Source organism: the organism of the source record quoted next, unplaced genomic scaffold, assembly GCF_019419815.1.
Source record: "Pyrus x bretschneideri cultivar Hongxiangsu unplaced genomic scaffold, Pyrus_bretschneideri_v1 Contig9, whole genome shotgun sequence".
NCBI classification, from domain to species: domain Eukaryota; kingdom Viridiplantae; phylum Streptophyta; class Magnoliopsida; order Rosales; family Rosaceae; genus Pyrus; species Pyrus x bretschneideri.
In genome coordinates, this window is record NW_025999831.1 from 2,150,853 (window position 1) to 2,210,994 (window position 60,142).

A 60,142-nucleotide genomic window follows, 5' to 3' on the forward strand; every position below is an offset into this window, starting at 1 on the left:
GCATAATTACTATTTTGTCATAGGAAAAATATGTATATGATTGTCATTTTCTCAAAAAATGAGGGTTAAATAGGAAAAATAGGGATATGATTGTCATTTTGTCAAAAGGTACCAAATTAAAGCCTCTTCAACCGCCCATCTCCTTCCACGTTCTCCTCAAGCGCAACCGCTTCAGTTCATTCAAACTATCCAAAAAACATCATGATTTCACTTATGTGGATGAAAAAATGATGGTGGGATAATTTCTCTTAATAAGTGCATATTTTTATCTTATGTAAATATTTTGATACAAAATTACTATTTTGCCCTCCTTATGTAAATATTGTGTATCAAAAGTGAGGGCAAAATAGGAAAAAAGGGGAAAAGTTTGATAGTTACAAAATTACTATTTTGCCCTCCTCATGTCAACATTGTGTATCAAAAGTAAGGGTAAAATAGTAAAAAAGGGGCAAAAAATTGAATAGGCCTCTTCTCTTAATAGACTAGATAAATTATTGTTTGTACTAAAAAAAAATGACTAATTAAAGCTTATAATATGAAATATATTTTCTTATTAAAACAAATTAATCACCATCTCTCTCTCACACGCACCAACTTGCAAATTTCATATTGTATTTGTAGGTGTATCATGATCATGAACGTAAGAATCGAATGTGGTCTACTATAAGGGTTTAGTCAAAATCTATCTTGTTGCTTATGGGAAATACTTGAGGGCCTTCTCCTTCATTTAAAATTGGAAGCAGTCCATGACTCTGTCCAACGTCTCTCTCCCCAGAAAATTAAATTCTTACAAACCAAATATCATGAATGCCTCTCTTGAGTCTCCTCTCCTCCTGCCAAGTAAATTGATTGTAACGCCATTAAATCAAATCTCTGTTTCAACAACTACACATTCACATCAAGTCAATATCTTTATTTAGATTTTTTATCAGACAGTGCGGAAGAACATCTTTCATCATCAAGTTTTCTTTGGGACAGATAGGAAAAAAAGAAGTAACTTGGGAATATGGAGAATGGTTAGAGAGGTAGAGATGCACGATTGCAACTGTACTTGTCACTGCAAAGCAAAACCATAGTAAGTATGATCTTTGTGCCTTTTTGGTATGGCTGGTTTTGGTGATTTGGGTACAAATAGAGTCAAGTGGGTCTTCACTCTCGTGCGCTTATCCCTATCTGATAGCTGCATAAAGATCACTTTGGCATTTAGAAATATCGTAAGACAGTAATACTCACATGATGACATTTAAAATAAGTTTTGCAAGCATTCAAGGAACCCATGGTGTTGAAATATCCACTGTTTCCATGAATTTTTATACTTTACTTTATATGCTCGATTAAACTGAAGTGTTAAAGCATATGTCACACATAAAATTTCTTCTGTAATAATGATTCTACTATACATTGAAGTTTTCAGTATACACACTTACTAGATAAAATTAATATGTGGTTAAGTTTAAGACAATATTAATGTTAGTTAGTAGTGTGTTACTAGATCGTATTTAAACTTTGACGCAACTTAAATTCTTAACAATATCAATATTAATTAGTAGTAAATAATTAAAGTATTAATATTAACTTGATGCTGATTAGTAATGACTTGCGAAATCGTCTCTCAAAGTTTGACGTGAAGAGCATCTTCAAAGAGACACTTAAATTCAAAACATCAAATTTAAATTTGATGGCTAACTTGATAATTTGACATAATTTCAATATTTTCTTTGTATGCCAAAATTTATTGCTTCATTTTATATATTTTTAAAACAAAAATAATAAAAGTTAGGTTGTTGTTGGTTTAAAAATAATAAACTAATACTTAAATACACTAGCATTTAAGGTAAGGCAAGTGAAATGCTCTTGGAAATAGCAAAAATAAAATTTGAAGGCAACTTCAAATTTGACATCTTTTTGTCTATGTTAGTTTAGTTTTTTTTTCCATATTATCTTTGACATCTCAGTTGGAGTAAATGGTACGTCATTTGTTACCGTTATATGTCTATTTGATATTTTTGACATCTTATTTGAAAATAGAAATGGTCTAAGTTACATTGGTTCAAATGCTATGGATGTTTTTATTTCCTGAGGTGGAGAGGAGAGCCACGAAGATTTGAGCAAATAGGTAATAATTGACGGTAGAGAAACATCGGCAGAGCAGACGAGACGGAGAGAGATCGAAGGCCAAGTTGCAAGTGCGTGATTGCAAGAAGCCAAAAATTATATTGAGTATCCCATTGGAAAATGTATAAGATACGTCAGGACTCAGTAATAGACATTTCTATTCTCTCTTCACACATAATAAAAATGCATAGAACAACTGGCTTTCACCACTTCCAACTCTCTCTAATAATTATAATCCAAATCCCAATGCCTGTGTTTCTCCCACTGTGATGCCCTAATTTCTTGAAACTTGCCCTAGTTGACCGAATGAGGATTCTTCGAATTTTTTTTGTGCGGATTTTAAAATTTTTTAATTATATTTGTTTATTGCATATCGTGTGATTAATTTTTATCAGTTACTGTTTATATTTAATTTTAAATAAAAAAATTTACAATAATTTCTAACCGCACGATATACAATAAACCAATATGATTAAAAGATTTTTGAAATCCTCGTACAGAGAACTCAGAGAGGATCCTCATTTGAGTTGACCAACCCAACTTAAAACTCCTAGTGACGAGCTTAAAATCTTCTACACTCAAAATTTGTGACTTTTTTGTGATCTATCTTATTTGTTGATACTTAATCTTCATTTAAATCTTATTTAACAATGTTAATTTTTTTACTTATCTCCTCAATAAATATTTCAAACTAAAGATGAGTTAAGTAAAAAAATAAAAAAACACACATGTCGCTCAAATAAATAGAGCACAAGAGGCTACAAAGAGTTTTTGCTGCAGAAAGACCCAGCACATCATGTCAATCGTTTGGCTTATTTAGGACAACACTTGTTTAAACTCTAATAACTTAAGTTCATGTAGTCATTTACATAATTAAATAAATTAACAGTTCATTATAATTATAATATTTATTATTAGAATTGTCGGTTTGTTCATTACGTATGAAAGATTAAACGAACTCAAATTAATTGATTATTTTATAGAGATAGTTCAACCACAAATGAGCCATTTTGATCATAATTTTTGTATAATATAAAAATACATTACTCACAGTCAAGTAAGAGTATGCTTCGACAAAAAAAAAGTACGCATAATATAAGTACGAAGTATCGTCCTTTATTTTATTGCAGCTTAGCTCTTCTCGAATAATCCTAATTAAGTCCACTCTAATCAAACTTTTTTTTTTGTTGGACAAAACTCTAACTAAAACTTACAAGCTTCCAATTCCAATTCAAAGATAACCACATAAGATGTAAAATCACAAGTGTGTTGCACTGAAAAAAATTCACGAAGACATTGTAACTGTAAAGTTTGTACAGTAACATTTTAGAAGTGAAAGGTAAAAATGTATAACTTTTTAGAACTGAAAAATACATATATAGAAATATTCTTTTACCATGTTACACTATGTAACAAAACTCATGATCCCACATTATCTCATCCGACGATTTACTTTGTACTCTAGGAAAGTGGTAAAATATAATTAATACAAAAAAACAAATTAAAAATCGTAACCATAATTCATATAATATTTGATTCATGGAAACTATTTCTTTACGTTACATGCACCCCACAACCATACAAAAGACCTTAAATAACTTGATTTAATTCCATTGTCTTTCTTCTTAACTCGACATGTAAGTGGAAACTCAGTCTCCCAACTCCGCTGCACGTGCAGAAGATACAGGTTCAGCTAGTAGTCACATGACTTGTTGCTCGCAAAGTGCAGCAACGTCGAATCTCCAGACCTGACAGAGAAAACAGTATTCCAGATCTCCGTGAAGACCCTGATGATAATGCCGTGGTTGCAGGGAGAGTTGAGCTGCAGGAAACAGTTGAGAAGCTCCCGGAGATCGTCTTTGGAGTATATCTCGTTCTCCAGTATCATCTGTAGCATGGAGTGTCGAAAATCCAAGTAAGGGTCGCCGGAGTCTTTCTCCACGGCCACGCTCTCGTTGCCGATTCTACCGAAGCCGTTGACTGGTCGCGTGCTCTTCGTGTTGGAATCTGTGACAAAAAAAGGAGCGTGGTCGTTGTCTTTGTAGAGTTTGTTGTAATTGTTGCGTGGGGTTGAAGAAGAAGAAGCAGGATGATGAAAGTGGTTGTGTTTTAGGGTTTTGGAGGAGGGTTTAGGTTTAGGGTTGAATATTTGGAAGAGCTTACTAGGTTTTCTGCAGCTGCCGCATCCTATGTCGACTGTGACTTTGCTCAGCCGGAGCTTTCTTCTGGTTGTTGTAGGCATTGTGTGTGTTTTAGAGAGAGAGAGAGAGAGAGAGAGAGAGAGAGAGAGAGGTTTTGAGTTGAGGGAGCGACTGAGAGTTGGGATGAGGGGATTTGACTAAGTGGATTGGGAGAGGAGCTATCTCTCTCTCTCTATAAAGTCTGCACGTGAGCTCCTGAAGGGTCACCTGTATGCTAAAATGACTGTCCTGTGATCTGTTTCTATGACAGTCTGATCTCAACCGCACGATTTTACTACCAGAAAGAATACACGGGTTGTGTACTTGATGTGTTGCTTCGTTGTCCATAAGCAGGCAGCTCATCAAATTTATACGTTGCTGCTAATAGTATAACTAATCAAGCAACAATCAAATCTCTAGATTTATTTTATTTATTGACTTATCCATCCAATTGAAAGTGTAATATTTGCAAATCCTAAAGACAAACATGGTGGGCTAGCTAGTGGCTAGGGAAGGTATATCTATGAAGCTTGATTGTTCTTGATCAAGCCTGCTACATGCTCAGCAACCCATATTGGCCTGCTTCAGTGCAACAAAAAGCATGAGTAAGGCCCCTCTCTTTCAATTGATAGAACAGCATCTGGGACCTGCTTGGAAATCTGGGACCCACAGAAATACAAAGTTGCAATAAGCCCAGTGCCAATAGCAAAAGTAAAAGAATGCCTAAACCAAAGGGGAGTGCAATCTGCGCGCCATTTTACACCTTCTACACACATGCATCCTTTTAAATATGAACTTCTGTTTCTCTTTTGATTTATTCAATTCAATAGTTAGAGAAAAAAAAAGTGTGCTGGAAGTGAAAAAGGGCGTTCAGAAATTGCAAACACACATTTAACACTCAATAACATCAAGAACCGGAACCACTTTATCTCATTCGTACTATATCTTATATCTGCTTGGAAAGAAAATTTTCTAAGAGAACCTAAATTTATTGGCCATTTAAGCATTCTCAATCAATGTTTATCGGGGACAAAACTGTGATCATACACTTTTCTCATATGAAAACCATAATAAGGAATCATCGCTAAAACATTACCCCACAGTTTAAACTTAAAAACAGGATAGGAAATGCTAAATCTTTGGAGTCTCAAAAAAGTCTTATCTCCAATCAATTTATTATCTCATAGCAAAAAATTCCTCTTGTTAGCAGTGCATAGGTGACTACATTACTAAGCAGTTCTCCAAAAGATATCGATGACATAAATCAAAATATATTCACTAAGCTTGAGCGAACAACGTATGTGCTAAAACCTTCCAGGCCCCTGATCTTCCTAGATTCCTACTCTTGGTGGAGTTGTAAGCTACTCTCTTGGTTATATTCTTTTCCAGATCGAAAAACGAAAACGAGAGTGTAGTCCTCATGAATGCCCAATCTAGTGTTTCTGAAAGCTGACAGTGTAGTCCTATGGTAAGCACAAAATGTGTTTATCACTCTTCTAACTTTCCTAGACAAACTATGCCGCAAATTTGGTGTTTGTTGAAGCTAAAGATGCAAAACATGCAAAGAGAATATCATATCTTAACAAGGAAAATATTGTCTAGAATAAATAGTAGAACACCATCGTGGAAACTGGAAACTTTTCAGTCGAATGTATTAGTGCTACAACTTCCTTGTTAACATGAGGATAACAGATTTGAAAGCATATATGAATACCAATTAGGAAAGAACTCATTCGTCAAATCAGTTCAAGGATGCACTCAGTATATGCAGTAGCACAAAGCCAATATACATCCTCACAGTCAGTAACTACAGTTTTTCCAAACACTATTAGTAACTTTCACAATCAATTACAATATCTTAAAATTTACAGAAAACCAAGAGTTTTACCTTCTGAATTCTGTCATTGCCATAAAGAGGACATTCCGCATGGTATGGTACTGCAAGTACACGAATCAAATGTTGACGGAAAAGATTCAAAACACATGCATGTGAGTGTGCACACACTCACGAACAAAAAACATACTGCTTCATGGTGGCAAAATAGTAAAATCAGTAGAACATTGGTATATAAGCTCCTTCATAATAAGAAATAACCAGAAAAGAAAAGATTTTACGACGTTTTTGAAAATATATATGACCTAAGAAGCGAACTTCATCAATCTATTACAAGAAAAATCTTTACCTTTACCTTTACCAAGTGAGAGCAAGTAGCCTCAACTGCAGTAGCTGACCAGAGCTTCCCAAGGAATGTGGTCACAATTAACCTCAACAATCGGATAGGAAACAATCCCAACAGCGCAACAATTAAGCTCAAGACAACACTTATAATGCGGGACCTGAAACATAATATTCTGTGATATTATTCTCTCTGAATACCTAATGTTAGACTGTCACAACCAGTATCACTAGGATGAGTTTTAACAGAACCAGCCAATATACATTAGGACCAAGTGATAATTTCAATAAATGGTGAAAAACAGCGGGAGCTGTTATTGAAACTATAAATAAGTCATCCAGCACTCCGCCCACCTAAACACTAAACGAGAAACTCAACTTGGAGGAGTGGAGGATGACTTTTTGGAGTCAATAACAGTTCCCTACAATCATCAACTGTCAATATTCTCATTGAATGTTCAACTTTAATTATCCCATAAGTGAAACCTACAAACCTTAAGAGACACCACGGAAAGTAGGCATGAAATAAAATAGTAAAATCGAAGGGTACTGCCACTTAGTACTACGGTTCAGTGGTATTCCTCTTCACTTGTAAGTGAGAGGTCTTAGGTTCGATTCTCGCCAAAGACGAATTTGAACTACATTATTGCTAGCCTATTGTGAGGGTAAGCCCACCCCCTTCCCCTTAGTGTAGATAATATCGTTTGTTCAAAACAAAAACAAAAACGAAAGGTACCAGCAAAACATGAAAACATTCTTTATAATAACTGTCTATTGCATTTGCATGTACATCAAGCACAGAAGATCCCCCTAATGCATGGGACCAAATCAAAAGAATTCATAACAAAGAAAAAATTTTACGCTGCTAGCTTCCCGATGAAAGACTGCTGTATGGATTGTCTGTTTAAGGCCAAAAATGGATAGAGTCCAACACAAAATGTTACCTAAAATTCCATAAACAATGTTAAGTAACAGGTTCTTTGCAGTAAAAAACCTATGGGTGGTAGTAATAGTATGACAAATGAGTAGTAGACAAAATTTTACAGGGTTGTTGTCACCTTCTCTGGAGACCTTTTAAACATTTCGAAAGATATATATGAACCAATAGAGTGCCCAACCTGCAGGAAACTAAACTCAGCTGTTTTATAAGAAGATGGTAAAAATCAGAAGCTGAAGAAAATCAATTTTTACAATCTTTCAAATTCTTTCGTGTAATCCTGCGGATGAATTGGTGATCACAGAATTTGTTGAGATCACCACCTGAAGAACAACTTTTGAACACAGAAAAATATGGTACACTAATAATCTCGTTCAGAACCAGGAAATGCTGACAGATGTTCATCACCCAACCATTGATCGAAGATTAAAAACACACCCATTGAACAATTAAATCCCTTTATTTTCTACATAGGAGAAATACATTATGGATAAAACCCAAATGAAAAGAAAAAAAAAACAGAGGAAGAGAGGGCACTCAATCACAATTCTTATGTTCATAAAAATATACTACTGTCAGTAAACAATCACACACAAAAACTGAAACAAGAGAACATTTTGTATTGACACTGGGAAATGCTTCTGATTAACGAGTGCTTGAGTGTTAAAGTAAAGGCAATGGATGTGTATTTGCAATGTTGCTGATGTATATGCTAGAAATAAAGTTTAGTGGATACAGCATTGCTGACAGGCAAATGCTACAGAACTCAAATGCAGAGATATCTAACTTGGTCCAACAATCTTAAGGTGATTTAGGAACAGATATTGCACGTATATACGCCTCTTCTTCACACAGGAGACATTAAACTGAAATTAGCAGCAGAAATTGGAGAGAGAAAATTACCGCACCAGTAATATTGGAACTTCATTATTTTGCAATTCCTGTTTGATGAAGTCCATCTGCACACAAATTTAAAAACAAGTAAGCACTATATGTGACTCTAATATACCATTCTATTAAGCCTGAGACACTGTTATAATTAATAAGTTCCAATATAGACAAATTAGCGAATGAGTGCCAATAGGAAAAGTAATGGAAAAGGAGAAATCGGATAGTGTTCTAAACAGAAGTCAGATCTGCAAGTCAAAGTTGGATTGCTGCTTTTAAAATAAAACAAACGCATGGAATGACATGAAAACTTAAAATTTCAGCTGCTCAATTCAGTAATTTGGATTTCACGGTTTGATATTTTTAATACAAGCAGATCAACGGGAAGGCAATTGATTTCGGAAGAAATGACATTCAAATGCTTCACTTCATTGTACAGGACATTAAACCACCACACAAACAACTTGAAGATGTATCACAGATCTCTGGTCTCTTTTGTCCGCCCGACCATTTAAACAAAACCATAAGCAAGCACAGTTTACCTTATGATGAATTTGTTCTTGTAATGAGAACAGCCTTCCATGCTCCCAGTTCTGACAAGAAGAGAATATCATATAACAATCATGACCATGCCACAGACCACCGAAGCAAAGTGTCAAGCAAGATCAAATATCTTACATAATGGAAGGTCAAAGTATGCACTTGCATGCATAATTGGTTGAAATTTACTCTTGCAACCATCTTAACAAAGTTTGTATTTTTCAGATTCAGAAACATTTGAACCTGAGGACCATAAGATGCCCACCACCCTTTTATTAACTACTGAAGACATACATCATCGTGCCCTCTAAAATATAACTGATTCATAGACACTCCTACTCATTTTGGTTTAGCTTTTCTCTCCAAGGAAAAGGCAACAAGACCTGTTAGTGGCTTTCGGTTCTCACATCTGTGATCTGTCCATATGAATTACCTTCAAAAAACAAAGATCAAAGAGCCCTTGAGTTGGTTCATGCACACCAACTGACAAAGTAATTTGATTTACAGATGTTTTGAAGCTTAAGATACTTCAATGATTTACAATAATTGTCAGAACCCTAGTTTCCAGTTTCTTCACATTAGAAACCCAGGGTTAACCTCACTATTAGCATAATTTAATACATTCCCGAACATAATACTTGCCGATTCTAAAGGTGATTAGTTGGTTGGAAAGGAAACCAAAGTACAGTACCATGTACTGATAATCATGAGCAACAAAGGGCAAGTACTGAAAATTGATGCAAGGATCAATACAAGTATGACCGAAGCTCGTATAAGAAAAATGTAATACCTTTTTGGTATGAGATATATGCCCAACAGCTGATGATAGACACAAGATTGAAAACAAATTAGCATAAACTTTACAACTTCCAAAATAGATAACCGAAAATGACATACAAAAAACACCCAATTCTTGCCTGTCACAGACGCAGCTCCACCCAGCAAATCATACAGCGACTCCACAAAGTCTTTGTAAAATGAAACAATACCTGCAATATACCGAAAATCCAAATAGTAAGTTCTGACAATTGAATCAATTCCAGCCAGATAAACACAAAAACCCACCTGGATTTCCAGGTATAACAAGAACATGCAATGTTGGATTGTCTGCAGGTATCTGCAGTATTTCAGTGGTGAAACTGAACAAAATATCAAACAGCATAAAAAATAAAATAAAAAAAAACCCAATTCACAAAACAATCGTCACGAAAACTATCACACATCACAAAGAATTTGTAGCCAAAAAAGTAAGAACCTTGACAAATTGCACGGACGAAATGTGGCACGATTCTTCACTTGAATTACTTCAGATTCTGAATTTTCCTGCTCACCTATTTCTCTGCTCCCACAGTATAATCTGTAGCTTGCCCTTGGCCTTATATAACGACATAAGAATATCAATAACTGTTCACTCCACAATTATATGTTCGACAATACAAAAATCTCACATCGGAAAACAAAATCAAATATCAACTTATACAGTACTAATTACGCCAATGCCTTTTGTGATAAAATTTAACCTATCATGTTGTGTAAGTGGTAAGATGCAAGTTACAGGACAATATCAGGGCGACAGAACTTAAAAGTATCCTATTGCTAATTTGCCACTGCTAGCTAATTCTCTCTGAAAGGTGTATGAAATTATGAAAGCCTCGTACTTGTTTAGGACAATTAATTGTTAACGTGAAAACCAAAGTTAGGCTTTGTGGGTGGGTGGGTACTTAATACTTATTACCTGTTAAAAGAGTTAATCCTGGATAATGGAAAGTAGAAATAAGGTGAGGAAAATGGAGACGTACGTGAAACCGGAGGAGAGTGAGAGAGGTGGGCTAATGGAAGGAAAGAGTCGAAGAAGCATCTCTGTTACTTTATATACTTCGAGAGTTTCTTATTGAATTTGTTATTTCTAAGTGGCAGGCTTTATTAGTTACTTTTGGATCTAGGACTTATATGTAACGTGTTTATCGCTAATTTCACGTATACGTAATACTCGAGCGTAGATTATTACACTCAACTTATTTATGTAGTTATTTTGTGCATGGGCTTATGTGTTTACATTTTAATGAGCATATTATGTACATTTGTAATATTTGTGGTTCACTCGTATCTTTATAGAACTACTTTTATACTATTCGTATTGGTTTTTTAAACTTATTTATTGTATGGTTTTATAAAACTACATGCGTTTTACAATGAGAGGTTACTATTGCGAAAAACAAAGGTTTTTTTTTTGTAATTTCATTTTTTTTTCACTTACTTTTTGTTTTGCTCTCCTCTATGACTTGGTAGTTGGATTTTGTGGTGAGCAAGAGTTTGTTGGCAGATGACAATCTACTTTTGACAATGTAGGAAATTTATTTCCATTAGTTGTACAATATTTATCCTACCCAAGACGGGAATATCCTCTTTTCTGCTGTACCTTTATCTATGTTCCGATGTTGATGCATTGTAATAAGGGTTCTTACCACAATGCAGTCTCTGACTCCTGTATTAAATTTGTTCTAGATTTGGTTTTAATTTACTCGTACTTTTTACACACCAATTGCATATTATGGTCTCGTCACGTTCTTGGTGTTAGCCAACATGTCTTGATTTCGGTGTCCCCTTGGTTATCAGGGCCATGTGTGTCAATTTGTGTATATAATACTTGTTTTTTTTTTTGTCAAATATAGATAATACTCGTTGCTTTGTTATAACTAGCAGTTGCACACATACTAAGCATGTGATTATTAAAATTTTAAAAATAAAATTTATAAAAACCAAAGAAAATAGAAATGGTTTTCATCGCTAAAACTTTTTGTTTACGACCTTCAAACGGTTTTGGTCGCTATTGAAATTGTTCATAGTCCTTCAAAACATAACACCAAACAATGTTTTGCATGAAATCATGGATTATTATAAGGGTAATTTTATTTGAACTCATGTAACATCTTTCTACACCCAACTTACTCTCTGCACCTATATTATTATTACACTAAACTATCAATATCTCTTTAAACTCAAATTTAATACCCTAAACTACCCTCACAAACCCAATTTAATATGTAAATTTATCTTTAGACCCATTTAGAAAACAAAAACTCTAAATCACTGTTATGCAATTCATTCAAAGTGTGCTTTATCTGAATTGGATTCCATTGTTCATCCCATTGCCGCTTCACTCACTCCTATTGCCACAATAATTAAACTCTACTCCCTAACTCAAAATCATTTTATAAATACACACACAGTAGTAATAATAATTATATAAAGACAAATTACATAGAATGATTACTATCTGGTTTGTAATGTTTATTAAGCTAGCCCCCTCATCTTTATGAAGATGTTAATTGTTATTTTTTATTCTTCTGGAAAGTGAGTAGAAGTGGGCTAAGGCCGGCAAGAGCGATTTATCTAGCCGTTGAGATCTGTCTTCGATTTTAACCTCATTGGCATTGTTTTGGTAGAAGAGAGAGTGATGATTTTAAGGTTGCGGGGAGTAGGAGAGGATGGTTTTATGCTTGTCCAAATTCTTAAATCCAAGTTCTTTATTCCTGATTCCCCAATTCGAAGAAGCCTTAAACCCTCAGTTGTCTTTAGAATCAACAGTGAGTTTATTAATAAATTTTAGTTTTATTATTAATTTCACCTTGTATTTGATGGTAATTATGCAATAGGATAAAAAAAAATTCACATTTAAAATTTAAGGTGGGTGTAAAAAATGGTTATATGGGTTCAAATAAAATTTTCCTTATTATAATTATATTTAAGATCATTTAATTAACCCAATTAATAAAATAGAAAGGGGAAGAGTGGTGGAAAAAATGGACAAAAGGGAACTCTCATCGGTTCATCTTCAAGGAAGTTGCAGGAAATTGAAATCGTGGATTATTATAATTATATTTAAGACCATTTAATTAACCCAATTAATAAAATAGAAGGGGGAAGAGTAGTGGAAAGAAAGGACAAAAGGGAACTCTCATCGGTTCATCTTCAAGGAAGTTGCAGGAAATTGAAATGCACACCATACATCAACAATTGCTTCTTGGTTTAATTCACCTACATATAATATTATATTTATTTTTTATTTTATATACTATAAGTTGCTTGTGTTGAAGATACATATTTAGGAACAACTATAGTTAATAATTCCATTAATTTATATTACTCAGTCTTACACTGTGGGTTATGCACAAGCGGGACTGAATCTTATAACTAATGCATAATCATTTATATAAAAACATTTATACAAATTTAGTTTATGAATCGTAATAATAATTTCCATTACTTAATAATATGTTGACTAGTAATAAGATTATAATTTGTTCAAAAAAACTATTAATTAGTTGTTGTCTTGTTGGCCTAATATAACAACTTTAATTAAGGGTCCACTTATCCATAATCCAATATCAATTTGATCATCTGAACTCGATTCCAGCTGCAACCACTATAGGGTGATTCAGTGGTTGGGGACGATATCTAAGCTCGTAGCCTACACGGCATATTTTGGGTTTGATTCCTACTGTTAGTGAATCACACGATAGTAGCCAAGAGGAGACTAAAATGCCTATGTAAGTTTTTCACGTCCTCAAAAAGATAAATTATCGTGACGAAGCTATCAGCTGAAGATAATACCTTCAAATCTTAACTCCTCGAAATGACAAACTTGTTTTGAAATATTCTTCCTTTGTTTCAAACGTTTACTTATGTTTACTTGCTTGGAATGAAGTTTAGACAGTCAACATATCATTAACCTTGATGCTTTGATCCCCAATTTAACTCCAAAAAATTATTTTTTGTTGGTAAACTTCAAAGATTAGAACATATTGAAGAGAATTTTTTATTGTTTTAAGAAGGGAAATTGGTTGTTCTAATGATTATATAATATTTAAGTGCACAGTTAATCAATCTAGAAAAAATGATATGTTTATACAGATGAAATGACGGTGCTATAAAGATAATATAACGAGTATATTAAAACGTTGGATCAATTTGACAATCAAAAGAAAAGATAGACCGTAGATATATGTAAGTTTTCTTCCTCTCGTTAGTGTGGGATCATTGACCCAAGGCTTGGAGTGGGGAGCATTTTGTTGTAAACTTGTGATGTGGCGTGGATGTGACTAGTTCAAAGATAGTATTAGTTAGTAGTCATGTTTTGAGTTTAGTATTATAGTATTACACGTTTAAAAAGAAAGGTCAACCAAATGTTAAATGTCAAATACACCCTTGTTCCATCTGATTTTTAAAGTTATTTGTCTGTCAGCTTCACTTTTGTTGTTTTGTTTTATCTTGTCTTTCGCTATTTTGTTTATTTGCAGTATTTAGTTCTTTAATAATTCTTTTTTTTTTCTTTAAACAAACGAGACGGTAGTGTTTCAACCTCATCAGTTAATTATCGTGTAATTCAACAACATTATAAATTAAATTTAGACTGTGCCACATAAAAATGTCTACTTTTTTTTTTTTTCTTAACTTTTTATCACAATGTATACATCTGTGTCAATAACCACTATATGAAGATGCATTTTTTTTTTATGATTAAAACTGTTACGTTTATAAATACCAGAAGGTTATGCAATGTGATGTGGCAGAAGGAATAGGACGAGAATATATATAGTATTTGGGATGGAATTGGATTGGATTGGATTTTGCAAAGGTCAAGGTGTGTAAATTTAAGAGCATCTCTAATGACTCCCACCGTTAACTTTGAAGACTTATTTAGGCATTTTAAGGGAATATTAGGGTTCCTAAAAGAATATTGTCCGCAATGAAGGTCTTTATAGTATAATTCTTAAATGTAAGGACTAAAATATTAGAAAATTATTGTTCACTTCGTTGTAGTATTGTGGCCGTTAATAAAAACTAATAACCTATCCAACAGTTAAAAAAAATGAAGTTGTAGAAATCATTCACGTGGGTGGGTTCAAAAAAAAAAACAAACAAACAAACAAACAAAAAAGGAGTTGTTGTGCAACATTCATACATGAGTAGGTTTTTTTCCCACTCAAAATACAGAGTGGGACTCACTCTTTGAGTCCCTATATATAGTCTTCACATTTGAGAATTTCTTTGAGATATTCGGTGAGTCCCTATATATGGGATACTTTGAGGACTTCTATTCCAACCCACTGGAGGTCTGTTGTCCCTATTTAGAGACTATACGGTTATAGGAACTTGTATTTATTAAGCTAGCAAAATAGAAATACATTTATCTGGCTATTAATTAGATTTGGTAATTTTTGGTATGACTCGTTAACTTGACATGAAATAACACAAAAACAACAGGTTTCGGGTCAACCTATTAGCAGGTCAAGTCGTTATCGAGTTACATGTTAAGAACACGTTAACGAATTGGGTCACCACTTAAGAACTTAATAAGATAATGGGTATGATACATAAACGACACAAACATGACATGTTTGCAAGGTCTAGACATTAGGTATAATAATTTCTTCCGTGACCCATAAACCCGACATGAAATGACACAACCCGTCACAAGTTGTGTCGTTGTTGGGTCACCTGTTAAGAACTAATTAAGATAAAAGATTTGACACAACACAATACATTAAGATAACGTGTATGACACGAAAACGATATGAATATTGAACATGACAAACGTGACCCGTTTGCCAAAAATTAAGTCATCTTCTTCTAGAATTTGAATTAACAAAAAGACATTCTTACCACTTAGTACTATGGTCTGATGATATTCCTCTTCACTTGGAAGTGAGAAGTCTTAGGTTCAAATCTCGTAAATGGCAAATTTGATAACAAATTAGATTGCCTATTGTGTGACTTTGCTGAACTCCTCCTCTCCTTAATGTAAAAATATCAATGTACTAAAAAAAAAAACAAAAAACAAAAAGCTTTCTTAACATATTTTGAATGTTTCTGTTGATCCTAAAAATTACAAAGCCTACGTGGCACGCAGGCCGAGTAACTAATAAACTAACTACGTCATTCGATTGAATGTGGGGCGTGCCAACTCGTCGGCCGAGCTCTGCCGAGGAGTAAAATTTGTTGATGTTGCGTTGAGTGCGCTGCTGACTTCTTGATCTTGCGATTGCTGCCGAGGAAGGAACAAATCTCGGCCTTTGGATTCTCGAACCTGAAGACAAGGCTGCTAGTTCTGCGAAGTTCAATATCAAATTCGGCTCTCAGGGTGCCGAATGTAGTAACCTGGTAACACCTCACTTCGTTGAGAAGGTTAATGAGATGACCTCTGCCAATAAGGATTCGAAAATCCTTCTCGACCGAGACTTGGATAGATAACCAGTCGGCCTCGACGCAGTGCTGTTTATTCAAACTGAATGTGCTTCGGGAACAACTGATTCTACGACAACAGTGCTGTTTATCCAAACTAAAGGTGTTCGTCGGTTGCCTTCACAGTGTTGTTTATCCAAACTAAAGGTGTGTCGACAGAAAAAGAAAATAAAAAAAATCTCAAGTTGTTTGAGAGGTTTGCGCAGGGCAATTGTGTGTTGAATTGGAGGTCCTTTTTGTTGTTGCTACTGCCTCTATTTATAGATTTTGTAACACTCAGCCACTGAAATAAAGTATTCCAGTTCTATTCTAACTCTCAGCGTCCATATATTGTGATAAAGAACCTTTTTGATAATATCCCTCAAAGTCAAGATTCCTTGGAAGATTGGTTATAACATTTAAATGTCGTGGATCTCTGTCATCCAAATTCCATGTACCAGACATTCCAATTTGCGTCATTATCTTGACTTCAACGTTATCCCAAAACCATGCATCTTGACTATTCAAACCTTATCCCAAGTCCATTTGAATTGTACTGCTTGCTCGGAAACTTACTTTGCATCTTATTATCCCGTATAAGAAAATATCAAGATAATTTGTTAAACGATAATTATTATGATAAAAATCATAATATTATCTTTCAATAATAACAAAATTATCGTCACTTTTCATCCGACGGTTGAGAGCTATGCTCACTCAATGGCTTGATTGCACGGGCTGATGGTGTAAATTTGGGTCCAAACATTGCCCCCCAATTTCCTTGAACTTCGGCTTGTAGGCCGAATGGTTAAGGAAATTAGCACAATCGAAAAACTCTCGTATCGCCGATAATGAAACTTTTTACTCAGCAACAACATCTCTGCACTGCCAACACTATGGTCTTCCTCAGTTGCAACAATTCTATACAAGGCCCGGCCACTTTAATAAATAACCTCTTCGACCATCTCGAAAAAATTTGGACCGAGGAAAACCGAACGCTGTCGAGGGCCGAGATATATAAGTAACCTGATTACCTAATATAATTTGTCAGTCATGCCTATATATATATATATATAAAGAACCTGCACCGAGCACCAGTTCACCGAACTCGGCATGTATGATACAGGTCGAGAAGAGTTGGGGGTGAAGGGCCGAGGGAAAAATCTTCCTTGACAGCTCGTTCCTCTACCATGCATATACATACACACACACACATAACCCATTGTCAGCAATCATGACTAAATAGGTAGCCTGATTGATGTGATGATACTATATATCCAATGTCAGCAACGTATGTGATTTTTGTTCCTGTGGCCAAAAGCATTCTTTCCGTCACTTCGATCAAAATGATTCCTTCTGAGCCGGCTAAATAGGTTAATATCCTCGGCCTCTTTTGCGTTTTTTTTTTTTGACACCTTCGGCCAACAGCTTCCATTCCTTCGGCCAAAAGTTTCTTCCCTCTTTCTTTTCCTTTTTTTTTTTAGATACTCGTTGCCCCCTTATTTTCTTATGCAACATCGGCTCAAAAAGCCAGATGGATAAGAATATATAAAAAGAAAATGGAAATCTAACATACGGGAATAAAAGTGGCCAATCCATGAAAAGGAGGAAGCCAACAATGCTTTATTCCAAGTCGAGATCTTGGAACAACAAAATTTTCAATTTGCCTTTTTCTAGGGCCAAATAAAAAATCATTGCCAAATACTTTTGACTTGACGAAATATTTTTTATCATCGGCCGCCGAACGTGTGGAATAATTATTATGCCCCCTAGGCATAATAATTTCGCCAACTTTGGTTCTTAACTCGAACAACTTAGCCAAACGAGGTTTCTCCATATCGACTTTATCGCCAATAACCATATCAACTGTCATGGTTTCGACATCTAAGATCATGTCTTGGCCCTGTTCGTCATTGGAGCACTCATCTAACGAATAATTTTCCGAGTTGATTTGTGGCTCAGAAACTGGAACTTTTTCTTCTAGGCCTACCACAATTTCAGTCTCGACCGAGAAAACAGGTGGCCTAGGTTCGACTTCGGCCATCTCGACAATCTTCTTAGGCCAAATTTTGATTGTGACCCGAGTGGAAAATTGCCCCCCCCCCCCCCGGCCTTTAGATTTAACCATTTTTCAAGAGGAATTGATCGATAGTCAGAAACGTAAGGAAAACGTTCTTCATCTAGCCAGGCATTAAATCAAGCACTATCTTCGTTTACCCATTGCTCTTGTAGGGTAATAGGAGCTTTTATTCTCAACATGTAGGTAAATGATTTTTGCCTGGCTCTCACGCCACGAAGAAGTTTTACCACTTCCCACGATTTTTTATCCTCTACAAGGCGTTTTCTATTCTCTTCAAGGCGTTGTGTATTCTCCTCACTGGTTCTTTTCAATTGCACAAGAAGCTCGTGCAATCGGCTAAATAGAGCCAGATTGACATCTTGATATATCATATGAATTTTGTAGTTTTAGCACTGGGTCCCACCGGGCGTGCCAAAATGTTGATCCTAAAAATTACAAAGCCTACATGGCGCGCAGGCCGAGTAACTAATAAGCTAACTACGTCCTTCGGTTGAATACGGGGTGTGCCAACTCGTCGGTCGAGCTCGGCCGAGGAGTAAAATTTGTTGATGTTGCATTAAGTGCGCTGCTGACTTCTTGATCTTGCGATCGCAGCCAAGGAAGGAACAAATCTCGGTCTTTGGATTCTCGAGCCTAAAGACAAGGCTGCTAGTTCTGCGAAGTTCAATATCAAATTCGGCTCTCAGGGTGCCGAATGTAGTAACCTGGTGACACCTCACTTCGCCGAGAAGGCTAATGAGATGACCTCTGCCAATAAGGATTCGAAAATCCTTCTAGACCGAGACTTGGATAGATAGCCAGTCGGCCTTGACGCAGTGCTGTTTATTCAAACTGAATGTGCTTTGGGAACGACTGATTCTACGGCAACAGTGCTATTTATCCAAACTGAAGCTGTTCGTCGGTTGCCTTCACAATGCTGTTTATCCAAATTGAAGGTGTGTCGGCGGAAAAAGAAAATAAAAAAAATCTCAAGTTGTTTGAGAGGTTTGCACAGGGCAATTGTGTATTGAATTGGAGGTCATTTTTGTCATTGCCACTGCCTCTATTTATAGATTTTGTAATGCTCAACCACTGAAATAAAGTATTCCAGTTCCATTCTAACTCTCAGCGTCCATAAATTGTGATAAAGAACCTTTTTGATAATATCCCTCAAAGTCAAGATTCCTCAGAAGATTGGTTATAATATTTAAATGTCGTGGATCTCTGTCATTCAAATTCCATGTACCAATGACATTCCAATTTGCATCATTATCTTGACTTCAACGTTATCCCAAAACCATGCATCTTGACTATTCAAATTTCATCTTAATGCACCATCACCATCCTGCTGCTCAATCTGATAATAGGAGTCCCCAAGTCCATTTGAATTGTACTGCTTGCTCGGAAACTTACTTTGCATCTTATTATCCCGTATAAGAAAATATCAAGATAATTTGTTAAACAAAAATTATTATGATAAAAATCAAAATATTATCTTTCAATAATAACAAAATTATCTTCACTTTTCATCCGACGGTTGAGAGCTATGCTCACTCAATGGCTTGATTGCACGGACTGATGATGTAAATTTGGGTCCAAACAGTTTCACCAAACTCTTATTCCTCAATAATATACATAGATTATCTCATTTTCCTTTATAATTTCAATTTATTACAAAATTGTCTAAATAAATATTGTTATATTAGAAATTATCTCAAATATGTGACTTTTTCAATGTGATGCAACCTTTTACTTCTTTCCATACGAACCGCCTCCGTCCCTCTTTTTCTCTTTATTTTCATTTTAGTTACGTGGAATTTTATTTTCTTAATTAATTGTTAAAACAAAATATCAAACAGAAAAATCAAATTTTATTTTCGATGGAAATAAAAAAAGGAAAATTAATGAAATGAGTTTGAAAACTGTAAGTTTTAACGATAAGGACAAAATAAAGAGTAAAGTGAATAATACCATGTTTAACTTTTTAATGTAAAAATATGATTTTTCGTTAAAGTGAACAGTACTGCGATTTTTCGTTAAAACTTCCAATAAAAAAAAAGGCAAAAGTAAAAAACAATTTCGCAACCTCTGGCGACTGGGTACATATGTCAAACGACAAAAATACCCCTAAGAAGAACCAACTGCCAAACGGTAATTGAGGAATCCCGAGAAATCCCGAGAAATCCCTCCCTCCCCACAGACTTGCGTGTAAAATCGTAAGGAGGCGTCCATCGCAAGAAATCCTCCTTTTTTTTTTCTTTTCTTTTTTTCTTTTTTTTTTTTAAATCCAAATCTCTGTTCATCTCTCATATATTAATTAAATTAATTAATTAATCTAAATCTGATCCTGTTGTGGATTAACAGCTTAACTCCCCAAAACTCCATTGTGTATATATAGGAATCGATACATATACAAATATAGCATTTCTAGAAATTTGGCAATCCTTCCCGTCCCAAACTCCTGCGAATCTCTCTCTCTCTCTCTCTCTCTCTCTCTCCCCCCCTCTTGTTTCTCTCTCCTCGAAATACATTTTCCTTCACAGAATCAGAGTAAATAAAACCCCATTTCTTCTCAAAGAATAATATTAATCCCTTCCTTCTTGCTGTTTAATTGGAACTCCTCACTTGGTGGGCATTTGTGGTTCTATTTCTTCCTTTTTAACTTGTTCTCAACGAGAAGGTGAGTCGATCAACGCTGGCCCGTCTTTCTGAAATCTCGACGTTCTACGCGTTTCGGGGTTCGAAGTAATGCAACTGTGGGGTTGATTTAAAAGTTGGGTTTCGTGTTGCAGGGATATAATTTCTGTGTGTTGGTGTTTGATGTGAAGGGATTGAAAGATGTTGGGAAGCTTGCTAACCAGAATTCTTATGTATGTTAATGTTTTTTCATTAACGTTAATCCAGTTTTGGATCTTGATCTTCGACTTTACTTTTGGTTTTGTTTTTGGGTTGTTTTTTGACTTGTTTTGTTGGGGGTGTACAGATTGTTTCTTGGGTATGCATACCCAGCATTTGAGTGCTACAAAACAGTGGAGAAGAACAGAGTTGAGATTGAAGAACTCCGGTTTTGGTGCCAATACTGGTACGTAATTAAAAACCCAGTCGTTTTAGTGATATGCCAATATGGCAAGAGATTTACATGAAACGAACATGTCAATATGATGATATTTCAAACTAACCATGTGACGTGAGAAAAAATTAAACCACAAGACAACACGTGATAGGTTTGAGACACTATTGTTTTGACATCTTCGATTTATGTTCTTCCCCTTATAGGGTTGGTATGGTTGATGTTTGAAATTCATTTTGGTTACCTTTTGGAAGAGTATTTTCATGTTTTGGTTGTCATCTCACATTGGTTAAGTTCAGATCCTTGGTAGCAATTCGACCAATAATTTGTTGGCTTTTTTTTTTTTTTTTTTTTTTTTTAAAATCTAAAAATGATCCATGAGATTAACACAACTCCTTATTTTGGTTTCCGAATTTCTCCACTACAATCAATCATTTTAATCATTCCGTGAAAAATTTCCATTAAATAAAGATAAATTGACAAAAATACCCTCAATTTTTGTCAAATCATTTTGGCCCATTGTTTACTAAATTGAGGGTATTTTGTCATTTTATCTTTATTTAACAGAGATTTTTTACAAAATGACCAAAATAATTTATGGTAGACAAACTCAGAGGCCACTGCACTCAATTCCAAATCTCAGAGACCAAAATAGGGAGTTATGCCAATTTCAGAGACAATTTTGACTAAAATGCCTAAAAAAATATAGAAGAAAAAGTAATGAGAGAAAATGTTGTAGATTCGATTTTAACATAAAAATAAACTTTACCTTATCTGAATAATTATACGTATTTGAAGTTTACTTTTGATGAAACTAATGTTTTTATTTATCCGAGTTCCTTCTTTTTCTGAGTCCCTATCATTGTAAACATATCATTAAAGCATTTTAGTGACTTATGTGGATGTATAGTTACATGTTATGGGCATGTTTGATTGAGCTCTAAATTGGTAATGTCAAGTTGAATATGCAATAACGACATGTCGTTTTCACAGGATAATCGTGGCAATGCTCACAGTTCTTGAGAGGATTGGAGATTTATTCATCTCATGGTACAAGTCACCCTCTTACTATGAACTCATTTTACATACCACATTTTAAATTTAATTTGACATTTGAATTGTGAAAATTTGAAGGTTGCCCATGTATGGTGAAGGGAAGGTGGCACTTTTTATATACCTATGGTATCCAAAGACCAAGGTAAGAAACACAAAACGCCCTGCTAGACTTATGTTAGCAAACTGTGAATTTGAAGACGATCGACCATACATTCCATCAATATTTAGGCAATACTTATATTCATAGTCTGACAACATAACATGACAATTTGAAATGTGCAAACGTTGTGCTAGACTTATGCTAGCAGACTATAAGACCGACCGACTACACGAACATTAAGATAACAATTAACCTGATTAGAGGTCCACATTCACAGTCTGACAACATAAAGACGGTTGCACGGATTTTCAATTTGACTCATTGGAATGGCGTTTGAAATGCGGTTGCAGGGAACTTTCTTTGTGTACAAGACCTTCCTGAGGCCATATGTAGCAAAGCATGAGACAGACATAGACAGGAAGTTACTGGAGATGAGAGCAAGAGCCTGGGATTTGACGGTACTCTACTGGCAGAACTTCGCCCAATATGGCCACGCTGCTTTCCTCCAAGCCCTTCGGTACATGGCTGCTAACTCCACAAAGTTCGCCACCAAACCCACCACCGAGGTACGCCGCATTCACAATGCAATACAATTCTCGGGTTTTGCTAGTATCGGTCGAAGTTTAGTATGTCTGCCCCAGAATCCTTGACCGCACGTTCAGTCGTTTGTTTACCTGGTTCATGTTATGCGTAATCCCATAAAATTCTCAGCAAGAAACAATTTCTCGTACACGAAAACAAGGATTTGAATTCTCCAGGGAAACAAGTTACTGAAAATTCATTGTGTTTGTTTGTTTTTTTAAACCAACCTCGCAGTCGCAGACAGTCGATGATGATCAGCAGGATACAGCAGCGCCAGCACCGCCGGTACGTAAACCGAGCGGGAAGAACAAGTGGCAGCCAGAATCCCCAACAGCAACACCAAATGGCAGAGCCACCACAATCAACCGCGCTATGTCTGAGACTCCGAGGTCCCCCAAGGTGGTTCATCCCCGACATCAAACGGATGGTGGGCAGGTTGACGAGTTGACTGAGAAGCTCCGGCTCAGGCGTTCTAAGCCAATCCAGTGAGAGAGATTAGATTGTAATCACAAAAAACAAGAACAAAAATTGTACAATTCCCAGAAACAGAAATCGATTGATTGATTCATCGAACTCCGAATTCAAATTCTTTCATTCAATCTTGTTTTCTTTTGAGTCAAAATATATACAGACGAACAAAAATGGCAGGCTGGGTTAGGTGGCGAGACCGATACAGAGGAGTGTGCGGCCGAGAACTCGGGAGAGGAAGGGGACGACGCGGTTGGTGAAGAAGGAGAGGCAGGGGGAGAGCTTTTGGCAGAGGCGGCGGAGGAAGTTTGGGCCCGATGGGCCGGAGGTGGAGGACATGGGCTGGAGGTAGGCCCAGGCGGCCTGCTTCACGAGGCGGTTGCGGATGGAGATTTCGTAGCCGGAGTTGTTGGCGGAGGCGGCGGTGGGGGAGTTAACGGCGGAGGAGGGGAGCAGGTCTTTGAGAGAAGTGTAGGATTCGGAGCTCTTGAGGGAGAGGAACTCCAGGTCCAGTTGAGGCGGTGCTGGGGGCGAAACGTCGCCGTTTGGGAAGGTGGAGCTGTGGAGGCGCTGGAGATGCTTGGTCGCTGAGGTGGGAGTGGTGGTGTCGGAGAGGAGGCTGAGCTTGGCGGGGACCACCACGGATGTGGAAATGGAGTTTCTGCGGCCGAGCTTGCTTGACGGGAGTAGTGGGCCCGCCGGGTGTGGGCTGAGTAGGGTGGAATCGTCCATAGTAGAGCAGCTGAAAGCAAAGCAGAAGAAGCAACAACAAAATGAACAACAAAATGAGAGAGAGAGAGAGGGAATGGAACGTGAAACTCGGGGTTGGGTTTCCGGCGGGGTGCGTTTTGGCAATAAATGGCCTAAAACAAACGTCGTTTTTGTCTACACGCGCAGAACACTATCTTATCTTATTATTTGTTTTAAAAGATCGATGTTTGCGGTCCCGCCAATTTCTGGTTGGGGCCACCCGCATGCGCTCAAATCCTAGTTGCAACTTGAAACAGAGGGAGGCTGCGCACACTACCAGTCAACAACTAAACTCGATACTAGGATGGAAGTGATGCTTGGAAACTAATGGAACAAGAGAAATACTAATGAAACTCTCTTAAAATTAGATTTTTTTTATAGATATCAAAACTGATAGTATAGCGAAAAAGTTTTTAAATATGAGTTTAAATTGTTGGAGTGTTAAAGTATTTATATTGATTAGTCATGTCATATAAGCCCTTTAACGTTAATTTTTGTCCAAAGGCGTTCTTGGAGTGACCTCGTAGTTCATATGGGGTGGAGACGATGGGGTCTGTCCATAGATTTTCCTCTTTTGGCCGCATTTCTTTCAAACGGTTGAAGTGAGTTAGTGCATCAAGTTGTTCGCAAGGGCCAGCTTGATCCTCTTCTTCAGGGATCCCAAATGAGGGAACCCTAATAAAGCATCAATATTATAAAATATAGTGTAAAAAACATAAGGTGGCAGAGTCCATAAAAAATCTCACTTTTGAGAATGTCTCTTTAGCATTTCTCATGAAACAATTCTTCACGCACAAGACGCCATTGCATTTTTCTAAAAGAACTAGATATGAATCAAGGATGGTTAACAGGTGTCCACAAATACACCAGTCCACATATCACCATTACCACCATCACAAGCACAAATATCACCACTAATTATCGCAATTATCACAAATCTATACTTAAATGTATCAATGTTTTTGAAAATTGTATATCAAGTTCTACAGCTCTACCTTAGGGTTGTATTTCAAGGGTCGAAACACTTGACAGGATAACTGCGTATCATTGGGACCTGGAAAAGCAGGTGCTGGTAGAGAAAAAATAGAGGCAGCATTGGTGCACAATGGATATAAACCGATTAGTGTTGGAATAAAGAGACGCGAAATCCGGACAATAACATTCATAAGAAAATAGAATCAGATTAAACTCAGGACTAGAAAATCTCTGCTGCCGTAACAATATCCAGCATGCCTGTCCTGCGACATGTTTAAAAGCACAGCATTTACAGACAAGGATTCCAAACAGAACCCCCCACGGTGTATGCATGCAGTAAACAATGAGCATGCATCGTACAACTAGATTATGCCATTTAGATTCAGCATTACTTTTCTCCCGCATGTAGCGCTGCCTACCGTTATTGGATGTGCCATCCCTCAATGTTTCGTTCCTTGCTGAACATCCGCCGCTTCTACAGTTTAACGATCAACTCTTTATTCCTACAACAGGGGTCTAAGACATACTGAACTGTACAGTATAACAATAACTCCCAGCTTGTCATCCATTAACTTCTTCCAAATGCATTGCCGGTGTTGCATCTCGCAATACTCGACAGTGATGGAAGGCAGCCGATGGGGTAGATACATGACATTTCTACGGATACCCCGTTACACAAACGAAGATTCACCTTTGAGCGAAGTTAACAGCATGAGATGGGACTTCAACAACCCTAGATGGCGGAGTTTGCGGCCTTGAAGTACTAACATCAGTCACTCCAAAGTCAGCATGAAGAATGTCTGTCCCATTCCATCCAACACCAGCTGAAGTTGTTATAGTGAAGGAACTGATCATTCACACGGTGAAGTATTAATTTAATTGAAAAGAAAACCGAAAGAGCGGGAAGAGAGTGAAAAGAAAAAGGGGGAACAATTTTGAAAAAGGATACAATCCGTCCTCCACATATCTGTAATGCTAACTTCAGCATCAGACAAAAGCCAGTAGTCTGCATCATTCTGTAACAATAACAAAAAAATATTTAGTATTAGCAAGACTCTAAATATTTTGTCTATGTATACGTTGTTGAGCGTATACATGGTTCTGAAAAATCTTTTACGGGAGCATATGGAACTCCGCTTGCTCTATTTTTCTGGCAAAGGTTGCACTAGGTCCGACAAAAGCATCCACGTAACAAGTCTTCCTATATTTTGCTCAGCTTTCTGATATCATTATACAAACAAATAAAAGCGTACGTCTTATGTTGTACCTTCGTATAACTATATGATAAGTAGTCCAGTTAACAATCTTCAAATCTGAGACTTATACGGAAGCTACACTAATTCTCTTGTCATTGTCAATAGTTGACTTTCAGTCTTGGAATGATGTTTTTCTCTTTTACCTTTGCAAGTTACATAAGAAGACAAATCAGTCAGAACAACAATACTTACATCAACATCAGAAGGAACAATCTTCATCATTCCCCCAGCAAACTCCTGAGAAGCGTTCATGTCAGAGCACGCGTGATGAGCCTGCTGCAGCCAAGGCTCAATTTCCTTCCCGCTGCTTTCCACAGTTACCACTTCTGTTGTTGGGTGTTCGTTGGACCCAGAACCAGAAGCAATTGGGAAGTTCACAGGTGGTTCAGCGCCATGCACATCCTCGAACTTTTCCTCAAATTGACTAACACCAAATAATACACACAAAACAATACACAAAAAAATAAAAAGGGAGAGGACCTCAAATGTAAAACGATATTCGTCCACAAAAGAAAAAAAGGAAACCGTACCTGACAAGGTAGACATCAATGGGCCCCATTGTGCTTCTAAGTATTATCCTGTATCTCCTCTGCGGATAGTCAACAGCCTGGTGCATATTGAAGAAGAATTCAGTTATGTATCAAAGAGAAAAGGAATATAAAACATTTACCTTCAGAAAAATTTATGCTTGACTTACTTCATCAGGATCTGGGACTTCCAAGGTGGTTCCATGTGGAGCTTTAATTGCTATCAGGGTTTCATTCTGAAAAAGAAAAGGCGTAATTAACCTAATGGAAAACACTAAACCATCATAGAAATCAGTGTTAGATTTGATGTGTGGAACTCACGTGAAAGCAAGGTAGGCCCTTAATGTCATCTTCAGTCACAAAAAGCCACCTAGAGTAAGAGTAGAAGATAAGAATGTATTTGTATACATTGAAGCAAGTGACTAACAATACAAACATAAAAAAGAAAGACAAATTATATGAGAAAATCAATGGACAAGACGATACTTTCGGTTGTTTTCATCTTCGCTCAAATCCCTCAACTTTTCTTGCATCTCTCTGCACAAAGGTGGAGGCGTCAGCACTTTTCAAAAGTCTCAAGACAGAAAATTGGAGTCCAAAAAGAAAATTAACCGCATAAACCTTATTCGATCATCTAATCTGCGCTCTTGTGAGGATAGGTTTTCAACTTCTGCCTGCAGGACACACCACAACTTAGGCTTTCAACTTGCTTAAAGAAGCTACTAAATTGTCAAAGTTTCTTTTAACACCATGATTTTTGTAGCAATCTAAACAGTTGACATTGTTGGTCTATAAATTAAGAAACATTATGTGAACCTGAGTTCAGCAGTTTTTATGTACTACAGACAAATCCCTGCTCGTGACAATTCAAAGAACAACATAATTAATATATAAATAAATAAGTTCCTGACCTTTGCATTACAAGAACTTGCAACATTGAAATACCTGTAATATAGAGAGATCACCATCCAATTCCCCTGGCATTGAAGCATCAAATCCCCTAATCAATCATTTAACCCATCCTTGTGTAAGTTTCCATGTGTACCAATTCTTATTAGAACTTGAAAATGAAAGGAAATTTTTATAATAAACTATCAAAGATTACTTCCAACGTATCCTGTTCTTCAGCTTCTTTTCAATGAGACCTATTCCTTCCAAAACATTTGTAATGTCATATATCCGCCTCTTCTGAACCTGTTTCATTTGCAAAACCGTCAATCAGTACACCACCAAATGCAGAGAATTTGTGTTAGTGTATATATATATACACCCTGACAGAAAATGATTACCTCCAAAGTTTCTGCTGCTTTATTTAGATCAAGAATTCCATCCTCTGCACGCTTAATCAAATTAATGAACTTTTTTGTCAACAGACCTGGACAATTTAAGCACAGTTATATCAAAGTGACATCATACGACAGCCTTGAGAACTCTAAAAACCACACATGTCAAAGAGAAGAAAACTCATTCTCCAATTACCTAGAGAACTGTCATAACGACAGCTTCCGGCTGGAGTAGAAGGGGAACCTGCATGTTATTGTTGACAGAAGCAATCCAATTAGATTCTTAATATCTACGGAACAAGATAAGTCGACAGTTCAAGTTGTATTTAATCCAGGGAGAAAGAAGACTTTGTTGATATCAATAATGCTATGCAAGCTCTTTCTCGTGGACGGCTCCATCTGAAGCTCATCTTGGTGATTCGTTCAAGTTAGGTCAAAACTGTAGAGGTCAAGCAAAAAACTTAAGAGATAAGAAGACTCACCAACAATTGACACAGGCGTCTGAGGTCCGGATCTACCGCCCTTGGAAGCCTTTGACCTGTTGTTTACCCTTCCTCCTTTTGCAGACACAGGAGTCTGAAGGGGACTCTGTATAACATTAGTATTTCCAGGACTGTTGGTCCAATCACTGTATCCTACTTCATTGTTGTCCTTCCGAGTAAGTTGCTGAAAAACACCAGTGAAGTCAAAGGATGCTCATTACAAGAATAGGCACAAGGCGACTTAGCAACCATACTAGTTAAAATGCAAAACTGTAGTGGCTATGCGACATTATGATCTTGGTGAGATGAACACTGGAAATCAATCTAGATGAAATGGAGGATGGAGAATGGAACCGCTATCGTTGTCATTATACCCAATTACCCTAATATAATACTGATTTATACACCTGATCAAGAAACTAACACACCCCATGAGCAACAATTGATTCTAAAAAGGAGCCAAATACTACAACTTGAAAGTCTACTTCCAAATCAGTACCTTCACTCCAGATTAGGCAACACATTTAAGTGTGATGCACCTCAACACCATAGCATTTCTCAGTCTGCCCCTCATCGCCAACATTTAGCACAATACTTCACCTTGACAAGTTGCATTATGCACTAGACTTACAATTGTCGTTTTTTCCGGTTGCGACTAACAATTGCATTTTTGGGTTAGCCAAACTTACAAATTTACAACATAATTATAAATATTTTTAGAAGTACCACCAATTTACAATATATCTTAAGAAGCACTACCTTAAGAGGTAAGTGAACAATATTAGCTTATGACCTAAAACTTAGCATTTATGAGCTAATCCAAATCTTCTAATTACAAATTGTTCCCAATCTCACACAAAACCCTAAACACAAAAATCAATCACAATCACCAGAATTACCCTCAATTCTTTGAACAATTACAACGCAATTCACCCAAACAAACCAACGCAGTGAGATTGACACAATGGTATCCATGGAAAAGACAACAACTCACAGGAGATCGAACAAGAATAGCTTCAGGTTCTTGGTCCCCAGCTCTGCGAGGACCGCCGGCGAATCGATGATAATTGTCGGAAGGGAACGGCTGCGGCTTCGTGGACTCGAACGCGAGGTGACGCCTCAACGGCGGCAGAATCTGGGAGCCAGCCGCCGCCGGTAGCTGCCGTCGCCGGCGGTGCTTGGCGGTTGGGAGCTCGAGCGAAGCCGGACATAGAGGGATCGACCGGCTCGAACTAGCGGCGCTCTCCGATTGCCGAGAGACGACCGGAGAAGGAGAGAGGTGGATCTTCAGGTTTGGGGAATCCGGATAGAATCGGAGGGAGGGCGGAGGAGGGCGGGGCTTTAGGGTTTATGGGGAGGCGAAATGGGATCCGAGAAGGGTAGAGAGAGAAAGAGAGAGGGGGTTTAGAGAGAGAAAGTGAGGGTTAGAGAGGGAAAGTGTGTTTATGGGGGTTAGGGGAAGAGCAAGCAGAAAACGAGGGAAGGGAGGGAATTTTTAGTTTCGGATAGATGTGGAGGGAACACGGCGAAAAAAATTAATTTGTTAACTTTGTTTCTATTTTCCACCCCTGCAATTTTCGTATTTGTGTTGTTGCCCTAGGAGAATATATAATAAAGTAGAATTAGAACAATTAAAGAAAATATCAAAACAATTAAAAGTTGACTTGTACAAAATTGTCACTAGGTCAATTTTTCTTCATCTGTATAGTTTTAGTTTGAAGTATAACTAAAGAAGATCCATGATATATGGTTAAAAAATTATCAAATCGAGTGGTAGCTTGAACTCATTTGGTTAGCGGAATGAGCTCTTCGAGAATAAACTTCTCATGCTCATTCCTATGCGAGAAGGGAACACTTTCTTTTCAATGTTTAGAAATAATTGAAAAATGTAAACGAGGGAATACCATTTTTATTTCATTTCCACATCTAGTTTATGGGGCAATAAGAATCAAATGTGTATATTTTTTTCAATAAAAACGTTACGTTTCACATTCAAAAGTGGTATATTAAACAACTTGGATAATTACAAAAAAAAAAAAATGCTTTAAATGTCTTCCCAAGTCGTGGACAAAAAATTTCAAAAGATAGGTCAAACGCATGAAGTACCCTCTTTATAGATATGTTGTAGATTTTCTAATTTTATTGTTGATGTACCAAACATGGGATTTTTTTCACATACTTATTCACAATCTTCTAGTCCGCAAACCAAACGAAAGAGATATGCTAAAGTTAACGTGAGTGTGATATTTACACTATATAAGATACAAAAAACTACGTTTAGATATTATAGATTTATCAAGACCAACATAAACAAAGTAATCCAAAATATGTTATTCTAATTATAACTCGAATTTGTCACATCCTTCAATTTTAAAATAAAGATACAATTAGACCATAAGTTAGTTGATTAAGTCGAGGCACATACAGGGACACGAATGAGAAATAAAATGTAAAAAACATCAAAAGGGGAAAAATGGTATACTGGATGGCCATTTTCGAATTATCCCAAAATGATGGGGCAAACGTGCAACGTGCTAATAGAAAAGGCAACAAACGAAAACTACAAGAAGAATCGCCGATCCGCGCCTTTATTTGGCTTTAAATAATTTATTTTCTGATCACAATGGTTCCATAGTCTCTCACATCTCCTCCAACCCTAACTTCCCCAACTAACCTCAGCTAACAACAACGTCCAGTGTATACTTTTGTGAAATTACCATTTGACGGAAAGTTAAGGGTTTTTTGGTATTTGAATTGAGTCCAGATTTTTTTTAACTAAAAAGCAATTTTTAAATTTCAAAGTGAAGAAAATTGTGATAAGCTTATTTTGCAAAACTGAACTTGAAAAAATTTAAAACTGCCCGTATTATTTGAGAACAACGAAAGTTAAGTTTTAGAGTTTTTTGTTAAGTACTCTAATTTACGTATTATCAATTCGTATCTCATCTCTCGTTTCTCGCGTGGGATTCTCTCTCCCTAATGTGCTTTTGTCTTTGATCAAAGGTCAAGTTGAGTTTATGGGCTCGAGACGTAATAGATGAAGACGGTATGTGACGGTGTTTGCCTATCATTAGTCACGGTGTTCCCTTACTGTTCGCGGGTAAATCCTGGCCTCTACCTCTTCTACAATCTCTCTACCTCTCTCTTCTGATCTCATCACTTCACTCACTCTCCCTTGGCAGCCCCACCAAGGAATTGGAATTGTTGGTAGGTCTTTTTCCAATTGTTCAAGATTTGAAAAGAAAAAAAAAATTAATTTCAAACCCAACAAGATTTTTAATCTTATAAAAATTGTTCCTAAGACATGATCTCAGGAAATATTTCTTAAAAAAAAAAAAATAATAATAATAATAGGAGACCAAACGGACCTTGATCATTGCTTTTAAATCGAAGAAATCTCCAAACTTTCGTCCCAAATTAATAAATAAAGTAGTTGACGAAAATCATAGTTAGCAATCCAAAAAAGTCATCCTGCACCGACTTCCGACCCTAATCACTAGAGTAAATTTGTAAAATTGGAAATAGACCCTATATATAATATATTTTCAATTTTCTAAATCATCGGAAACCGAATTTGTACACCACAAAGGAGAAGTTTTCAAAGGAATAGAAGAATTACAACAAAACTCCAACCTATCGCGAAACTTTGCCTCGCTCGTCTTTAACAAAACCGGCAGCGGAAAACAAACCCCCTTCTCCACGCACCGCTGGTGCCGAGGCCGAATCCGATTCTCCAAGCTGAACGAGAAGTAGTGCGGAAACTCCCTCAGCTCCTTCATCTCCCTCCCCATCTCCACCACGAAGTAATTGAATTTCGGCTCGAAGTTTTGCTCGATGCTGTAGCAGAACAGCTGCGGGAACCGCCGGAACATCGACAGGGCGTCGCGGCGGGAGAAGCCGATCTTTTCGAGGTAGTCGATTCGGGGCAGGAGCTTGTCTTCCACGCTGCAGGAGAGGAGGGAGGTGTGTTTGTTGACTTGGGAAATGCCGATGCTCTGGAGGAAGTAGAGGGTGGGGCGGAGGCGGGTTTTGACGCTGCAGGCGAGGAGTCTGGGGCGGCGGTTGATGACGCGGCGGAGATCGGAGCCGTTGACGTGGGCTTCCCGAAGGAGGAAGGTGAGGATTGGGACGATTTCGGCGACGCGGGAGGAGAGGATTTCGGGGCACATGCCAATGAGGCGGCGGAACTCCGGGGAGGTGAAGCCGATGGAGGTGAGGAGAAAGTGGACGGTGGATTTGATGTGGGAGAGAGGCGAGGAGAGGATGGGAGGGTGGTGGTTGATTAGGGAGAAGAAGTCGAGGCCGATGGAGTCGAGGTAGAGGACTTTTTCTTGGAAGTCGGAGTGGGGGTTGGGGGTGGTTGGGGGTTTGAGGGAGTGGAGGGGGAGGGAGACGGTGGTTTTGGTGGCGGAGAGGATCGGGAAGTGGGGGGTTTTCTTCGGCGGCGGAAAGGAATGGGAAGAGTCATGGTGAGAGGAGGAGGGGGATTGGGGTTTGGGAACGGGAACGGGATTGGAAATGGAGGAGAAAAAGGGCTGTTTGGTGGCGGCGATGGCGGTGGAGAGGAAGTGGGTTTCTTGCATTTGGTTGGTTGGTAGTTGTTTTGGTGCAGCTGGTCATGGCGGAGGACTGAGGAGTGTTGTTTTGGGGGAAAAGAGGGAAGAAGAAGATAAGGCTTAATATTCTCCAAACAATATCATTGTGGAGAATGTGATTGGTCAGGGATAGAGGGAGAAATCAGTAATCTACAACGAATGGGCCGGGTTAATAAATTGGATATTACCCGAGTCCAGTCTAATCTAGTCAGCCCCAGAGTAACTTTGCCTAAGAGGGATATTTTGGGCTTTTTATTCTTCATTGATAGACTGATGGTCATGATTGGATATTAAGGAAAGAGATCTCTTCCATTAAAGCTCACAGATTAAGTGATCCGGAATTTTGAAATTCGATCCAACGGTTAAAATTATTATAATTTTTAAAAATAGTCTTTGTTTTTAACAGTCGGATCAAATTTTAAAGGCCCAAATCACTTGATTCTTAGATTTTGATGAAAGAGATCATCTCTGGATCTCTTTTCGGATACTACAAAGGAAGGCTCTATATACGTCTCCAAAAAATCAGTAAGTTATTTGTGGTAATTTTATATATAGGTATAAGAGTTTTTTATTTCAAATAAATTTGATTGATGTCTTGAGACAAAATTTAGGTGTACAAAGAACCATTAGTCTCGAAATAGTAAATTTGATTGATGTCTTGAGACAAAATTTAGGTGTACAAAGAACCATTAGTCTCGAAATAGGAGGTAGATTTTCTGCCCCTTCCACTTCCCGTGCCCTTATATTTGTGTGGTCACTGTTAAGTCACGTTAACATTTTATATTACTATTCCTTTTTATCTTATTATCTCTATAAAAAAACAATATAAAATGTTGACATGGCTTAATCGTGACCACACAAAACGGGAGAGCATGAGAAGTGGGAGGGCAGAGAATCTGATCTGCCTCCCTCGAAATATGTTGAAGTGAAATGATAACTGCACATTTTTTTTTCTTACTGCATATTTTGCTAGTTAGGAAATGCTAAGGAGGGCTCTTGCAAAAGTGGAACTCTCTATGGACTTTCCATCACCTTATGTAGTGGGCACAATTCCTATACAAACATATTAAAACATTGTGTAAAAAACATAAAAGAGTCTCAGTTTGAAATAGTCTCCTTAGCATTTCTCTTGCTAGTTTGCTTAATCTTGATTGATGTTTTTGTTTGATATGTTAAATTCGATAGTAAGAAATTTTAAAAAAATGTGGGTAGAAAGAGAAAAATCAGTATTTAGATTGAATGAATTAAAAAAAAAATTAATGTATTATAACAAAGTGTGTAAGAGATAAAAAAGAGTATATGAAAAGTTGTACCCAAATTTTTATATGTATTATTACCTAGATTTCCGGTTGCCCCGGATGTATGGAGCCGGTTGGCCGGTTCAGTTGAAGACTACCAAACCTCCCTCTCCTACCGACCCCCCTACTACTTATCCTCTCACAGTCCCCCAACCCTTTTCTTCACCTCTCACCCCACATCACGCACTATTGGCCACTGACTGACTTGAGTGGCTGAGCTCTCCATAACCACCATGGCTGCCTCCACCGCCGCCCTCATCTCCTCCGCCCCCTCCCGCGCTTTCTCCTCCTCCAAATCCACCCCTCTCGTCACCGCCTCCTCCAAACCCATCTCCCAAACCCTGAACTTCCCCAAATCCATCCACGGCCTCCACCTCCCCCGCGTCGCCCATTCCACCTCCCTCTCCCGCGGCGGTTCTCACGCCCGGAAGTCCTTCGTCGTCAAAGCCTCCGCCCGTGAGCTTCCCCTTGTCGGAAATGTTGCTCCTGATTTCGAAGCCGAGGCTGTTTTCGACCAGGAATTCGTCAAGGTCCAATCTTTAATTTAATTCATCGTTTTTGTTTTGTTTTGGTTTGCAATCGCATCTGTATTTTGATTTGCCGGTCTGTTTGGTATTTGCTTCTGAGAGATTTAAATTGATTCTGGTTCATACAAGTGCTTTCTAGAGAAGGACCTGCCGGATGCTTCGTCAAGAAGCACTTCTATGTTCTTTAAGGAAGTATTTGGACTTCGATAGAAACTTCAAACATGTGTCAAATAAAATAACTTCTAGCATAAGCGCTTCTGAGCAGAAGTGCTTCCTATAGAAGGGGTTCCAAATGACTAGTGAGCCCTTTGTTTCATTTCAATTGAAGATTTGGTTTTGGATTTCAGGTCAAGCTCTCTGAGTACATTGGGAAGAAGTATGTGATTCTCTTTTTCTACCCATTGGACTTCACGTTTGTTTGTCCTACAGGTAAGCATGGTTTCGCAATCAACATTTCTGCATACAAATATTTAATCTTTATTGGATTCTGGATGAATCTAACTGAATCTGATTGATTTGTTCAAAATTTTATAAACCCGTCTTGCAGAGATCACCGCTTTCAGCGACCGCCATGCTGAGTTTGCAGAGCTCAACACAGAAATCTTGGGTGTTTCAGTTGACAGTGTGGTATGTTGCCCTGCTCCCCACTTTCTTCAATACCACAATTTGCCACACATACCACAAAAAGTCAATATTCTGCCTATATACCACGAAAAAGTTCGGCCTAGATATGTTGTAGCCGTGTTCTCTTGCAAAGGTCAATAGCTGCATAACGCACATGCGATGATATGCTAAGTTGCACCTTGAACTATATGCATGCTTAGTTCTTTTGATGAGTAAACAAATAAGTACCGTAACATGAGTTCTAAAAGTGTCAATTTTATGCATTGGGATTTTTGACTTTGAAATGAAACTGGACTCGTGGTATGGGTCGTCGACAATGCATGTGGTTTTGGTTGAGCCAAAAGATCAGTTCCCATTGTTGGTGGAGAAAGAATACCTAATAGACAAGGAGGATATTCAACCAAGAAAAATAATAGCAAAGTTGAAATAGAAATTGAATCATCTGGAATACTATAATTGAGGTTAATCAAACAGAGTTACTAAGATTGGCGACATTGGAGAGTTGTGTTCTAGCTGATGGTTGATAAATGATGTGAATCTACGTATTTTCTGCTATTTTTTTCTTATGTACATCTACCTTGTGTGTCTGTGTCTCTCTTCGATGTAAAATAGTTTTAAAATTGCTGTTCCTTAGATTGGTAAGATGAATTATGTTGCCCTTACACTTTTTTTCCTTTTCTTTTTTGTGTAGTTTTCCCACCTTGCATGGGTCCAAACTGATAGGAAATCTGGCGGTCTTGGAGACTTGAAATATCCACTGATCTCTGATGTCACCAAGTCAATTTCAAAATCTTATGATGTGCTGATCCCAGATCAGGTATGATATGTAATTATAACTGATTCTGAAATTAATGAATCATAAACTTGTGAAATACTCAGTGCTGTGATATTCTGGATTATTTAGATGTTTGGTTTCTCTGTGATAGGGAATTGCTTTGAGAGGACTCTTCATTATTGACAAGGAAGGCGTCATTCAACACTCCACCATCAACAATCTTGCCATTGGCCGTAGTGTAGATGAGACTAAGAGAACGCTCCAGGTAAACGTATTCATCAAGTCCAAAATAGAAATAGGATGCTTTAGTTTCCAAGATCTGCCATACATCTGAGAATTTCTTCGTCATGTTTCCTATTACATTTTATAATCGGTTTTTGTTGCTCCCTTTCGTTGCCTTTGTTGGATTCCGCAGGCCTTGCAGTATGTGCAGGACAACCCCGATGAAGTTTGCCCTGCTGGGTGGAAGCCTGGGGAGAAGTCCATGAAGCCAGACCCCAAGGGCAGCAAAGAGTACTTCTCGGCAATATAAAGCTAGTACATTGCATATCATTATCCATGTCGGATTCAAATAGGAGGTGTAAACGAATTTTGTATTTGTGTAATCTCTTTTTTCAGTCCTTGGTTATTTTGAGCATCAGCATGTCACAATAAAACCCAATCGATGGGGCTTGCACGACACGTTTGTTCAGCGTAGTTAGTTCAGTATGGAGTTCCGCTGTAAAGCCAGTCGCAAAAATGTGGAGCAACTTAAATCTTTATAAGCGCATGTAAGGTCCTTTAGTTATGAGATGTGTGATTCATACTTTCAAACAATTGAGATTTGGCGTTGTTTCAACCTCACCCTGGTTTCTATACCTAGTGAGTTAAGTAGCACACGAAATTCGAATTTACGACTTCTGGTGGAGTCTGAACTTTTGAGGAATCTCACGTGACTGCTTAGTATAGCAGCAGTGCTAAAGACTTTGAGCAAGTAAATTGTATCCACCAAAGAGAAGTGACCATTATCCATTTCTCTACTAATCCCTGTAGCTCGTCTTTGGAGTTTGGAAGGCAAATTGAAGGAAAAGCTTTTGGAATGGAAGGAGTCCTGCATTCTTCAACACTAACCCTTCCCATTACTTGTCATCAAATCTCCAAAACCCAAATCCTGACAACAGCAAACCACAACCACACACAAAGCCCAAGGCTAAGGATCTCCACGTTCCCAGCAACACAGGGAACCAAAACTGGCAAGAAATTCCCAACAATATCGGCAGCAGCAGCCGTTAAGCCTTCGCAGCCTCTTGATCTAACAGAAGACAACGTTTAAAAGGTCTTAGCTGATGCAAGGGTTGAATTCGGGCAGCCCTTCAACACTTCAGTTGGCATGACAAGTTGAACTCTTTATCTTCTATGTATTTTGTTTAGTTTCTGGTGGTGGGAAATCAGTTAAGATAAGGAGATGACTTGCAGGACAAGTAGAACTCGCGGAACTGCACGGACCCTTTGTGAAGATCAGTCTTAAAGGCCGGTTTTGGCACCAACGGAGCGTGGTTCTGGCTAGACTGGCCAATTATCTGAAGCAGAGGATCCCTGTGAGTTAGTTAACCCCAACTGATCGGGATCACTTTATTTTTTTACACTTGAACATTACTGTCTTAGTCTTTCAGTGATGAAAATCTTGTTCTTGTTCGATCTCAGGAAATTTTGGAGGTTGATATAGAAGATGAGAAACAATTGGATGACAGCCCTGCAAACTTTTAGAGGTACTCACTGCAGCTTACACAAAACAGCAGCAACTTGTACTATGCTAAATTACCTTAAATTTGGTTTCCAGCAGATGTGGACTCGGCCAGTTGGTTAGGTTTGTGCATGCACGCTCCCTGACAACCCAAAGTTTGAATTCCCTTCCTTGCAAATTAGAGTAGATTATATTATCGTTATGTCTATGGTTCCCCAAACACTAGAAAAACAGCTTTGGGCAGAAATCATATGTATTTTTAAGTCAACAGTTGTATCAAATTTTTCCAAGGAGAGTAGTGCGTGTGTGTGTGTGTGTGTGTGTGTGTTTTTACCACATACGATCAAATTAGAGTAGTATATGTTTCTCAGAGAGAAATTTAAGCTAGATATAGAAGGTACAACTTCATATGTCAGTCCAACTGTAATAGTAAGGGATTAGTTGTTCAAGTAGTTAAGAGCGTTTATCCACGCATTTAAAATTATGTGTTTATATCTAAATATTTGGATCCGACGTAGAAGTGGTTAAAAAGTACTTTAGGTCAATAGAGAAATTTGAAGCTGATATCATGATTATGATTTTGAATTTTTCTAATGTGGATTCCCTTTATATATTAAGTGCGAAACAATACAAACGCGAAGAAATACAAAAATAAACCAATCCCACAAACACAAGGACTTAAGATGTTCACTCAATATGAGCTTTGTTGTCAAGTTGCCACAAGATTCCCACCATCAAAGAAGGAGAACAAACTCAAGTGTTTCCTCACACTCACTAGATCGATCACGATTATACTTTTAACACAATTTAATACACGTTAAGTGTCTATGCATCCATGCGCAAGTGATTCACAATCGTTGATTGGTAGGAACCAAGCATCAATCAAATCTCTTTATAGTTACGTTAAATTTCAAGTCTCTTACGAAGATCAAGTACACCCTTGAATTAGCACATAAGCAAGCAACTTACATTTTCTTGAACTCGTCATTCTTTTTATTAAATAAAATGAACATGTTTCGCATTTTCCCGCTTTCTTTTTTGGTATTTTTTCCAGTTGTATTATAAATTTAGAAGCCACCAAAGTATCTAAGAACTTGAGCAAAAGATTTGCAGATAACCTTTTTTTTTTTTAGGAAAATTAATGAAAAAATTTGAAAACTTTGAGTTTTAACGGTAAGGACAAAATAAATGGTAAAGTGAATAGTATCATATTTGACTTTTTAGTGTAAAATATAATTTTTCGTTAAAGTGAACAGTACCACAGACTTTTCGTTAAAACCCCCTTCCCCATCCCCTCCCCCTCTCTCGTACTACCAACAACAAGGGAAGCCTTAAGATTTATTGACTATTGAGTTGACCTTTGATGGTGAGGATCTTATTCTGATTCAGTTAGATCTATACCTTATCTTAAAGCCTTAATCAATTGCAATTTGGACATTAATAAACTTCATGTGCCTCACATGCTGACACCACCTGGCTTTTAGAACCTAGTCAACAAACTCTTCTCAAGTTTCATGACAAACTATTTTTAATTAGAAAATGTCTAAGAGATCATATTTTATAAAATCACATTATGTGACGATTAATAATTAAATCCTTTATTTAAATCATTAAAAAAAGAATTTAACTATCAACGTCATATCTCTTGTTTGTTGTAAATTTAAACTCAAAATTATGAATTGAATTGGTTAAGTGGTCTTCTGTCAATTCAGTTGTCATGTTACTTAAGCTGCTGTAACAAGAAGTCTGCTTAATATGCTATATATGCATGAAAGAAAAGCCCTTTTCTTAATGATTAATGCGTAATTGGTCAAATATTTTTCTTATTTTTTCGTATAGTTGGAAGAGTGAATACTTTTAATCAACTGAGCTACAAATCTCTAGTAGTTGAATACTTTACCGAAAATAAAATAGTTATTCAGTCTCTTGTGACATGTATTCATGTCAACTTCAAAAACAACAATATCCACTTTTGAAGTTTTGAGGACCATACGACAAGTTTGCAACACATCTTTTCGTATATTCTCCTGACATTTTCCTCACAAATTTAAAGAAACTGTAGATGCCCAGAAGACATCGTCACAAAAGAATCGACACGGTAGAACAACCATGTAGCTAGCCAAGAAGAAACTTGAATTGATTCCTTCAGAGTTTTACAAAAAGGGCTAGCATTTCCTTCATTTTCTAATTTTTTTTTTTTTTCTCTTTTCCTTCGAACTAAATATATTATAAGAGGACTTTGAGAGAGTTTCTGGCTTCAGCTACAAAAACAAAAACCCTGAGAGCGTTTCTGGCTTCAGCTACAAGAACAAAAACCCAAAGTTCCTATGCTGCTGCTGCTGCTGCCGCTGATGATGTACGGTGTCATACCGTATATTAACCGTATATACTGTGAAACCAAAACGCAAAAAATAAAGACTTCTGCATGATCAATCGAGCAAACACATCACGTGGCCACTCCTGGTTCAGATACATAGCTTATTCTGTCCATCTCTTCCCACACCAACTTTGATGTTACTTCATCGAGCTCTGGTACATATTCCTGGGGCCAAAAAACCAAAACATATCATTAAGTAAATTTGTAAATTAAGGTGTAGTTAAATAACAAAAAGGGTTAGTTCGTACTAATCTTCCCTGACGAAACTATACGAAAATACATTTTCTTTCGGTAACGTGGAAGGCTCAAGCACAACTTACAAAAACTAAGCAACAACTCTTTCCGACAAACCCTTGGTAAATCTTCTAACAAATCTAAACCTAGGTATTGATAATAGCCAACTTTAGTTGAGAAACCCAATTGCATGCAACCGGTGACAAGAACGCCTTTTCCCCAACCCAGCATTGTCGCCAAGGTTAGCCGGATAGGGTTAGGAAGGACCCAAATTTTCAACCAGATTGAACCGGACCAACCCATAAGCATGATGTTATAGTGTGTAAAAAAATGGTTCTCATTTTATTGTACAAAGGAAATTTCTCCATTTTTGGTTACATAAAAAATCCAAGCTTAAAGTGCTTAAAGTCTACTTTGTCCAGACCATCCTTATATTACTGAAACTTCAGCACAGGCATAGGAATCAGTGGGAAATCCATGAGCATCAATGTGGCATAGTTTGAACACTACAAGGACTTGGAGTGTACAATCCGTAACACATCAATAAGGTCCGTTAATATTTATCTTGATGATCATATTCTGTTCTATGATGCATATGATATGATGAAAAGAGGCACGAAGCATACCTCCAGTTGTCTGACCAATTGCTTGGCTGTTGGAGCAGACACGATAATGTGACGTGCAGTAGGAGAAATAAAGCCTTCATCAACGGCCTTATCGATGAAACACAGCAACGAATTGTAGTAACCGTCCACATTCAAAAGCCCCACCTACAAAAAACAAGTAATTCTCACTTAATTATTTAATCAATCAACCAATTAATTAATAATATCCAACTTCAAACATCCATTTAATCTCCATATTATATGAATGTTGTTCATATGTCCTCATTGTCTTGTGACCAACAACACCCTTCTTTGACCAACAACCTCTCTTTTTTTAAACCTAAAAAGATAAGAAATGCGAGGCTTTCTCCCATTCAAAAGGAGATCCTCCAAATAATCAAACCACCTAATCTTATGCTATCTTTCCATGTGAATTAGAATTAAGTACCACATGCATTGATTCTCTATATCAAACTTCCTCATACATCCATACCACACAATTAGATTGACTCACATCATCACAATATCATCTCCCTTCAGCTTTGCTAGCTTAATTTGTATGGAATTATAGATGTGAGAGAGAGAGAGAGAGAGAGAGAGAGAGAGAGAGAGAGAGAGTCATGTACTTAGAAACATGATAAATTAACTAATCATAGACATATGATAGACTTATTTAATCATGGAGACAAGAGACATGATAAAATATTCTTTAATATGAAGAAAATGATTGTTAATTAGTGTTTAATAGAAAATTTGAGGATATCAACAACAACCATCTACAACATCATAACCACATTTGAACAAACAAGAAACATGGCATCATGTGAGGGATTGCTTTCTTGTAAAGTTTTGAATGCTTTATAAAATTATTTTTGACATTCAAAACCCTTGTATAGAAAGGGGTGCATAAATATTAAGAGTATTTCTTACAGGTTTGCGGTGGATTCCAAGCTGAGCCCAGGTAATGACTTCCAGCAATTCTTCCAGGGTACCATAGCCACCTGAACATAATAATTGCAATTAAAGGGTTTTACAAAACAATTGAGAGTTGATTTGGATAATGGTTCACAACTTCACATGCACATGGATGGCTTTCAACCCTTGATCCATGTAAAATCAGAGTAAGATCAACATACATCAACATTTAACAATCACCTATGCACACGAGGAAGACCAACTTTAACATTCATTAACATTAATAATGACATTTGTGACATGTCCGGTTCATGGATCAAAACCATACCAGGGAGGGCAATAAAAGCATCAGCTTGACGGGCCATCTCGGCCTTCCTTTGGTGCATATCTGAGACAGTTCTCACTTCTCCAACAGTTTCACCAGTTATCTACAATAATTTAATCAAATCACATTATTAATTAATCATTTAGAGATCGGCAAAGCCCCAAATGATCACTTCAAATCACATTTAAGTTTTTAAATGTACCTCTCTAGGCATTAGGGTCCTTGGAATAACTCTGCAAAAACACCACATCAACATATATTTACGAGCAAACTGCTATATATTAACAAAAGAATTTACAAAATGTTTCACATGGGCGAATAGACATATACTTGAAAATTAACTGATCAAACATTTGGCAAGAGGCATTGACCATACTAATTTTCTGCGGTTGTGTTTTATAGAACGTGTTTAAATTTTTAACAGACCAAGAGCTCTTACATAACAGGGAAAGCAGGCTTTTCACAAAATGCAGTGTCACTTCCTCTAAAAGTTTCCATACTTTTACTAAATAGCTTTTCAAGTTCTATAAATCTTTCTAACTGGGAACTCCAGAGGGAACTGACATTGTAAGAACTTAAAAGGAGGTTAACTTTTAGGCTTACTTTAGATCACATTAATTTAAGTGGTTTCGAACCATGTTCACAATATCTAGAAGACACAATAATTTTCCATAAATATGTGAACCTTTTTGTCCCAATAAGAAAAATAAAGGGCAAGGGAATGCACAAATTTCATTATATAATATGGGGGAGCATTTGATCCTAGATTCCTATGTTGTCTGCCTTTGTGAACCCAGTTAATTAACATATAACTGGGACTAATTTTGCATGGTATGGTTCAATTCAATAAAAAATAAGAATGTAACCAATTTGGCCAATCATTTCATTAGGGTAACCTATGCGTGTGGTGTGTGTACGAGAGAGAGAGAGAGAGAGAGAGAGAGAGAGAGAGAGAACAACAAACCCTAGGACATGGCGCCCGCCATCATGAACTGCCTGAGAAACAAGACCCATCAATCCCACGCTTCCACCACCATAGACCAGATCAATCCTTCTCTCCACCTTCAAAACACATCGAAATTCAAAACCCATCAACACGTGTCAGAAACCGAGTTCATCATAAAATACAAAAAAAGTAGTGCATGATTTGATTGAAACAAACTAGAAGAGATGGCAGCAACAATAAGTAATAGTATGTTTCAGTGGATGGAATGAATGAATGAATAAAACCCTAGCTAGCTAAAAGAGGCTATTGAGTGAAAATTATTTATTTAAAATTTTTAAATCATGTGTGTGTGTGTCTATATATATATTTCTTGTCATGGAAACCCATAAACAAAAATCATGGAGATGAGGTTCAGTCATGGAAGCTTGTGAACACGCTTAAAAGAGTCATGATACCGAGAGAGCACGTTTGGTTCCCTCCTGGCCTGGAGAGAAAGAATTAATTAAAATCAAAACTCAGATCATGCAAGAAAGCTGCTTAACTGACAGCCAGTTTACAGCTTGCACTCTCCTTCCTCCCTCTCTCTCTCTCTCTCTCATGCCAAACATAAACCCTAATCAGGATCAATGCTAGCTAGCTCCAGGTCTTGAACAATCATAAGCCCACGTTGAACGCTTGTTTGGTTGCAACACGCAACCCTCCACACCCCCCACACTACTTGAGAAATAGAAGCAAACCTTAGACCTGAAATCAACCAAGTTGGCCAGAGCAGTGTCCTTCCGCTCTGAACCCACGTTCGTATCCCCATTCCCTTAGTTTGCTTCTGTTTCTTGTTATAAATATCAAAGAAAATATGGCTTTTCTGAATCCCAAGAGTAGAATCGTTTGCAGAAAACCAACATAGATTAATTTGGCATATATGCACATATATACGATTAAACAATTTCTAGGAAACATTCTTTTGGTGATGAAACGTTCCAAATTGTGCAGGAATTTTGGAACCCGAACGGATGAATATATAGGACGAACAAAAAATAGGAAAGAAATTGAAAGATAAATTATAAAATGAATTGAACGTTGTTTACCAGCTCCTTCCCAAGTTCAACAGCAGATTCTTGGTAGCTGGCTTTCTTCCCTGAACTGCTACCACAAAAAACACAAATCCTATTGAATCTGGACTTTGTCTCTTCCATCTCTCTCTCTCTCTCTCTCTCTCTCTCTCTCTCTCTCTCTCTGATCTCAGAGAGAATAATGATACTGATATTCTGAGCAACTGAGGGAGGGCGATGGATGGTTGGGAATGAAAACAAAGTGAGTATTTGTTTATATGGGAAGAATATGTAACGCCTTGGCCAAGTAATTGACATTTATATTTGTATGTATATAGGCATAGGGCTCTGTAGAGTCCAGAGCACTCAATTTCTTATTTGGAAGGTTGAATAAATATTAAATGTATTGAGGAATATTTTAATAGAATTGTAGAAAGTTGTTTTTCCAAGGGAGGAAAAAAAATTTCAATCCGTTGGGAATTTAGTAATAAGTTGGAGTAGTGATTCCATGCTTCGCATCGTCAGTTTGGGCATTACGGTTTTGGGTAAATTAGGCGTGCCATATGATCAGCACTTTGGACCTTTGGGTTTCCGGTGCATTATTATAAATATAATGGTTACTATGTGAAAAAAAAAATAGCTAAATTGTTTTATGATATTGGAATAAAGTGTCACTTTAGTATTTTATTTTGAAAATTGATAGAAATGATCTCTAAATTTATTTACTATAAATTATTTTAGTCATTCCATAAAAAATTCTTTATTGAATTGAGAGTATTTTTATTTAATTAACCCCTTTACTTGTTTTTTCATTTAACTGAGATTTTTCTTGGAATAAATAAAATATTTGAGAGTGTACAAATCTAGTGACCACTTGTATCAATTTTCAATGTTAGAGATCAAAATAAAGAGTTATGCTAATTTCATGGACTATTTTTGGTAAAAAAGCCAAAAGAGAATGTGAAAAAATAAAAGGCAAATTCCAATTAAATACTAACTCTAATAAAAGTTTTAACGAAAACTACTATTTTTCCATCTATTTCGATTAAGAATAAATTTTGTCCCCATTGCACATGACTAAAAACGTGTTTTTTTCCCAAAGCATAGTAATCAATGTCAATGTAATGAAATTTTTAAATAGAAAGTATAGCCCCCATGTATTTTGCATAATTATAATCATTGTCCTTATATTGTTCTCTTTGAAAATTATTATATCACATTAAAGACCATATTATTTTTAGTCATTTAACATATTCACAACAATTTATATAAAAATTTACCAAACACTCAAACATTTTTTTTAAAAAAGTTTTTTTTTTTTTGTTAAAAGCAGTTTTACAAAAAAAAAAATTACCAAACACTCAAAAACTTTAGTTTACATTTATTTATTCTCATAACACAGCAGAAACGGTTTTTTTTTTTTTTAAAAAAGCACAATAATACCAAACTAGCCCTTAATAAATCCTCATTTTCTAAAGGGTAGTGCTACTCCCACACTTAGTTTTACCTCCCACACACCTTTGTTAATTTTTATTTATTGATCTTCTTCATTCATTCGATTTTAACAATAAACAATTGAAAGAAATGCTTGAAAAGTAAAAATGAAAGTGTGAATAGCACAATCCTTTTTGTACCAACCAAACAAAGAGAGACAAATTGTTTTATGATATTGCATAATGTGTCACTTTAGTATTTTATTTTGAAAATCGATAGAAATGGTCCCTAAGTTTATTTACCATAAATTATTTTAGTCATTTCATAAAAAATCGCCCTTAAATTGAAGGTATTTTTGTCTAATCAACCCCTCTACTTGTTTTTTCATTTAACGGAGATTTTTTATGGAATGAATAAAATGTTTGACGGTGTACAAATATAGTGACCATTTGTATCAATTTTCAACGTTACAGATCAACCACAAGCTGGTGATCCAGTGATAAATGGCGGATTATGAGGCTTCCTTAAAACTAAAAACTGGAGGTCTTATGTTCGAAACCAACTGTTTGTGTGGAAGCCAGACTTGTGGCCAGGGGTAGGCTGAAATGCCTATGAGTCTTCCCGGTCCCCAAAATGGGTGGATAACCATGGCTTGCCACCAATTGTCCCTTCTTTTGAAGAAAAAAAATGTTAAACATCAAAGTGAAGAGTTATGTTAATCTCATGGACTATTTTTGTTAAAAAAGCCAAAAAAGAATGTGATAAAAGAAAAGGCAAATTCAAGTTAAATACTAACTCTAATAATTTTTTTTGAACGAAAACTACTATTTTTCCATCTATTTGGATTAAGAATAAATTTTGTCCCCATTGCACATGACTCATACTTCTAAAAACGTGTTTTTTTTCAAAAAAAAAATAAATAAATAAACATAATAATTAATGTCAATTTAATGAAATTTCTAAATGGAAAGTATAGCCGTCATGTATTTTACATAATTACAATTATTGCCTCTATATTATTTTTTTTTTTTACAATTATTATATCACATATTCACAACAATTTATATAAAAGTTTACCAAACATTCAGACACTTTTTTTCTTCTGTTAAAAGCAGTTTTACAAAAACAAGTTTACCAAACACTCAAAAACTTTAGTTTACATCTGTTTATTCTCATAGCACAGCAGTTGTCTCCCTTTTGAAAAAAAAAATGTTAGAAGTCAAAGTAAAGAATTATACTAATCTGATGGACTATTTTTGTTAAAAAGCCAAAAGAGAATGTGATAAAAGAAAAGGCAAATTCAAATTAGATACTAACTCTAATAAAAGTTTTAACGAAAATTACTATTTTTCCATCTATTTGGATTAAGAATAAATTTTGTCCCCATTGCACATGACTCGTACTTCTAAAAACGTATTTTTATTTTTTAAAGCATGGTAATCAATGTCAATTTAATGAAATTTTTAAATGAAAAGTATAGCCCCTTGTATTTTACATAATTACAATCATTACTTCTATATTATTCTCTTTGACAATTATTATATCATATTAAAGATCATATATTTTTTAGTCATTTAACATATTGACAGCAATTTATATAAAAGTTTACCAAACACTCAACATTTTTTCTTGTAAAAGTTTTTTTTGTTAAAAACACTTTTACAAAAAAAAAGTTTACCAAACACTCAAAAACTTTAGTTTAGCAGTTTTTTTTTTAAAGCATAACAATATCAAACTAGCCTTTAATAAATCCTCATTTTCTATAGGGTAGTGTTATTCCCACACTCAATTTTACTTTCCACACACCTTTGTTAATTTTTTTTTATTGATCTTCTTTATTCATTCAATTCGACGATCAAAAATTGAAAAAAATACATGAAAAGTGAAAATGAAAGTGTGAATAGCACAATCCTTTTTGTACCGACCAAACAAAGAGAGACTAATTTACTCGCGAGAGTAGTAGGATGATGACTTCTGCTTCCGTTGTTATCCGGCATGCAGTTTCACGTGTAAAACCCTATTTCTTTTGTGTGCGGCAGCCACTTGAGAGTTGAGAGCATGAAAAACAATATAATTGCTAAATTGGAATATACAATTCAACATCGTGCAACCCTCCATTTATTTTCTATTAACGTCAATTGCTTCTACATTCTAATTCATGGTTTCTGTTATTTTGTAGACTTCTTTGTTGTGATGTTGCAGTTTTATCTATAAAAATTTGTTATGAGGATAAAAAAATAGGAACTTGGGATTTTGCTTTGGCCGGTGGATTGGTTTAAAAGAATTTAACTTCTAATTATATTTCGGCAGTTTATTTCGATTAGACAAACATAATTTTTATCGTTCAAAATAAGTTAGTGTTAAAAGGAAAATTTGTATGGTGAGGGTAGTGAGGAACGGCAAGAAAGAGAAAGAAAAAGCTCAATTGTTGTGAAATTGCACAACGTCTTTGCAATCTTTTGTCTTTATTTATACTGCTTAGATAAGTTTTACTTACTTCACAAGTAATACGAGTTATAAACATATTAGATTTCTCAAATCCTATTGAAATAATATTTTTAAATTTACACAATCATGTTCCGAAACAAATATTACTATAACAACTAGAAAACTATCCCCCATTATCTGGTTTTTATTTTTTAACATCATCAATTAGATCGTTGAAGTCATCATAATAATTTAGTTCACATGCAAGTATGCAAGTACATTTGATTCTATCTTTGGTCAGAGGAGGAAAAGAGTATTAAGGATTGACAAGAACTTCCGTATCTAGTTCTTTATAGTTTATGGAGATCGTATGAAGTCATTTTATCCCCTCCACAAGTCTCTCCGCAATGGGTTTTTTTTTTTTTTTTTCTTGGGTCAATTTACATTATTATTTTGAAAAATAAAATCGGGATGCTTCCAAAGGCCTAAACATTATTGTGTTTTCATATTACTGATATTTTAAACAAAATTCATCTTTATGGGAAGAGAAAGTTAAACTTAAGTATAAAGATGATATGTAAGTAGTGGATTATCCTGATAGTTAGGTTTTCTACTTTCTCATCTCTCTGTTAGTGTAGAATATCTACTAAAAAATAGAGCGTTGTAGACATATTCTTCTTACTAAATTGACGAAATTCAAACACCTAGAAAATTCCCATAACATAAATAACAAATGAGATGTGATTTTCACATAGCTTTTTCAGTTTTCACACACTTCTTTTAATTAAGGCAATGAAATGGAATAAGTCAACCAAAAAGAGTGGACAACATTAAGAAAAAGTGTGTGAAGAAGCTAAATATTTAGTTCACAAGCAACAATCTGAATAAAAAATTATTATAAATTTTGAAATTCTTACATGCCACTAACTTTCAATGACCTAAATTGATTTAAATTAATTTTTTTATTGTCGCTCTGTAAATTTAGATTATTCTCTTCTTTTTTTTTTGTCAAGTAAATTCAGATTATTCAATATTCTTATATTTTGTCATGCATAGCATAAAAGTAAGGGTGCGTTTGTTGAGTTGGACTATTTCGGACTAGATTAACTTTGGGGACTAAGTTGGACTATTTCGGACTAGATTAACTTTGGGGACTAAGTTGGACTATTTCGGACTAGATTAACTTTGGGGACTTTCGGACTAGATTAACTTTGGGGACTAAGTTGGACTATTTCAGACTAGATTAACTTTGGGGACTAAGTTGGACTAGCTTAGACTAACTTAATGATGCGTTTAGTGTATTGTCGGACTAAAAACTAAAAACAATAATAAATTCTTATATTATAGTATTTAATTCACGATAATTATTTTATATTATTAATTCAGGTTTATTATTATTTTATTCTTACTTTTGTCTATATTTTTCCTCTCCAGAAATCTCGGTAGTGCTTTCCTTTTTCTTTTTTGTTCATTTCTCCCACCCTTCATAAGTTTCTACGTCCCTAATCCCTCTTTTTCTTTGTCCCTCTCCCTGTTCATCTCCACCTTTTTCTTCCTGTTTTTCTCCATTCATCTCCCTTATTTCTTTTTCTAATTTTTCTAAGACGCAATTGGCAAATCAGAACCCATATCAGAGTTTGAGTCATATGGGTACTCATCGTTCTGCTTCTCCAGCATCAACGACGAAGGTATGTGATTAGGGAGTCTGGAGTGCATGTGTAATTAGAATGACTCTTGTGCATGTGTGAATGGACGACTGCTGTACATTTTATACGCACAACGATTTTGTTTGTTTTTTTTTTTGTATCGAATTTTGGGTTTAGATCTAGTTTTGAGAATGGAAAGAGTGCATAATTTTTATCCTTTTTTTGTTTTCGAATTTTGAGGGATTTAGGTTTGAAAATGGTATACGAGAGGGGGCGAAGCATATTAGAGTTGGTAAATGGGATATGGGCTTCGAATTTTGCGAGGAACAAGTAGGAAGAGGAGGGGGCAAAGTAAGGAGTTGGACTGAGTTGGCCTTAGCAATCCAGTCGATTTCAGGGGGTCTCGCTAAGATCCTAAGCCATTAGTCTTGGTTAGTCGGGACGAGTCTCATTGAAGCTTGTCCTGGGATGGAACAAACACGGTACTACATTTTCACTTAATCTAATTGAGTCTAATAAATGCTAGCTAGTGCAAACAAATGCATTCTAAGAGAACAAAAGGTGAATGAGAAAAAGAAATCGCAAATCTCGAGACAAGAGTTCCATCAGTCTAAAGAACATGCCTTTGTCACAATGTCTTCTCTTATTTTCTTTCCATCTTTTCTCTTGTTTGTGTTCCATCAGCAATCCTCTCCCTTCTGCAGCCGCAGTCGGTTGCTTGCCGGCGGCCTGCCGCACGTGTTCTTTCCTGCTTTCTGTTGTCTATCGTAAATGCATCTTACGTCATGGTATGTACATCCTTCGGCCCGCGTACATCCACGTGTAATTTCAGTGAAAAAAGCTGATAAGTAGTTTACTGCTGATCAACAGTTGAAGACCGAACTTTTTTGGGAAATTGATGGCCCCACAGTTGAATACTACGATACTCTTCACAGTTAACGTCAATTATTGTATAAACAATTTAAAAAAATTTATAAATAGTCTTTCTTTTGGCTTCTAAAAACAGAAATGCTAAGGGAACTTTTTCTCAAAAGTGTAATTTTTTATGGATTCTTTATCATAACATAATTTAACGTCAATTTTTGTGCAAAAAACAAGAGATGACAGAGAATCCTGAGAAAGTTCATTTTTTAAGAGAGTCTCGTAGAAATGTTAAGGAGACTCTCCCAAAAGTAAGATTTTATGAACTATCTACTATCTTATATTCTTTGTACAATATTTTATAATATTAACATAAAAAAATAACGGTAAACTGTGAGGAGTATCCTAGTATTCATGTTATCGGAGGTGGATTGTTTGCCCTTCCATTTCCATACTTTCCCTATACCCTCCTATGATGTGTGATCACGGTTAAACCACGTCAACATTTTATATTAATTTTTTATAGAAGTAATAAAACAAAATGTAATAAGAATTTAATGTTGACGTGGCTTAACTGTGACCATACAAACCAAACGGTATAAGAAGAGTATGAAAATAAGAGGACAGACAATCCACCTCTCGTGTTATCATTGCTTCATTAAATAAAGTACAATTGTCTCATTTAATTTCCAGACACATCAAATTCAATCAATCAAAGAGTAATGATTATGATGGTGAAAAAAGAAGGAATTGGACCTTAAAGTCTAGAAACTAAGAATCAACTAATTTGGATTGTACAAATTAAATTTAACGATCTGCATTAATTTATTTTTCTGATCTATCATATATAAATCAACAATTTTAATTTTTTGTACACATCAATCAATAGTTCAAATAAATTGGTCATTGGACTCTAGACGCTAAGTTCTGTAGCGGATTCTATTCCGAAAAAGAATGGGATCATCTCCAGACAAAGTTGAACTGCAATGCACCTTGTCACCTTCACTCTTTAATGCACCACTCCAGGTACTCTACTTCATGGTTGGAAGTTGTGCGTCTGTGAGTCTGTGACACGTTTAGCTAAGCAAAAATTTGACCTTCAGTCCAAGCTAAAACGAACTTTTAAAAATTTATGGAGTTTCGATAGAGTGATGAAGAAATAGATCACAAAAAATTAAGTGAAGGGAATTAAAAATAGAGGCAGATTGTCTGCCCTACTAATATGGTTCCTTCTTCATGTTCTTCTATTTTATACGATCACGGTTAAACCACGTTAACATTTTATATTGATTTTTTTATAGAGATAATAAGATAAAAAGCAATAGAAATATAAAATATTAACGTGACTTAATCGTAACTGCACAAATAAAAAGACATGAGTAGGGTAGACAATCTGCCTCCATTAAAAATATGCTCTATAAACATTACGGTTATACGTACGAGGAATTTATAAATAACTCAATTAGTAGATATTTGTAAATTTTTCATGTCTTTTATAATGCTTATGTGACAAATTTGTAACCTCTCATATCTAACTTTTTGTGATCAGTTTATCATTACTGTGCCAAAATCCCATGAAATTTGGAAACTTACCACCGAAACATACCCTAAAGAAAGAAGAAAAAGATCGATTTTTGCATATATGTATTACAGCGACCTTGTAGCCAAAATAGTCATTGAGATTGACATAACTCCTCACTTTGGTCATTGAAATTGAAAATCGATATACGTGGCCCTTGAGTTTTTCCATTGTCAATCATTTTAGTCATTTTGTGAAAAATCTCCGTTAAATTGATGGTATTTTTATCCATTCACCCCTTTACTTGCTTTTCTATTTAATGGGGATTTTTTAAGAAAATACCAAAATGATTGACGGCTTACAAACTCAGATATCACTTTTATCGATTTTCAATATCAAAGATCAAATGAAGGGTTATGCCAATCTATTTTAGCTAAAAAGTTTAGCATTTTCTCTTTTTGAAAATGGGTGATAAACTTAGTCACTCAAGCGCGCAAATATATGTGACTAATTGCTTGATCAGTCATCAGAGAAAATAAATCTAGTTATACATTGATTAATGTTAGTTTTTCTTCTTCTTCTTCTTCTTCTTTTTTTTTTTTTTTTTTTAATTTTAATTATTTTTTATTTTTATACAGCCATTACTCCATTTCGTGCCCGAAATGTGAAAGTTTGACGTAATTTTATGTTATGGACTTTAGTTATAAAGGAAGTAATATAAACCAGTTTAAAAGTGATTAGAAACAAGCGAAATCGCCAATCAAGATACGTTTTCACAAACAAAGATATAGTGGCATATGCAATGATTTGGAAGTTGGAACAATCTTCTTTTCTCCACGTTATAGTATTATCTTTTGACCAACATTAAGTTATTAACGACTTAAACAGACAACTTCGATCGAGATTTCAAACACGCATAGTAGATAGATAAGTTGGAAATAAATAAATAATTTCGGGATCAACTTTAGAATTTTAATTCATTGATCAAAAAGCGATTATTTGTCAGTTGTATACAAAATATTGTGGTTAATATTCTTAGCTAAACATGTCAATGCCTTAAACTTGGTCGGCCAAAACTTAATCTAAAGTATTTTATATGTAAAATGATTTGATTATATATGTCACATCCCTGCAATAGCGGATCTAGAATTCAAACCTTGGAGAATTCAAGTGTTAAAGTTTCAAACTTTTTAGATAAAAATAGAGTACGAAGCGCGCAAGAAAATTCAGTTTTATTCACTAAAGCATTTTGTTGAACACTTATTCGGCTTGTTATAGTCAGTCGAACCAAGTTACACACATATCTTAACATATGCCAAAGCAATCTCATAAGTGCTATTGAGAGAATTTATCGAGTGTTTTCGATACAACTTATGAGCGGAATTTCGTCAAACACTTAGTGGGCACTAAAATGACATGTTCTAAACATTCGAAGGGTCCTCATAAGACTTTTTCATGTATATTCCTCAAACTTCAAATGATCTTGAAACCATCTTAATCTCAACGTACATCTGCAACTGCATACATGATACATCTAACCTAATCTACTCTATCAAACTCGACCCATAACATATATTCAAAGGTGTATATATTATATTACATACACATATTTGGACTTTGGAGGAAAAGTGAGAAAGGGTACGCGAATAATGTTCCTGGACGTGCATTAATTGGCGGCACAATTTTAGTGGCCAGTGAGATCCTAAATCTTGATCATTCAACGGTACTCAAAGAGAAACTAACATGTTTCTGCAATATGACACATGGTTTTGGTTTATAAGTTATTGTTTTGATTTGCTAAATAATATGAAAACTAATACAGAATATGCTTATTATAAGAGCTATATCTTTTCCAATGTGTGTGATCATAAAAAGATAAGATTACCTGTAGAATATCTATATAGTGTCAATGGAATGAGAATTTATTCCTCTCTAGATAAGTATGAGTAAATAGATTCACACATTTATAACAAGAGATGATTGGTAATACCACGTGTTAATATAACATCATCAATGTAATGTCGTCTAATGTTATTATAACACGCGAAACACTATGTGACTTGACCCTATAAAAATTTCCTAAAAGTACAATGGAGAGTTTTATTAAATAAAGAAAAAGATAATACTTGTATCTCTTATGAGAAAATGCACATATCTCACCCTTTACTAATAACGTATCTTCACAGTTTAAATTTTATAATCATAACTGTTAAATAATCAAGATCATTCATACAAAAATATATAATTTGAATAAGAGATCATTTAGTTATCCGAATATATCAAACAAATGGACAGTTAGACATTAATATATTACTTGGTATTCACACCATCAATTTGTTCCAAAGGTTTGCGTGGAGATTTAAATGATTTTTTGCAGGGATGATCTTTACATGAAAATTAAGAAATTAAATGCTTCCGCATATGAAATTTATACGGTGAATATACGTTATTTGTAAGAAATGAGATGTGCATTCTCCATGAAAAAATGCAAGTATAATCCAATAAAAAAAGAATTAAAAGAAGAAAAAAAAACTCTCACTACATTGGGCCATTGTTGAAGCAGGTAATGGGCCGTGCACTCTTTTTGGTTGTACGATCCCCATTTTCATGGGCTTGTTGGCCGACTTTACAAACGTGATCATAGTTCGAAAGAGACTGCAAATGAACCAGACAAATATGACCAATTCGATTGTAGTTGTAACTATGATATCTCAGAGATAGTTGCACTGAAATACTTTATGTAATTTAAATAAACAAAATTAACAAACTGGATAAAACTTTTCAGAATGCTGTGTTTGGTAAAACTTAATGTTTGGAGGAATTGATTATGGTTCAAAATTTTCAGAATACTACTATGTAAAACTTGCATCGCAAGAAAACATGGTTTATGTGGCTACAATCAATCATCACATAAATATGTAAACTTGTAAACTCAAAATCCTAAGCCTATTTATAGCTCTTGATGAAAATGAAAGTACACAGAACATACGAACAAATGGATTAGCAAACTATGAATAATTCTTAACTAAATAAAACAAAGCAACATTACAAAATTGTCAAGAAGGCCACATAACCTGAAGTGACTATATCTTGTTAGACTTACATCCTCCAAAGTTACAAAACATCATATTTGTACATAACTAAATCTAATCCTAATCGGCAAGGAATCCAAATCCTTATTATGCAAGATAACCTTAAAACATAAAATACCGAAAAAACATAATAATAAGCCAAGTAGGGGTTCGTTTGGAAGTGTTTTTAAATGATTGAAACCTTTTTTAGAAGGAAAAAAAAACGTTTTGGTTTCCAAAACACTTGAAGTTCCTGTAAGAAGTACCAATTATGTGATTTTTCATAATTCACGTGCATTTTTATTAAAAATTAATTCCAAAAACACTTTCAACCATTTTAAAAACACTTCAAAAATATCAAACCCTAACTTTTCCAACACTTGAATGTGAAGGAAATGGTGGGACTATAACTGAAATTGGGGCACCCTTCACATTCATGGAGTTTGACCAAAAAGAGAGAGAATGGAGGAGTCCATTTTCTTTGAGAGTTAAATGGTTGATCATGAGAGACCTGGTGCATGGCATTTTGGGGGCCTTGTTCCCAACAATTAAGCTTGATATTTTAATGGTGGTACAAAAACGGAGTTGCCAATGTCATATTATCTTTCTAATTAATGATACCTCCCATGCTGTCTGTTCTTCAATTGTCACAATTAACTTGGACAACGTGGGCTTGAATGTTCAATTGAGTGGTGGACCAATGTGAGCGTATTCAACACAAGGCAAGTATTGTCTGTCCTCCCACTTCCGGTATCCTTATGTTTTGTGTGGTCACGGTTAAATCATATCAACATTTTATATTACTATTCATTTTTATCTTATTATCTCTATAAAAAAATAATATAAAATGTTGACGTGATTTAACCGTAACCATACAAATAGGAGGGCACGGGAAGACATCGAACGTGAAAGGGCAGACAATCCTAATCCTTCAATATAGACGTTGATTTGACAAATTTGAAAAAATAATCAAAATTTAAATCTAAAATTATAGCCACTCTTTCCTTTTTAAAAAAAGAGGAATCATAATAAAAAATTTATCTGAAAATACTAATATACCCTTACTACTCTTAATAACAACTCTAAACTTCTCATATGCGCTTTGACCGTCGAAAACTTTCACTCTGCTTCTCCTCTCCTCTCCTCTCCCACAGAAAATGGTTATGGCTTCTTCTGCAACTTCCAATCTATTCAAGACCATATCAATGGCAGACGCATGCCTAGTCTACCTCCCTTACCTCTCTGCCGCCAAAACCACCAACCCATTTCTCTCAATTCCCTCCAAACCCATAAAGCTCCACCTCTCCTACACTCCCTCTTCGCTCTTCTTGTCGCAGCGGTCCCTTTGGAACAAAACTCACTCCCGTCCTCGCTTTCGTTGCCCAGACCTCGGACTGGGTTCAAGAGGACAACGCGCTTATAACTGATGGAGCGGAGGGCAGTGAGGAAGAAGGGGTCTTTGAGGAGAGTGAGGAGGAGTTGAATGTCGAGCCATCGGAGGAGGTCAAGGTGTTTGCTGGAAATTTAGCTTTTGGTGTTGATAATCAGAAATTGGCTGAGCTATTTGAGAGGCTGGAACTGTCGATGTTGCTGACGTGAGGTTTTGAATTTCTTTGGATTTGTTTTGTAAAAAGCTTTAGTCATGAAGGGCATTTTCGTATTTTCATTTTTTATTTATTATATAATGATTATAATTCAATATGTAGTTCAATTTTTAATTATTTTTTCAAATTTCCTTGGCAAATAGGAGATTAGGATGTGATGATGGACTTATGGTTCAGGGTCGGGAATATACCAAATTAGAAGACGTTTATTTGATCGTATGGTATGCATGTTGTTTGCTTCAGAGTTCAAATGTGCCCTCGACATCGAGCCACATCAGTGACGAATCTAAGATTCGAACACAAAGAGTTTCAATATTAAATATTTAAGTTTTTTTAATAGAAACATAATGCAAAGCGCACATAAAAAATTTCAGTTTATTCACTAAGATATTTTGTCGAACATTTTGTAGGCTTATTATCATCAACCTAATCATGTTGCACACATGTCAACAGATATCGGCATATGCTGAAGCAATCTGATGAGTGTCATCTAGAGAATTTGTCGAGTGCACTCGACAGAGCCTGTTAAATACTACCGCAATATGTCTAGCACATTACGTCAAACATTTAATGGGCACAAAAAAATCCTTCACATGTGTATCTTGGGGCTCAGTGTGGTGGTCCAATGTAATTGACTAATTTGTGGACTTAGGGCGTGTTTGTTTGCCCTCGTTAAAGTTCACTGGATCAGACTACTTTGCTAAGACTATTAATCCCATGTTTGGTGCAAGCTGGACAAAACTTAAATGGGATTAAGTTGGACTCGTTCTGACTTAGAGCTTCGCTAAGTCGTCCTAGTGAGACCCCACAAAAACCACGAGAATGCTAATCCCGTCTCCAACATTGTTTGCACACCTTTGTCATCTGCAACTCCTACTCCCTTGCCCTTGTCTAGATCTGAAACCCATCCCCCACCTACTGCCTAAATCTCAAAATCCAACATCTAAAATTCCCCCAAAAGCACATGCAGACGAATCTCCCGAACAAATTCAAAACAAAAATGAAAAATCACCAGAAAATCAGAGGAGGGGTTGGGTGGTGAGCTCTGATGAATCCTCTGCATAAGGAAAAAAGGGAGAGGTTAGGGAGAGAGTGGACAGTGGAAAATAGGGGATGGGAGGAAGATGGATGGAGGAAAATATAGAGATGTATACGGAGAGTGGAAGAGAATTCTAGAAAATGGTGAACCAGATGAAAAGAGGGAGAGGGGAGGGAGAGAGCAGCGGAGGAAAGAGGAATGGGTTAGAGTGATATGCTTGAAAAAAAAAATAGTGGCCATTAGATAGGTGTTTCTAGAAACAAGTAAAATGATAGAATAATAATAAAATATTAATAGTTATTCTGCTTCTTAGTTCAACATTGCACCAAACGCTTCACTAAGTCAGTCCAGTTTAGTCTTGTTTAAGCCAGTCTAGCTTAGTCCCTGAAGCTAGTCCAGTGTAACAAACGCACCCTTAAGGTTTTCATATAAATTGGAAAATAAGATTTCCTCTGCAGACTGTTGCAAAAAATCGAACCTGGCTTCTTTGCCCTCCTAGTTCCCATACACTCTCATCCCCTCCTATTTTGTGTGGTCCCGGTTAAGCCACGTCAACATTTTATATTGATTTTTTTTTATAGAGATAATAAGACAAAAAGTAATAGTGATATAAAATGTTGACGTGGCTTAACTGTGATCGCACAATAGGAGGGGATGAGAGTGTATGGGAACTGGGAGGTCAGAGAAGCCAGATCCCTAAAAACCTACAGGCTACATAGCACAGAGAGACCAAAAAACCAAAATATATAAATAAATAAATAAAAAATAAAAGTCGCTCAGTACTACGGTCTTGTGGTATTCCTCTTCACTTGAAGAGGTCTTAGGTTCGAATCTCGTGAATGACAAAATTAGGTTGCCTATTGTGTAACTTAGTCGAACTCTAATTCTTTTTAATGTAAAAACATCGATATACTTAAAATAAATAAATAAATAAATAAAGTTGTGAGAGCGACACCACGACGCTCCCCATGTTCACGCGTCCTGATGCCGTTGTTTTCCAATTCGTCCGGTTCATTAGCACCAAGCACCGCCGCGATGGGGTCCCACCGCGCAGATTATTAGCCTCTCTGCATACGCCACGTCGTATGCGTATTGTTAACGGTAAGCAAGACACTAACGATAGTCGAGGGGGACTTCAACGGCTACAAGTCTTGTTTTGTTTTCATCCGAGACTTTTCGAGGTCGTTCCGTTATAATTTTCAACGCCGCAAAATTGGAGCTGGAATTTAAGGCATATTTACAAGGGTACCCCACCTTTATGCCCCATCAAGAGCAAGGTTCCTCTCATGCTAAGCTGTCCTAATAATTTCCAACCATATCTTGTGGTTTTTCAGTTAATAATTATGTTTATTGCAAATTAAAAATGGGCAATTTTTACCAAAAAAACAAAAAACAAATAATAACTAGCCTTATTTTACTAAGTGTGGTCAGTTGTATGAATATTAAAATGTCATTAGCTATAAGTACTTTATATTTTCTCTTATAGTTTCTTTCCAAGCCTTCTTAGGCCGTCTTCCACCATTTTGGTCTTGAGTTTTCATCTATAGTCGCATCTTCTAACCGATGCATCTATAAGTTTTCAGTGCACATGTCCAAACCACCTTAACCGATTTTCTCTCATCTTATCTTCAATTACTGCCACTCCTACTTTATCTAGAATATCCTCGTTCTTAATTCTATTCTTTATTGTGTTCCCACACAACCAATGCTCGTTCACATTTTCGCTAGCCTCCTTTTTTTTTTTTTACCAAAAAAAATAAAAATAAAAATAACGTAGAAGGAAGCTTAATGGGGGCAATGACACAAAGTGCTTTCTTTTCTAACAAAACTTTGGTAAAGAGAGTGTAAAGTTTAAAATCATTGCAACTTTTTTGAAGAAA

The 60,142-nt window shown here is 36.1% G+C and overlaps 8 protein-coding genes across 9 annotated transcripts; 2 read left to right on the forward strand and 6 right to left on the reverse strand.

Annotated features, from left to right (window-relative positions):
• Positions 1-3,616: 3,616 nt before the first annotated feature.
• On the reverse strand, positions 3,617-4,614 carry LOC108866788 (transcription repressor OFP6-like). The gene has a single exon (XM_018646062.2). It carries the CDS (start codon positions 4,355-4,357, stop codon positions 3,809-3,811), a length of 549 nt encoding a protein of 182 aa, XP_018501578.2. The 5' UTR covers positions 4,358-4,614; the 3' UTR covers positions 3,617-3,808.
• A 360-nt stretch (positions 4,615-4,974) lies between these two features.
• LOC103940786 lies at positions 4,975-18,104 on the reverse strand. The gene is made up of 13 exons (XM_048576654.1): positions 17,885-18,104; positions 10,572-10,665; positions 10,092-10,211; positions 9,902-9,975; positions 9,754-9,825; positions 9,627-9,655; positions 8,839-8,889; positions 8,317-8,367; positions 7,530-7,589; positions 7,333-7,415; positions 6,485-6,632; positions 6,184-6,233; positions 4,975-5,758 (listed from the first exon to the last, which is right to left on the reverse strand). Exons 1-13 carry the CDS (start codon positions 18,102-18,104, stop codon positions 5,635-5,637), a joined length of 1,176 nt encoding a protein of 391 aa, XP_048432611.1. The 3' UTR covers positions 4,975-5,634.
• Positions 18,105-20,543: 2,439 nt separating this feature from the next.
• LOC103941349 (putative HVA22-like protein g) lies at positions 20,544-23,521 on the forward strand. Its single transcript, XM_009351542.3, has 7 exons — positions 20,544-20,799; positions 20,912-20,989; positions 21,103-21,201; positions 22,183-22,239; positions 22,324-22,387; positions 22,696-22,911; positions 23,162-23,521. The coding sequence occupies exons 2-7, from the start codon at positions 20,958-20,960 to the stop codon at positions 23,414-23,416; spliced, it is 723 nt and encodes a 240-aa protein (XP_009349817.1). The 5' UTR covers positions 20,544-20,799; positions 20,912-20,957; the 3' UTR covers positions 23,417-23,521.
• On the reverse strand, positions 22,458-24,154 carry LOC103941343. 2 transcript variants are annotated; one of them, XR_666449.3, is made up of 3 exons: positions 23,602-24,154; positions 23,155-23,399; positions 22,458-23,019 (listed from the first exon to the last, which is right to left on the reverse strand). XR_666449.3 is itself a non-coding variant. In XM_048576450.1 (2 exons), coding segments are annotated over exons 1-2 (528 nt in total). In that variant the 5' UTR covers positions 24,128-24,154; the 3' UTR covers positions 23,153-23,397. The 2 variants fall into 2 exon arrangements, 1 of the variants encoding a protein (XP_048432407.1); XM_048576450.1 differs by lacking the exon at positions 22,458-23,019 and having other exon boundaries at positions 23,153-23,399.
• A 1,298-nt stretch (positions 24,155-25,452) lies between these two features.
• LOC103941356 (transcription factor E2FA-like) lies at positions 25,453-30,164 on the reverse strand. The gene is given in 15 exon segments (XM_048576696.1): positions 25,453-25,944; positions 26,070-26,136; positions 26,569-26,800; positions 26,907-26,983; positions 27,074-27,139; positions 27,225-27,273; positions 27,390-27,440; positions 27,525-27,577; positions 27,849-27,903; positions 28,009-28,097; positions 28,193-28,278; positions 28,383-28,430; positions 28,669-28,852; positions 29,663-29,812; positions 29,814-30,164. Coding segments are annotated over 15 exon segments (1,410 nt in total). The 5' UTR covers positions 29,880-30,164; the 3' UTR covers positions 25,453-25,807.
• A 2,033-nt stretch (positions 30,165-32,197) lies between these two features.
• Positions 32,198-33,369, reverse strand: LOC103941563 (transcription termination factor MTEF1, chloroplastic-like). Its single transcript, XM_048576492.1, has one exon. It carries the CDS (start codon positions 33,249-33,251, stop codon positions 32,214-32,216), a length of 1,038 nt encoding a protein of 345 aa, XP_048432449.1. The 5' UTR covers positions 33,252-33,369; the 3' UTR covers positions 32,198-32,213.
• A 1,320-nt stretch (positions 33,370-34,689) lies between these two features.
• Positions 34,690-37,303, forward strand: LOC103941365 (2-Cys peroxiredoxin BAS1, chloroplastic-like). The gene is made up of 6 exons (XM_009351562.3): positions 34,690-35,091; positions 35,436-35,517; positions 35,636-35,715; positions 36,404-36,529; positions 36,639-36,752; positions 36,903-37,303. Exons 1-6 carry the CDS (start codon positions 34,795-34,797, stop codon positions 37,017-37,019), a joined length of 816 nt encoding a protein of 271 aa, XP_009349837.2. The 5' UTR covers positions 34,690-34,794; the 3' UTR covers positions 37,020-37,303.
• A 2,872-nt stretch (positions 37,304-40,175) lies between these two features.
• Positions 40,176-44,829, reverse strand: LOC103940740 (cytokinin riboside 5'-monophosphate phosphoribohydrolase LOG7-like). Its single transcript, XM_009350910.3, has 7 exons — positions 44,698-44,829; positions 43,631-43,728; positions 42,869-42,899; positions 42,670-42,769; positions 42,357-42,427; positions 41,448-41,591; positions 40,176-40,752 (listed from the first exon to the last, which is right to left on the reverse strand). Exons 1-7 carry the CDS (start codon positions 44,803-44,805, stop codon positions 40,657-40,659), a joined length of 648 nt encoding a protein of 215 aa, XP_009349185.1. The 5' UTR covers positions 44,806-44,829; the 3' UTR covers positions 40,176-40,656.
• Positions 44,830-60,142: the final 15,313 nt, after the last annotated feature.

What these genes read in the sequence shown, in the direction of transcription:
- LOC108866788 (XM_018646062.2), bottom strand. Translation starts at nt 4,357, where the DNA reads ATGCCTACAACAACCAGAAGAAAGCTCCGGCTGAGCAAAGTCACAGTC.
- LOC103941349 (XM_009351542.3), top strand. Translation starts at nt 20,958, where the DNA reads ATGTTGGGAAGCTTGCTAACCAGAATTCTTAT. An exon ending in GGAGATTTATTCATCTCATG is followed by an intron (nt 22,240 to 22,323) that starts GTACAAGTCACC and finishes GAAAATTTGAAG; the next exon opens with GTTGCCCATGTATGGTGAAG. An exon ending in CCACCAAACCCACCACCGAG is followed by an intron (nt 22,912 to 23,161) that starts GTACGCCGCATT and finishes CCAACCTCGCAG; the next exon opens with TCGCAGACAGTCGATGATGA.
- LOC103941365 (XM_009351562.3), top strand. Translation starts at nt 34,795, where the DNA reads ATGGCTGCCTCCACCGCCGCCCTCATCTCCTCCGCCCCCTCCCGCGCT. An exon ending in ATGTGCTGATCCCAGATCAG is followed by an intron (nt 36,530 to 36,638) that starts GTATGATATGTA and finishes TCTCTGTGATAG; the next exon opens with GGAATTGCTTTGAGAGGACT. An exon ending in AGACTAAGAGAACGCTCCAG is followed by an intron (nt 36,753 to 36,902) that starts GTAAACGTATTC and finishes TGGATTCCGCAG; the next exon opens with GCCTTGCAGTATGTGCAGGA.
- LOC103941343 (XM_048576450.1), bottom strand. Translation starts at nt 24,127, where the DNA reads ATGGACGATTCCACCCTACTCAGCCCACACCCGGCGGGCCCACTACTC.
- LOC103941563 (XM_048576492.1), bottom strand. Translation starts at nt 33,251, where the DNA reads ATGCAAGAAACCCACTTCCTCTCCACCGCCATCGCCGCCACCAAACAG.
- LOC103940786 (XM_048576654.1), bottom strand. Translation starts at nt 18,104, where the DNA reads ATGGCCGAAGTCGAACCTAGGCCACCTGTTTTCTCGGTCGAGACTGAA. An exon ending in AGTCGATATGGAGAAACCTC is followed by an intron (nt 10,666 to 17,884) that starts GTTTGGCTAAGT and finishes TCCTTCCATTAG; the next exon opens with CCCACCTCTCTCACTCTCCT. An exon ending in ATGAAGTTCCAATATTACTG is followed by an intron (nt 7,590 to 8,316) that starts GTGCGGTAATTT and finishes AGTTTCCTGCAG; the next exon opens with GTTGGGCACTCTATTGGTTC.
- LOC103940740 (XM_009350910.3), bottom strand. Translation starts at nt 44,805, where the DNA reads ATGGAAGAGACAAAGTCCAGATTCAATAGGATTTGTGTTTTTTGTGGT. An exon ending in GGACCCTAATGCCTAGAGAG is followed by an intron (nt 42,770 to 42,868) that starts GTACATTTAAAA and finishes AAATTATTGTAG; the next exon opens with ATAACTGGTGAAACTGTTGG. An exon ending in AATTGGTCAGACAACTGGAG is followed by an intron (nt 40,753 to 41,447) that starts GTATGCTTCGTG and finishes TTTTGGCCCCAG; the next exon opens with GAATATGTACCAGAGCTCGA.